The sequence below is a fragment of the Tachyglossus aculeatus genome, chromosome 2 (assembly GCF_015852505.1).
Source record: "Tachyglossus aculeatus isolate mTacAcu1 chromosome 2, mTacAcu1.pri, whole genome shotgun sequence".
Lineage (NCBI taxonomy): Eukaryota > Metazoa > Chordata > Mammalia > Monotremata > Tachyglossidae > Tachyglossus > Tachyglossus aculeatus.
Window position 1 is genome coordinate 22,606,025 of NC_052067.1, and position 58,933 is coordinate 22,664,957.

Below are 58,933 nucleotides of genomic sequence, written 5' to 3' on the forward strand. Positions count from 1 at the left end.
GACATTAAGAGAAATAAAAAAATGACAGATGGCAATGATGGCATTTGTTAAGCGCTTACTATGTGCTAATTTACACTGTTCTAAGCGCTGGGGAGGATACAAGGTGATCAGATGGTCTCACGGGGGGCTCACAGTCTTAATCCCCATTTTTACAGATGAGGGAACTGAGGCCCAGAGAAGTTAAGTGACTTGCCCAAGGTCACACAGCTGACAATTGGCGGAGCCGGGATGTGAAATCGTGACCTCTGACTCCTGAGCCGGTGCTCTTTCCACTGAGCCACGCTGCTTCTCTATATGTATATAAGTGCTGTGGGCCTGGAGTGGAGGTGGGGTGAATAAAGGGAAGAAGTCAGGGTGATGTAGAAGGGCCATGAGAAAAGAGGAAATGAGGGCTTAGTCAGGGAAGGCCTCTTGGAAGAGATGTGCCTTCAATAAGTCTTTGAAGGTGGGAGAGTAATTAATTGTTGGATATGAAAAAGGAGGGAGGATGTGGATGAGAGGCTGGCAGTGAGATGGGTGAGTAGGCTGACATTAGAGGACTTATGTGTGCAGGGTGGGTTGTAGGGGGAAAGTAATAAAAATATGGTATCTGTTAAGCACTTATGTGCCAGGCACTGTTCTAAGTGCTGGGGTAGGTAAAAGAATCTTTTTGGGCACAGACCCCGTTTCACATAGGGCTCAGTCTTCATTCCCATTTTACAGATGAGGGAACTGAGGCACAGAGAAGTTGTGACTTGCCCAAAGTCACACAGCAGACAAGTGGCAGAGCCCGAGTTAGAACTCAGATCCTTCTGAATCCCAGGCCTGTGCTCTAACCCCTAGGCCGCAGTGGTTAGGTGAGGTAGGAGCGGGCAAGGTGATTGAGTGCTTTATATTCATTCATTCATTCATATTTATTGAGCGCTTACTGTGTGCAGAGCACTGGACTAAGCGCTTGGGAAGTACAAGTTGGCAACATATAGAGACGGTCCCTACCCAACAGCGGGCTCACAGTCTAGAAGGGGGAGACAGAGAACAAAACAAAACATATTAACAAAATAAAATAAATAGAATAAATATGTACAAATAAAATAGAGTAATTAATACGTACAAACATATATACATATATACAGGTGCTGTGGGGAGGGGAAGGAGGTAAGGCAGGGGGGATGGGGAGGGGGAGGAGGGGGAGAGGAATCAATCAATCAATTGTATTTATTGAGTGCTTACTGTGTGCAGAGCACTGTACTAAGCGCTTGGGAAGTACAAGTTGGCAACATAAGGAAGGAGGGGGCTCAGTCTGGGAAGGCCTCCTGGAGGAGGAGAGTTCTCAGTAGGGCCTTGAAGGGAGGAAGAGAGCTAGCTTATAGCATATAGTAAGGAGTTTCTGTTTGTGGAGATGGATGGACAACCACTGGAGGTACTTGAGGAGTGGGAAAACATGGTCTGAACATTTTTGCAGCAGAATGATCTGGGCAGCAGAGTGAAGTATGGACTGGAGTGGGGAGAGACAGAAGGCAGGAAGGTCAGCAAGGAGGCGGACCTTCACTTATGTACATATCAGTAATTTATTGTAATGCCTGTATCCCCCTCCAAACAAGCTCCTTATGAGCAGGGAACGTGTCTACCAGGTCCGTTATATTGCATTTTCCCAAGTACTAGTATCGTGCTCTGCACACAGTAAGTGCTCAGTAAATACCACTGATTGATTGGAACCAGTTGTTCCTCTGAATGAGTTTTCTGAAATGAAGAAAATATAAACAAAGGAGAAAACCCACCTCCTTGTGGCCACTTTAGGGCAGTCTTAGAGAAATTTTAAATACTTACCTCCCGGTACAATGGTAAAAATAATTTCTACAGGAAATTGCAAGGCAAAGATAACTAGCTCTGACTAGCTTTGACTCAGATTGGATACAGTCCATGTCCCACATGGGGCTCACAGTCTTATTCCCCATTTTACAGATTTTAGATTTAAGAGAAGCGAAGTGGCTCAGTGGAAAGAGCCCTGGCTTGGGAGTCAGAAGTCATTCATTCATTCATTCAATCGTATTTATTGAGCGCTTACTGTGTGCAGAGCACTGTCGTGGGTTCTAATCCCGGCTCTGCCACATGTCTACTGTGTGACCTTGGGCAAGTCACTTAGCTTCTCTGTGCCTCAGTTACCTCATCTGTAAAATGGGGAGTAAGACTGTGAGCCCCACGTGGCACAACCTGATCACCTTGTATCCCCTCCAGCGCTTAGAACAGTGCTTTGCACATAGTAAGCACTTAACAAATGCAATTATTATTATTATTATTATTACAGATGAGGTAACTGAGGCTCAGAGAAGTTAAGTGACTTGCCCATGGTCACACAGCAGACAAGTGGACGGACATGGAATTAGAACCCAGCCCTTTTGACTTTCAGGCCCGTGCTCTATCCACTAGGCCATGATGCTTAACAAATACCGTTTAAAAATGTGTTTAGTAGACTTTGACTAGAACTCTATGTAATCTTTTTTCAATGTTTCAAAAACTCTTTTGAAAGCAAGTATGGGTAGGAAGAGTGTAGGGAAATTTGCATTCATTTTGTCCTGCTTGACACTTTCTGGCTTTATATCTCCCACTCAAGAGCTCCTTTAATTATGGGTATTCAGTGCCTCGCTTGTTACTTTATTGTTTGGTTCTCATTTGCTAATTGCCCATAGAATTACCTGTATTTAGAAGGCTGCCTCCTTGAGCTCCAGGAAATCTCATCACCCCAGAGCTATATCTAGGTGTGTGAAGGGGTGAGGTGAGGAAGCACTTACTTAAGCCTGTGAGCAATTCTTGGAAATTGGCACCGAAGAAACTAGTCCTTGCCCTCTGGGAGCTTAGTCAAATTAAAAAAAAAAAAAGAATGGTACTTGTTAGGCGCTTACTATATTGCCAAGCACTGTTCTAAGCACTGGGATAGATAAAAGTTAATCAGGTTGGACACAGTCCAAATGTGGGGAGGCAATCAATCATGTTTATTGAGCATTTACTGTGTGCAGAAGACTGTACTAAGCACTTGGGAGTGTACAATATAACGGAGTAGGTCGACATATTCTTGTAATCTAATGTATCTATCATAACTCATGGCCATGTACATAGGTCCTGGGGCATTAAAGTGAATGGAGTGACCCTAGCAGTCCGCTTTATCAAGAACCCTTCATGGCTACAACACTATAATAATAATTATGATGATGATGATGATAATGGTATTTGTTTAGCACTTACAATGTGCCCAACACTGTACTAAGTGCTGGAGTAGATATACGATAATCAGGTCCCACAAGGGGCTTACAGTCTATGTAGGAGGGAGAACAGGTACTGAATTCTCATTTTGCTTATGAGGGAACTGAGGCATAGAGAAGATAAGCGACTTGTCCAAAGCCACACAGCAAGTACGTGGTGGAGCAGGATTAGAGAAGCAGCGTGGCTCAATGGAAAGAGCCCGGGCTTTGGAGTCAGAGGTCTTGGGTTCGAATCCCGGCTCCGCCACATGTCTGCTGTGTGACCTTGGGCAAGTCACTTAACTTCTCTGAGCCTCAGTTACCTCATCTGTAAAATGGGGATTGACTGTGAGCCCCACGTGGGACAACCTGATCACGCTGTATCCCCCCCAGCGCTTAGAACAGTGCTTTGCACATAGTAAGCGCTTAACAAATGCCATCATTATTATTATTATTATTAGAACCCAGATCCTCTGGCTGCCAGGCCCCTGCCCTTTCCAGTAGGCCATGCTGCTAGAGTAGTGCCAGTAAAATAGACACAGGTATTGTCACATGCAATGAAAATATTGGATGTAATTTTACTTTTGGTAGGCCAGGTGAGATGAATGATAATGTCATTTTTGGATATTTCTTTTCTCTGTTCCTTCTCCCCTGTATGTCCTTGGCCCAGATCTCCTAATCGTCCAGTCCATGGGATAGGTGTAGTAAAGGGAGGTTAGCTGGGGGAAGCAAGACCTTTGCCACCATAAATAGATCCAGGGCAGTTTGGCACATACTAATCTGGGTTCCCAAATGATGGGAGGATTTGAAAGTAGTGTCAGTTGAAGGGGCTGTCACTCATTCTGACGGCCTGCAAAGTTAGTTTAAAACTTCCCTAATGACAAAAATGCTCGTGAATTGTCTAGGAAGCCCATGACCGCAAAACCTACATGAGCTGAATTCACTGGCCAGGTGTGCTTGGGGCAAAACCATTCATGTCCAAAAGCAAAATCTCAAAGTTTGAATGGTGCCATCTTGCCTGTTCTCCTGTGACATTTGGTGCAAGGCTTTGGACATTTGATATCCACCCCGAAGCACTTATTACATAGCCTTCCCGGGCAGGCCTGGATCATTGGCTGTGGCATTTTGGTCTGCCCAGCTGATGCTGCTGTTAAGGGCTCTGCACTGCCCCGCTGACATTAGTGAACACCAAACACTATTGATTAGAAAGTCCCCAAATGCTGTCAATCTTGTTGTTATGCAGATTTCACCATTCCCAGGAAGGACGGAGTTGGCCTTTATCCTTCCTTCCTCCCTCCTATCCCATCTCCTTCCCTCCTCATCTCCTTCCCTCCTTTCCCATCTCCTTCCCTCCTCCTATCCTTTCTCCTTCCTTCCTCCTTTCCCTTCTCCTTCCCTCCTCCTTTCCCATCTCCTTCCCTCCTCCTTTCCCATCTCCTTCCCTCCTCCTTTCCCATCTCCTTCCCTCCTCCTTTCCCATCTCCTTCCCTCCTCCTTTCCCATCTCCTTTCCCATCTCCTTTCCCATCTCCTTTCCCATCTTCTTCCCCATCTCCTTTCCTCCTCCTTTCCCATCTCCTTTCCCTCCTCCTTTCCCATCTCCTTCCCTCCTTTCCTTCTCCTTTCCCATCTCTTTTAGACTGTGAGCCCACTGTTGGGTAGGGACTGTCTCTATATGTTGCCAACTTGTACTTCCCAAGCGCTTAGTACAGTGCTCTGCACACAGTAAGCGCTCAATAAATACGATTGATGATGACGATCAGTAGCTCTTGGTGCTAAAGGCAATCATCCTTCTTGCCCTGTAGATGTGAGTTTGGGACTGGCGACAGGTTCCTGAGGAATTTTCCACTCCCATCTTTTTGCTCTGTACATATAAGGGACACTGACAGAGGAAATAGTTTATTGATTCTTCATATTGGTATTGTGTACCCTACCCTAAAAGCTTTGAAGTGTTGATAAGTAAGAAGCAGCGTGGCTCGGTGGAAAGAGCCCGGGCTTTGGAGTCAGTGGTCATGGGTTCCAATCCTGGCTCCACCAATTGTCAGCTGTGTGACTTTGGGCAAGTCACTTCGCTTCTCTGTGCCTCAGTTCCCTCATCTGGAAAATGGGGATTGACTGTCAGCCCCCCGTGGGACAACCTGATCACCTTGTAACCTTCCCAGCGCTTAGAACAGTGCTTTCCACATAGTAAGCGCTTAACAAATGCCATCATCATTATTATTATTGATCTAAGATTACTTAAAGCTATCATTCATTCAATTCAATCGTATTGAGTGCTTACTGTGTGCAGAGCACTGTACTAAGCGCCTAGGAAGTACAAATCGGCAACATATAGCGACGGTTCCTACCCAGCAATGGGCTCACTGTCTAGCAGGGGGAGACAGACAACAAAACAAGCAAGTAGACAGGTGCAAAACAAACACAACCGGTACAGCTAAAGGAAGAACACTAATTTGGTAAAAAAAAAAAAAGTTCATTAAACAGTGAAAATAATCTTGCAGGGTGATACCAGCTGCTGAATAGTGTCACAAGAAATGAAACAGTGACCTTCCAAATTAGTTCACCAGCCCAGTGGCAAGGCCTGAAACTAGAGTACATTCACATCTGCCACATCACCTCTTATCTGGGGGCATTTTCATTTTTAAAAGGTGTGTTTTTACCTCTTCTGGCACCTCTCCAGACCAACTACTTTTTAGCATCCACTTGCACCAAGACAGTCTCCTTTATTCTAGGGCAGGGTGTCCAGTAAACATTCCCTACAGAGGAGAGACCGTGAGCTTACTGTGGGTAGGGAACATGTCTGTTTATTGTTAGTGTGTAGGCTCCCAAGCGCTTTGCCCACAGTAAGTGCTCAATAAATAAGACAATGAGTGAGAGACAACACCTTTGCCTCTCATTGAGAAAAGCCTTACACTTGTCAAGAGGGCGCTGGGGTTAGCAAGGAATGTGCTGTGCTGAATGGTTTGTTTTTCTTTAGTCTTGCTATTCATTTACCATTGTTTCATTGTACCTATAGCTATAGCCTTTCCCTTCTCTTTTAAATGAACTTCACCCAGGTGCTCAGTACATGATTGTGTTGCACAAAGTGCTCAGTAAATACAACTGAGTGATTGATGCCCTACCAGCCTGCCCTGAAACTGGAGAAAAACACCTGCTATTATCCTGAAAGCCGTTTTCTTCTCTACCAGTAATGGGCCCTGCAGCGTGGCTCAGTGGAACGAGTATGGGCTTAGGAACCAGAGGTCATGGGTTCTAATCCCGGCTCTGCCACTTGTCAGTTGTGTGACTTTGGGCAAGTCACTTAACTTCTCTGGGCCTCAGTTACCTCATCTGTAAAATGGGGATTAAGACTGTGAGCCCCAAGTGGGACAACCTGATCCCTTGTATCCCCCCAGCGCTTAGAACAATGCTTTGCATATAGTAAGTGCTTAACAAGTGCCATTATTATTATTATCATTATTACCAAGTGCTGGACTCTGAGTTCTTTAAGATTCTCAGATTGGGATTCTAAGTCACAGGACTGTAGTTGCTCTCCAAATGGCCCTTCTTGAGAGCTGATTTATTAGGATTATTGGGGGAGGAGTTGGAGAAAAGGCCCTGGTCCCTCCAGATATCTGACATCTGTGTCAGAACTCAGCACAGAGGTAAACACACAGAGGGGGTGGTGGGAGGGAAAAGCAAAACCGGTCAAATGCCACCATACCCAAGGTATATAGTCTTCAATATACATGCAAACATCCTTAGATTAAACATAGTTCTGAGCATGTGTACTCTGAGCAGGCTATTCAAAAAGGCCACACAGGATGAGAGCCACCAGAGTTTCTTCTGAATTTAAAAAGCCCTTCCCCATTTGCTGACTGACTTGTATTTTCAGGGGATTCACGGAAATAGAGCTCCGAAGCAGCAGGTCTTCCAAGAATTGGTTTCCAACTTCCCCTTTATTCTCTTGGTCTTGGTTCTGCCTCCAATAGGAACCTAAATGTTCTAATTTCATTCTAAATGTGCCCACAAACCGGCAGAAACCTCATGAGGTGGTTTTTTTTTTTCTGCTGTTCCCATTGGCCCTGCTCTGGCCCAGAGCTCAATTACCATGTTCCCGGGAGAATGTCATTGAATGAAAAAGTTTTAAGATAAGTGTGATTGTAATGAGTAATCCAAAATTCTAAAGCAACATCCTCCTTTCAAGATGACCGATCACCTCCCTCCCTGCCTCAAAATACAGTAGAAATCTAAGTATCCAAACTAGTTGAGATCAAAGATGATACAGGAAATTAAAAGTTTAGCTATTTGAAGGAAGCTGGATAGTTGAGTTCAAATATCCTCCATTATCTGTACTTCAGGTATGGGCAATGACTTTTATGCAGTAGTTTGAACAAATGTCAATACAACCTGTCTGAGTTAAACTTGGAGAATACAACTCATATCTGGTGGCTTGGATAGAGCTGCATGTATAGTGTCATATAATCACAACTGGGTTTGCTTTTAAATGTTTTTGCTACATCTAAAGCATATAAGACTTGGAATTTGATGCTACCTCTCCATGTGTTGATGCAGAATTCTCATTTCTCTTTCTAGTTACCATACAGGGAAAAGTGGAAGGGCTGTTTGTCAGTGAGGAGTATTGACCACTCTAATTTGCCTCCGAGAAGTTCCAGGTATGTATGTGATCAGACTTAATTCTCACCACCCTCTAGCGAGGAAGCAGGTTGGTTTTGTTTGACCTGTTTGGAAAAAAATAAATCCAAGGCACAGTTTTCTGATTCACCATACATGTTGAAGTGAATCAGTCAAGGGGGAGATATGGGACAAGGCACTCTTCCAAGTGCTTAGTACAGTGCTTTGCACACAATAAGTGCTCAATAAGTATGATTGAATGAATGAAAGGGTAGGGCCTCTGGTTTTCAGGCCAGAGATAGTTCACTTCATCAGACTTTACTCCCTAATGAAGGTGTTGGGTAACTTGTAGGGCTTTCCTGAGGATCCTGTGAAATCTCCTTGACCTGAAGGAATCAAAAGAGGAGAGAGAAAGAAAGAACGCTTGAGTAGGAGACTGAGGGGATGTCCTAAGTGAAAAGGACTGTGGGTTGGGAGCAAGGCAGGGTGCAGGTGTGTGAACCCACGGGAAGGAAAAGCTAAACGGCCCAGAGATAACGTAACAGTGAACACTGGCTTTGGGATGTGAATGGGTTTTTGGGGGAGGACACTGGTTATAAAAGGGTGAGATCTGGCCAGAAAGCTTGAAAGACCTGGCCACAGCTCTGGACAGTGAAACACTCCACTTAAGCGGAATTTTCTGGGAGAGGAAGGCAGATGAGAACTGGCCCTCCAATTCCCGTCCCCAAGCATACAAGACCGCAGCCAGGAGTCCCTCGGACACCATTGCCTATTTCCCAGTGAAACAGGATCAGGAGATGGGAAAGATGTCTGGGTATCTTCTCCCTCCATCCCTTAGGATAGGGGTTGCTGGAACAAGAACCATGATGCCAACAGAACCCTGGTAAATGAAATAACCCAACACATTTTGCCAAAGGATGTTGTTACAAAGCAAACTTGGACTACGATGTTTAAGGCACAACTGAATAACCTCTATTAATTACAAAACAGTTTCCAACAACAATTGGGAAACATGAGCAACATTTACGAGAATGGTAGTCTTCCCATTTTCACTTCATCAAACTGGCAAAGCATTGAAATCCAGGATAGTGAACAGAAGGCTCCGCTCAGGTTGGTTCAAGGTAGAGCTGAGAAATGTCATTCTGCCACTGCAGGCTGTTGTTGCATGCTGAAATGTTTTACTTTCGCAGGAAAAAACACCCCAAATATCAAATACTAAAAAGCAAAGATGAGGTCGGGCAAATATCTGGAAGTGAGCAAGAGGAAAAGATGGGAGATAAAGGCTGTGGAAGAGAAGAATGGACGGCTGATCTCCACAGCTGGACTCAGAACCGAATGCGATGGACATATGGCCAAGTTGAGGATGAAAGCAGCATTTGCCGACCCAACTGGAATGCACTTCTTGCCTCTTCATTTTTCTCATTCATTTATTCATTCATTCATTCGTATTTATTGAGCGCTTACTGTGTGCAGAGCACTGTACTAAGTGCTTGGGAAGTCCATATTGGCAATATGCATCCACCCATGCAGCCCACTGACAATTTCCATGTGCAATTCGGGTGTGGCCCAAGAAGAACCAGAAGCAACCCACCTCTCCTTCCACCACAGGGGCAGAAGACAGTACAGTCTGCACAGGCACTTTTAAGGAAAGCCCCCGACAAATCCTGCATCTCCTCTTCTAGCTCCCTGAGCAACTGTCCTGCAATTAGGCAGAGGTGGCAAAAGGCGGAAGCAATACAAGCAGCTATCGAGTCCTCTGTCCAGAGATGACTGATGTGTTGGGATGGAGATGGTGGTTGTGGGCAAGAGGTGAGCGGGAGACCAGTGGCATCCCGGGAGAATCTTGGCAAGTCTCTGTGAAGATCAAGGAATGTAGAGAGATTCTGATCAGCTTAGAGTATTTTCGCTCCACTATCTTTGGTAAAAAAGCCTCTTCGTTTCGCATCTCCAGCTGGTCTTCAGAGGGACCTCCCCGTCCAGGTGAGTCAGCCCATCAGGTACGTGTCCCCTTCTGGGCCAGGTGGCTTTCCCTCAGTGGGCTTGAGTATCCTGAGGTGAGGATCTGGTCAGGCAGCTGCATCTTTGAAAAGAAAGCTTACAGTCAGGCCAGGCCCCCTTCGGACAGCATCCCCAGCTACTCTTCAGTCCGTTCAAATGCCCATGGCATGGGTTCAAGTTTGAAAAGTGGCCCTGAGCTCATCTCTTCAGACAGCTCCAATTTATGGTAGAGGGAGGGTGATCAAATGGGCCAGAAACGGAGTCAAAAGGGGGAGGTGGGTCCTCTTAGTTGACTAGCAAAGTCACTTGTTAACTGAAGACAGGAAGGTGTCGGTGTGGTGGCAGGAAGCCTTGAGGGATGATGGGAGCATCATCATCATCATGCTGCTTAGAGAAGCAGCATGGTTTAGTGGAAACAGCATGGGCTTTGGAGTCAGAGGTCATGGGTTCAAATCCCGACTCCGCCAACTGTCAGCTGTGTGACTTTGGGCAAGCCTGTGCCTCAGTTACCTCGTCTGTAAAATGGGGATTAAGACTGTGAGTCCCCTGTGGGACAACCTGATCACCTTGTAACCTCCCCAGCACTTAGAACTGTGCTTTGCACATAGTAAGCGCTTAATAAATGCCATTATTATTATTATTATTATTATTATGGGAATGGGCACAGGGTACCAGTTCTAAAGAGAGCTGGGAATGTGAAGATAAAGCTGATCAGGATGGCAGGATGACTCGGTTTTGCTGACACAAATACTCTCCTGGTTCTTCTCCTATCTCACCGTTCCTTCTCAGTTTTGTTCACTGGCTCCTCCTCAGGCTCTCATCCTCTTAGGGAAGCAGAGAGGCCTAGTGGAAGGAGCACAGGCCTAAGAGTCGGAGGACTTGGGTTCTAATCCTGGCTCTGCCATTTGCCTGCTCTGTGACCTTGGGCATGTCAATTAACTTCTCCATGCCTCAGTTCCCTCATCTGCAAAATGGGGATTCAATATCTATTCTCCCTCCTACTTAAACTGTAAACTGTGGGACCTGCTTATCTTATATATACATACTAGCACTTAGTACAGTTAACTGGCACATAGTAAGCACTTAAATACCACAATTGTTGTTATTCTTGTTATCACGAGTTTTGCCCAAGGTTCTGTTCTGAGTCCTCTACTCTTGTCTCTTTACATTGATTCTCTCTCAGGGAGCCGACATGGCTACCACCTCTCTTCAGCCTTCACATCTGTCCTGCATTCCTATATCTCTACGTGGATGACCTGCTGGCACCTCTGACACATGTTTAAATCACAACTCTTCAGCTTTTCCCCCAAACTCACTACCCCGCATTCCTTTTCCATCCTAACACCACGACCCCGCTCCCTGTCCCAAAATCTGCAAAGGTGGGGTTGTCCTTGCTTCTTCACTCCCATCCAGTTCTCCTGATGGTTTGTCTTGCAAAACATCTCCCAGCTCAGCCCTTTCTTCTCCATCCAAGCTGCTATCACCCTGATGCAAGTTCTGGTCTTTCCTTGGCTAGACTGTTGCTTCAGCCTCCTGGCTTGTTTCCCAGCCACCAGCCTCTCCGCCCCTCTCCCCCCACCGACTATACTACATGCTGCTTCATGAATCTGCTTCCTGAAGGTGTTGCTTGGTTCACATCTCTCCTCTCCTCAAAACCCTTCACTTTCTCCCTGTGTCTCTTCACACCAAACAAAAACTCCTCCCACTTGGCTCTAAATGCCTCTCAGACCTGGCCCTATGTTACCTATCGGCTGTCTTCATTCCCCGCAATCTAACCCTCTAGCTGTACGCCACTTTCGCCTCTCCTGCTTCTGTCCTCTCACTCTTACTGTTCCCACAGCTTGGAATTCCCTCTGGCTCATGCTGTTCCCACAGCTTGGAACTCCTTCCCTTCCCCCAGACAGAACACAGCTCTCCCCACATTCAATTCCCTCCTCTTTCAACAGACTTGCCAATTAATTTATCAGCACCCTAAACCATAGTCTCTTCAGTCAACTCTTGCATTTTATATATTCACACCTTCCTTAGCACTCCTGTGTCTACACACATACTAAGTTGTAAATAAATTCGTATTATACACACCTGCTCAATTTATTTGTTTTGACTACTCTAAGTCTTTTTATGATTCTCTGCCCTGTTAAAGTGTAAGCTCTTTGTGGGCAGGGAATGTGTCACTTCATATTCTGTACTTTGCAAGTGCCTAGTACAGTGCACCACCCTACGGGGTGCTCAATAACTGCTACCACTACTGCTGTGGCTGCCTGTGGGTGGGGGCTGTAACCCGAGTGCCAGTGCTTTGCACATTGTAAGCGCTTAATAAATGCCATCATCATCATGTGGCAGCCCATTCTGTGACCATGTACCACTCTCTTTTGCTCCTGGGACACCCTGGCTGTTCCTGGGAAAGGGGCAGAGAATGGACAGAAAGCTGGAAAGAGCCACAGATCTTCCCTTCCTGGAGGGATGAACCACCAAAGGGCCTGAGGGCTACAATTTAGGGTTTTTTTTTAACTTTTATTTTTATTGTATTCATTAAGCACTTATTATTTGCCGGCTACTGTACTAATCACTGGGATAGATACGAGCTAATCAGGTTGGACACATGGGGGTCATAGTCTTACTCCCCATTTTACATATGAGGTAATCGAGGCACAGAGAATTGAGGTGATGTGCCCACGATCACACAGCAGAAAAGTGGAGGAGCAGGGATAAGAACCCAGGTCCTTCTGACTCTGTGGCCTGTGCCCATCCTTGCCCCTCCAAATTCCCAATCCAGCTGTGTTGGTTTGTCTAGTCACAATTTTGAAGATGCTTGTCCATTTACAGGCCCCTTGCCTTGCCTGAAGGATAAACTGTCCACATAAGTTGCCTAGGAGATGAGATTTTCCAAGAAATGCTCTGCAAAATAAGCTACAGCTGATACTTACCTGTTGCCTGGGTAATGCAGGAGATCTTGTAGGAAAACCATATGCTCATAGTGCAGAGAAAGGTAGCAATGAAGCCAAAGACCTATGGAAAAGAAAAAGAGAAAATAAATGTACCCACAGAATGTTGAATCATCTTGTCAACCCTTCCTGGGACTCATCTTTATTTTCTAATTCTGTTTTAATTGTGGTGGCTGGTGGAGTTGTTCAAAGTGTACGGAGCATCTCCTCAATGGACTTCTCACACTAAAAAAAAAAGTCATACTCCTGAGAAATCCTCTAAACTGGGACCCCTTCACTGAGCTTGGGGAATCAGTAATTTCAGCTAGAGTTGAGCAGACTCCCTTCTCCAGCCCTGCAAGGGGTGAGAAGTCCAACTGCAGGGCAAGGAGGACAGAGAATAACTCAGATTCCAGAGCTCCTGCTCCTGAAAGACCTGTATGTGGTCTTTCTCCTGAAGGTTGCACTGAGGCTAACCATCATGTGCATGATTAAGGGACCAGTAGACCCCAGCTGAAAGGTATATTTGATGTGAGCATAATAGGGTTTTCTTAATAGAAGGTACATTTCATTCTGCATCTAATATACAGGCATTTGCATCCAATCTTTCAATCCAATCTAATGTACAATCTTTGCATCCAATCCCATCCCACCCATCCTGTTTATAGCTGACAGTCTGGGATTAGAGGGGGGGGAAGCTTCAGTATTGTGTTATTTTTTTCAGACAATCCCAAGTGAAATAACTAGGCTTTTTTTTATGGTATTTGTTAAACACTTACTATGTACCAGGCACTGTACAAATTACTGGAGTAGATTATAAGATGATCAGGTTGGATACAGTTCATGTCCTGCGTGGAACTCACAAGCCTTAATCCTTATACAGATGAGGTTACTGAGGCACAGAGAAGTTAAGTATCTTGCCCAAGGTCACACAGCAGACAAGTGGCGGACCTGGAATTAGAACCCAGGTCCTTCTCACTCCCAGGCCTGTGCTCTATCCACTGGACTTTATTGCTTCTCTCCCAGCTTGTACTTGCAGGGTTTCACTTATTGATGTATCAGTGACCCACAAATTCTCAGACTACCACGTTAGCTTCTTTTAGTTTCAGAATGCAATTACAGTCTAAATTCTAATTTGGGCTGCCCCTCAGCCAACCCATAACTGGGGCTGCTGTTTCATGCTAAAGGAAACAGCTGCTCCTTCTGGTCTGGAGTTGGGGAGGGTGATTTAAGGGCATGGACGTTTACCTCTGATTTATAAACTGATACCACAATCTACAGAGTGAAGTGTTTTATAAGTGAAAGATGACTAGTGTTGTATACCAGATCTTTCTGAAAAGGATCTTTAGCTTCCCTAATATCTGCCAGGCCAGTTAACACTGTACCATAAGAAAGGATGCAAAGATTGGTAAAGTGCAAACTACAGCCTAATCACATTGAGTGCTTACTGTGTACAGAGGGCTGTATTAAGCTCTTGGGAGAATACAGTAGAACAGAGTTGGTAGACCTGTTCCCTGCCCACAATGTATATTTCTGAGGTTCTGAAGCTCAATGTCCCTAGAAAGTGTGGGAAAGGTTGGTGGAGAATTCATAGACTTTCGGCTACTAGTGTACTGCAAAAAGGCCAGGCCCCAGACAACGTTATGAACATTTTGGACATCTCTATCACCCACCAAAATCCCACCTGCAGTGAACCCTGCTCCCTTCTCAGAGGGAGAAGGGAGAAGGATTGTTGCTAGCTGGGTCCGGTTAAGTTTAACTCCTGGCTGAAAACACCTAGAGACTAAACAGATCTTTGGGATGTGCTGTCAGGGATGCAACTTGGGTTTGCAGGGCCAATGAACCCAAGAGAGTTTCTGAGTTCAGAAACGCTCCCCCAGGAGGAAAGCCTCACCGCTCCGGCTACAAGTCCGCTTATGTTGTGACTCTTCAAAGCTGCCAGGAAGGACGCAATCAGAAGGAGGATCGTACCGATTAAATAATGAAGATATTCCTGGGGGTGAAAAAAATGCAACGCAATGGGTAGGATCATCTGGGCAGGGCCATGCCAAAGGCATCTCTCGCTGGGTTTCCTGGCTGGGGGGTGCTCACTAGGGCTCAAGATGACATCAATTGGAAGGGCAGGGAAGGGAAGACATCCCTGCCCCTAGGACGGACAGAGTGGCAGCCCCTTGCAGACAAGCATTGCAGAATAAAGCCACGTAGAGGCAAAGTCAGAGACAAAGAAAAGACAGCCAGTGGAGAAAAGGCAAAAGGAACTGTTAAAGCCAAAAAGTATCACCAGAAAACACTTTATCCCTGACCTCTGTCTTTCAGGAGACAATGCTGACTTCAGGCTGCTCTATTTTTAAGAGCAAAGCTACCTTTTTTTATCTTTTTCTATGTCATGACATCTTCCCAAGCCCTTGCATGGCTTAAAATAGACATTTCCTGGAGGGTCAGATCTGAGCGACCTCTTTTCTGTGCTTGTAAATTTCTTGCAGAGAGGTAAGAGAAATGCTCGGGTCCATGCTTGAGAAAAACGTGTCAGGGAGGCAACCACAAACAACAGACGTGTTAAATCTATTAACGGAAGTAAATGCGAGACATAGCTTCAGAGACACAGTGTCACTGCTCGCTCAGAAAGACCTAAGTGGAAGAAGGGTCCAAATATGGACACTTAGATTAAAAGCTTAATTTATTTCTAAAAGGTGGTTTACACCGTGGGAGATTCAGGTTCGTTGTTAACATATTTCCCTTTACACAAGTTTTTACATTTTTGTTTTTCTTGTAGCTTTTGCAGTCTGTTGAGTGACGGAACCAATCCCAAACTATTCCCTGTGAATAGAGTAACTACTGAGCTGTAAAAGAAAACACAATCCCCTATCATTCTAAATTTCAACACTGCGTTCCTGAAATGCAACAAATTGTGGCCCAAAGCCAGTGTGTTTCTCTGCCCTGTACAACTGGATAACATGACAAAACAGGCCCGGCTTGAAAACAGAGACGTTTGCCACAGAAATTCCCCAGTGGTTATAAGCCAAAGGAAGCCAAAGTTCAAGAAAAGACCAGAAGAAGTAGGAAGAATGGGGTGAGGGGAAATAGGCTCAGTATGTCCCACTCTTAAAAGAATCTAGAACTGAAAGCATTGCAGGTGAGATGCTGCTTTCATCTTTGTGGGGGAAACATTTTTCCATAAAATCTGTTCCTTTGAACATTCTTTCCCCCAGATTCATTGTGCCATTCCCATGTGCTCCACTACCAGCTGGGAAGACAGACAACCTCGGGGCTTTCCCATGGCTCTATTGATCCACTGTAAAATAAAACAACCCAAATGTGGTGAACAATTTAAAAACCCAAATAACTACAGCTCCGTAGAGAGGCTCTGAGAGTTGCGAAAATGATTAGCCACCCTGGGGAAAACCATGGCTTTTTTTTTTTTTTTTTTTTTGGTCTACTCCATAAAGAACAGCAAGGCTTAGACTTACACATCCAGAAAGAACTTTGTCAATGGTGAATTTGCTTTTCCTGGTTTGTTTTTCAAGCTTATAAGGCTATGCCTCAGCCCATAAAGGATTGTAAAAACCCCTCTCCCTCACCAAATATCCTTTATGCCCTCCCTCTGCCCATCCACCAAGCTAGCTCTCTTCCTCCCTTCAAGGCCCTACTGAGAGCTCACCTCCTCCAAGAGGCCTTCCCAGACTGAGCCCCTTCCTTCCTCTCCCCCTCGTCCCCCTCTCCATCCCCCCATCTTACCTCCTTCCCCACAGCACCTGTATATATGTATATATGTTTGTACATATTTATTACTCTATTTATTTATTTTACTTGTACATATCTATTCTATTTATTTTATTTTGTTAGTATGTTTGGTTTTGTTCTCCGTCTCCCCCTTTTAGACTGTGAGCCCACTGTTGGGTAGGGACTGTCTCTATATGTTGCCAACTTGTACTTCCCAAGCGCTTAGTACAGTGCTCTGCACACAGTAAGCGCTCAATAAATAAGATTGATTGATTGATTGATTGATTATGCCATCTTAAGAGTACAGGTGCACCCTGGGTGATGAGCACTCAACCAGCACAATTGGGTGGATTAACTCGGCATTCATAAGCCTGACCCTGTCATCACTTCAGGTTGCTGCATGTAAAATTCCTCCCTGTCCCCTTTTCCCCTCATCCCTTCCTCCTCTCCCCTGTTCCAGCAGCTTTTCTGCCCCCTGCCCCAACTCACCCCGCCAAACCTTGTCGCCCCGGTCCCTGTCCTCCCATGCTTCAATTGTACTGTATTTTCCCCCAAAACTTTAAATTTAATTATAGCAGTTGCCATCACTCCTCTGCCTTTTTCCCCTACCAGTTTTCAACTCCACCTCCTCATCTTGGTTTAAAACCACAGGGAATAGGATGGGGACTAGGACAGGGACCAACCAAAGCAGAATGGTGGGCTCTGTCTGACCCATCTCTTCTTCTATTCCCAGTCAGTCCCCTGGCCCTGCTCCCTGCGATTTTGGCTGAGACAGGGAAGTGGGGCTGAGGCTGTCATGCCTGCCACTAAGATTAGAAATAAAGTAATAATAAGAAAAAATTCAAAGGGAGTTCTGGAGGGACTGGGGAAACAAGGAATTGTGTGGGAGGGCAATTTTGGGGTAAGAAAAGGTGAGGTAGGAAGATCGAACAGATTTGAAATTCAATTTTTACTTAGTTGTAAAGCTCTGACATCAAGTCAAGAGCTGATTCTGGACTGGAACTGAACTTTTAACATGTAAATCCATGGGGAAACATATTTCACGAGACAACCCCATTTTCAAGGACTGCTACCCAGTTGTAAAGCAGGGTAAAAATGCTTGTATTTAGGCATGTGGAAGAGGAAAGAAACTAGGATAGCTAAAAAAAATTTCCTTACACAGTTTGAGGTTTCAATGCCAAGGTCAAAATAGGACAAAATGGGGTGCAAAAAGAGAGCCAAGTTGAACGTTTAAAATGATTGCTTGGAAAAAGAGGCCAGGTCTGCTGTGGACAAGCATAATGCCAGGTCGAAAACCGCGTCACAGACTCTTCTCAGAACTCAGTGGCATTTGTGTCGATTGGTCGGCTAATGAGGGCATTTTGGTCACAAATGGTAGGGTAAGGCCGAAAATGACAGGCCAGAATTGTGCAGTCAGGGCTGTTTTGGAAATGGACTCGCATCCTTATGCGTGTCTCCTAGCTGGCTCGGAAGTCCACAACTTCTGCTCCGGGCTCTGCTTTCCTCCCCTCTCTTTAACGCCCTGCCTGCCTGCCTGGGGACCACCCTGAGGCTGACCATCAAGCCACCAGGGTGGGGGTTCGTGAGTAGAAACAAAGGAAGGTATTAAAGCCCGCTAGCCAAGGTCAGCATTTGGGCTCCAGGGAAGGGCTTAGAAGCAGGAATTTGGCCCCCTATGCTTGTTTTGTTTTCAAAAACAACTCTTTCCTTTGTTAAGTTGCTCGGTTTTGACTCAGGCTAAAGTGGATTTTTCTACCAAAAATGATCTTCAGAAACAGCCCCACCCGCTGCAGACCCAGCCACTAAGAACCCAACTCCGCTTCCCATTCTGGGTAGAGCCACTGAGAAAAGACCCTACAGACGGGGCCCTCTTTCTTACCGCAAGGGGCCAGCTGATGCAGGTCAGCATTTTGTAAATTCGGAAAACATGGACCAGGTAGAAGATAAGAATCATCAGCAAGTCGCATATGGTGACCACTTCATAGTAACCGTATGTACTGTACTCCGTCCATGGTGAGCTCCTCACACATATGAAACCAATCAGCAAGGTGACCTGAAAAGTCAAAAACAAGGTGGTTAGTGAAATACCTCAAAAACAGGGGCACTCAACTACTACCTTCGCTGATCCTTGGTCTGCAACGCAGCTGCCATTTTAGGAGCTGAACACTGTTTACACACTAATTTGCTGAAAGGTTCCATCCAAAACTGTAGTTTCACGATGACAAACACTCTGGGGACAACTTACAAAAAATTACTATGGTGCCTAGACACAACAGCTGCAAATATGAACTGTCACCTTGTGCTAGCAAAGCTCTCCTCAGGAGAATGAATAGAACTAGAGGCCAGTGTGGCCTAGCGACAAGAACGTGGGCTATGAGTTAGAGGACCTGGGTTCTAATCCCAGTTCTGCTACGTGCCTACTGTGTGACCTTGGCAAGTCACTTAACTTCTCTCTGCCTCAGGTCCCCTTGTCTGCAAAATGGGGATTCAATACCTTTTCTCCCTCCTATTTAGACTGTGAGCCCCAGGTGGGACCTGATTATCTTATCTACCCCAGCACTAAGTACAGTGCTTGGCAGGCACATAGTACATGCTTAACAAATACCATTATTATTATTATTATTATTATTATTATTATTATTATTATTATTATTATTAAAAGACCTGGATTCTAGTCCCAGCTCTGTGACTTTGAGCAAGTCACCCGGCCTCAGTTTCTTCATCTGTAAAATGAGGATAAGATAGACTGTGAGCTCTGTATCCAATCGGAATAGCTTTTTATCGACCCCACTCCGTCTAACACAGTAAGCATTTAATACACACCATAAATTAAGAATATAGAATCATCAATAGCACCAAACACATAATAAAAGAGTCTCTGTGAGCATGGCACTGTTCTGGGTGCTGAGGAGTAAGTGCTGGAATAAATGAGTCTGGGCATCTTTGGAACCAGAGCCAACTACTTCGAATGAGCTGGGGGTGACAGAGGGAAACAGAATATCTATGTGTTGGCTGACTGACCAGTTGGGATAGAGGACAAACACATTTTTGAATGTATTGATTACTTAGAAAAAACATAAAAAAAATTTCACATAATCCCACAAATAGCATCCAATATGATGAGAGCAGATGTCGATTGGTGGATCGTTCTGGTTTGGTAAGGAAAGACTTCTTGGAGGGGATGGACTGAAACACTAGTTAAGCCACCACCTGAAAATCAAGACCAAATCAGAGGCTCGGGGTGGTAACTGCTTCTTTCAGTCAGTGGATTAATACAGCTCAATGGTTAACATGAGGTTTTTCTAATGCCTCATGCGTTATTACTCTAGTCAACATGAATTACGAATTGGCTAGAGCTCTGTTAAGAGATAGGTGTTTAAAAACAGCTGCTTCAACAATGTTTGAGTGACAAAAATCTAAGCTTTCATTGATAACCACAGCAAGAAATCTTGGAGAGGATTTGAGCAGAACAAAACTTGTATAAGGTCTCCATCGAGTTTAGAGTTAGGAGAATATCAAAACATAGTTTTGAGTTTAGACATCCCTCAACATTTGCTTATATCCTTTTGGCTTTGAGGATATCAAAATGCTTGGTGTGAGTATTAACAAAGGTAATGAAATAATGATTCACACCACCAGTGTTTTTCAGAAGCCTAAAAGGGTAGTTTCAATTAAGAATCCATAATAACTGAATTTCATTCATTCACTCAATCACATTTACTGAGTGCTTACTGTGTGTACAGCACTGTACTAAGCGCTTGGAAAGTACAATTTGGCAACAGATAGAGAAAATCCCTATCCAACAGTGGACTCGCAGTCTAGAAGGGGGACACAGACAACAAAACAAGTAGAAGTTCTGCCTATAGTTTAATTCCAGGAACTGCTGTCAGTTTTTCATTTCTTAAATCCTACTGAGCATTTCAGTCCTCCTCTGGATTCCTGGTGAGCTTGAGTATTCATTGAGAGAGCCCAAAATAAGCCGGGCCTTGAGGGAGGCCCAGTGACAAAAGAGGCACAACTCTCCTGGGCTGAAAAACGGGAGGACAGGGATGGAGTTAGGGAAAGGATAACTTCCTGAAAGGGCCTATGGCTTGATTTTTTTTAATGGTATTTGTTAAGTGCTTTCTCTGTGCCAGGCACTATCCTAAGCACTGTGGTAGATATAAGCTAATCAGGTTGGACACAGTCCATGTTCCACATAGGGCTCACAGTCTTAATCCCCATTTTACAGATGAGGTATCGGAGGCACAGAGAAGTTAAGGGACTTACCCAAGATCCCACAACAGACAAGTGGCGGAGCCTGGATTAGAATGCAGGTCCTTTGGACTCCCAGCCCCATGTTCTATCCATTACTACATGAAGCAGTATGGCTCAGTGGTAAGAGCCCGGGCTTTGGAGTCAGAGGTCAGGGGTTCAAACCCCGGCTCCGCCAGCTGTCAGCTGTGTGACTTTGGCCAAGTCACTTCACTTCTCTGGGCCTCAGTTCCCTCATCTGTAAAATGGGGACTAAAACTGTGAGCCCCCCCGGGGGACAACCTGATCACCTTGTAACCTCCTCAGCGCTTAGGAACAGTGCTTTGCACATAGTAAGCGCTTAACAAATACCATCATTATTATTACTTCTGTGGTCCAATAGAGTACTCCATGACTGGCTTTAACTCCATATCAGTCTGCCCTGTTCCCATTGGACATGAAGGGTCCTGCTGGCATTAGAGTTTTCTCTCTGACACCTGAGAGTGTACTGGTGACCAGCGGTGTTTCCAGATGAAGTCATATGGAACCATGGGACTTTTCCATGAACTTATGTAAGGGCAAGGATTTGCACATCTGGCTAGGAAGGCAAATATACGGTCTGCTCTGCCCCAGCACTAAAATAATGGGTCTGGGCATCTTGGGACCAGGATCAACTTTTTGGATGAGCTGGCGGTGACATGCTACTATGTCTTGAGGGAAATTGTCAGAACATAAGGAATGCTAATACTGTGTCAGAACCATGGTCCATTCAGCTCAGTGTTCTGTCCTTGAGAGGGTGCAAGAAGAAAGCAGACCCTTCCTTGAAATCCTGTCAAACGTTTAACCTGCTAACCTCTTTTAACTCTTCCCTCTACTTCCCTACCTTTGCCTCCAGAATTCATTGTGGCTCTCTGATCTATAAATCTATCCAAACGTTTCTTGAATTTTCTGCTATTTTCAGTCTGCACAACTACTCTCTGTGTGAAGTGTTTCCTTTTATTTGTTTCGAAACTACCGCCTTCAAGCTTCAGTGGGTACCTTCGTATTTGTTGTTATGGGATTTGATCAACAAACAGTGGTGTGTTCACTGCCCTCAGGATGGTGTAGGCTTCAATTATGTCTCCTCTCAGCCTTCACCTTTCCACACTGAAAAAAATCCTGAACTTCTCCACCCTCCGACTCACCTTAGTTGTCCATCTGCCTCTGGAACTGCTAACATTAAATTGGAAAACTAAAGCATTAGACTTCCCGCCTGGAGTACAGGGATCAAAACCATGTTATTAACAGAAAGTGCCTCCTGTGGCTATAACTACTGTAGACATCCAATGGTGCAGGACAAAGATTTAAACTAGTTGTTCCGCACACAGTAGGCACTCAACTAGTGCTTGACTGACTGATTCACTGTTCATTACTTTATTCCTTCTTCTGAAATTCCCTCCACAAAGAAATCCAGTTGAAAGGCTAATTTACTAAAAATGGCAAAGGGAGCTCGGAGTGCAAAAGTTTTCCTGCTTGATGTGATGCCATACTGAAGGGGGAAGCAACTACTTGCTTTAATCACCTCCAGAACCTAACTCGCTGGACCATAAAATGCCGCAACAGGCTTCCATGGGGTGTTGAGCAGTATCCACCTTCAGAGATGCTTAAGAAGAGACTGGACACTCTATCTCTCCTGGGTGGTTTAGTTATTCACATTCCTGAAGCAGGTATTCCCGGGCTTGAAGGCCTTTCTCTGAGACCTTCCTGTCAGTAGAGATTGTTAAACCCTGGAATGAAATCGCAGGGAGATTGGAGGGTGGGGAGGAAGAGATATTAGGTGGGATCTCTCTCTGGGGGTTTAAATGACATTAAATACCAGTTCTCCCTTCCCCTTATTCGTTCATTCAATCATTTATTAGCACTTACTGTGTGCAGAGCACTATACTAAGTGCTTGGGAGAATACAATACAACAATAAACAATTCCCTTCCCATAATGAGCTTACTGTCTAGGTCACCCTTAGACTATGAGCCCCACAGGGCCCAGGAACTGTTGCCCCCCTGATTATTCTGTATCTACCCCAGCACTTAGTACAGTTCTTGGCACATAGTAACTAATTAATAAAGACCACAATTATTTTTGTTGTTGAGGGTCTAGAAGCAGCAGAGAAAAAGTGACCAGGTCACCCGAAACCTCACGGTCCGGTTGGCATTCCTTCCTAGCCTCGGACTACAATGTCAGCAGTGGGGCCAAGGGGCAGGCTGAGGGGGAGGAAATGAGTCAGCAGTGCCAGCAAGCCAAATCTGAGAACAAACCCCACTGGTCTTCCAACGGTCAGGAAAGTAAACTGAGGCAAAGAGAGTTGGGCCCCAAGACTAGAGATTTGGTTGGTCCCTGATGGAAAGACACAGCTATAAATCGTAGGGCTTGGAAATGAGTTGACTCTGCTGTATGCTCGTGGAAGGAAAACTTGATTACTTTTGCCCATTGGACAATCAGACAGTGTTAGGGAGAAAGTCATTCCTTCTCTTATTGTCTATTAAAATGCCGCCAAAACCAAAACGAAACAAAAATGCAAAAACCCAAAAGGAACACCTGAATGCCTAAAAGTCAAATCTCAATGCCACTCTAAGTTCCCTATGGGCCGGTGACGTCCTGAATGAATCGGTAACTGGCTTCAGGGGTGGGCAGCAGAAAGACAGAGCAGGCCTGTCCTAACCCCAGGCAGGGGCCTATGGGCCAGACCCATTTCTACATTCCTGCTGGTCTCATCAACCTGATTTCTTCCCCAGACACAGAGGCTTTAGTTTTGTCTTCAACCTAGGACACTGGAAAACACTCTAGGGGGAAAAAGTGAGCAAAAGGGTAATTTTCCATTTTCAGGTGATAATAATAATGATGGTATTTGTTAAGTGCTTGCTATATGCCAAGCACCATTCTAAGTGCTGGGGGTACATACGAGGTAATCAGGTTGTCCCACATACGGCTCACAGTCTTAATCCTCATTTTACAGATGAGGTAACTGAGGCACAGAGAATTTAAGGGATTTGCCCAGAGTCACAAAACTGACAAATGGCGGAGCTGGGATTAGAACCCACGACCTCTGACTCCCAATCAATCAATCAATCGTATTTATTGAGCGCTTACTGTGTGCAAAGCACTGTACTAAGCGCTTGGGAAGTACAAGTCGGCAACACATAGAGACAGCCCATACTCTAATTCCAGCTTTTTAAGGGACCTTTAGACTGTATGCTTGTTGTGGACAGGGAACCTGTCCACCATCTCTGTTATACTGTATTCTCCCAAGCGCTTAGTATGGTACTCTGCACTTGATCAGGGAGACAATGTAATCCAGCACCTGCTCTCAGGCAGAATCACAACTGAATCATCCCACTGAGAGTAAGTATCCATTCCTGTTACTAAACCCCCACCTCCTAGAGAAGGAAATTTCTCCTCCTTCTGCTTTCCTTAATAATAACTGTGGTAATCATTAGGTGCTTACTATGAGCAGAGCACTCTATTAAGTGCTAGGATAAATACAAGATAAATTAGGGCTACCTAGTGAATAACAATGACCACTGACTGAAAGGTATCGCCACTACCATAGAAGGGTGGGGAAGGACAGGGGAGTGAGAATGGTTCCCTGAGTAGAGTAGTAAAATAGTATTTAATAATAACAATAATAATAATTTTGGTGTTTAAGCACTTACTAGGTGCCAGATACTGTACTAAATGCTGGAGTGGATACAAGCAAATCGGGCTGGACACAGTTCCTGCCTCCTGTGGGGTTCACAGTCTCAACCCCCATTTTACAGATGAGATAACTGAGGCACAGAGAAGTGAAGTGACTAGCTCAAGGTCACCTAGCAGATATGTGGCAGAGCCAGGATTCAAACCCATGACCTTCTGACTCCCAAGCCCATGCTCTATCCTCTAAACCATGTATTAAATGCTTATTGGGTGCAAAACACTTAACTAAAAAATGCTAGGAAAGAATATACAGGTGTCGTTGCTTGGAGAGGTGGAGTAGAAAGCTGATTGTCCAAGTAAGGTTCAACTGCAGTTAATTTGGTCTCTGAACAAACTGCATGGGTGCCTGTCTGAGAAATCAACCCAATTTTTTTTCAGCGACTCAAACCTTTGATGACCTATATTGGCCTCGGTCCCAGTTATTTAAAATAATTGGCTTTCTACGGTAACTAGACTTCAATCACATTCAGCCTGCTGCCTCTCCCCCCAAAGCAGAATCTGTTAAGAACTGCCCTGGTGGTAGAAGGAGGGTGGAGAAAATAGCCTTTTTGCTTTCAGGGTGAAACAAATCTCTAAACTGGGCTGACAGTCGTACACAGCTCAAATACAGATGCTTCCAATGTTCTTTTTAACAGCATTATGTGTAACACATGGTTCTGCCTCAGACTTCTCGACTCCCATTTTCATTATAAAAGCGGGGTTGGGGGTTTTAACCCGTCACCTGAAAAGCTTCTAGCAGGATCTTTTAAAGCTCTAATTGGGGTGGTAGTAATGAGAGAGGAAGTAACAAACGAAAGAGAGATTGCATAGTCTTTATCTCCTTTCCTCTTTTTCAGAAGTAATAACAACTGGCCAGAAGTCACGTCTACTGACTCTGTTGTACTGGACTCCATCAGCTGTACTGTTGTCCATCAGCTTCGGTGAGGTGGACACCCCATTTATAATATCCACGTGAATGCAGGTTCACAAAGGCTTGTACTTTCATGTGAGATCAAAAATGCTATTCTCTTGGGCAGCTTTTCCTCATCGCGCCCTACCCAATTGCCTCAGATGGCAGCATTGCTGAATACATCCGAACCGCTTTCTCATTTTCCCTCCAAGGGTAACCTCTTGAGAAACATTTCTGCCTGTCTTCTGACTTCATGATCCTTTTGAAATGCATTCAGATTTGAACTGAAGGTTTCTGCCACAAGTAGTCAAGATCCAGTGCACACAGTTCAGGGGCTTCAAAGAACAAATGACAGACAAGAAGCTGAATAACAAGCACAGCAAGATAGGCAGATAAAGGCACTTTGGTTTCCGTCCCTAGTAGTCACTGAACCACATTCTCCCCAGGGGCTTAGCCTCTCTCTGGGGGGTGAGCTAAGTGCTTTGAGACTCTCTAAGACCCCTAAGGGACCATTTGGAGCAGTAACACCGTTAGTATAATAATTTTAAAAGATGGCATTTATTCAGCCCTGACTGCCAAGCACTGTGGTAAGCCCAGCGGTAGATATGAGATAATTAGATCGGACACAGGTCCTGACCATGGGGCTAACCATCTTGATGGAGGGAGTTTATTATTATTATTGTTATTATTAAGTGCCGTCAAGTTGTTTCCGATTCATAGCGACTCCAAGGGTATACTTTCTCCAGAACGTCCTGCCCTCTGCCATTCATTCATTCATTCAATCGTATTTATTTATTCATTCATTCAATTGTATTTATTGAGCGCTTACTGTGTGTAGAGCACCGTACTAAGCGCTTGGGAAGTACAAGTTGGCAACATATAGAGACGGTCCCTACCCAACAACGGGCTCACAGTCTAGAAGGGGGAGACAGACAACAAAACAAAACGTGGTCAGGTGTCAAGCCATCAGGATAGAGGTAAAGCTAGATGCACATCAGTGACAAAATAAATAGAATATGTACAAGTAAAATAAATAGAGTAATAAATCTGTACGAACATATATACAGGTGCTGTGGGGAGGAGAAGGAGGTAGGGTGGGGGGGATGGGGATGGGGAGAGGAAAAAGGGAAGGCCTGGGAAGGCCTGCTGGAGGAGGTGAGCTCTCAGTAGGGCTTTGAAGGGAGGAAGAGAGCTAGCTTGGCGGATGTGTGGAGGGAGGGCATTCCAGGCCAGGGGGTGGACGTGGGCCGGGGGTCGACGGCGGAAGACGGCGGAACGGGCGAGAACGAGGCACAGTGAGGAGGTTAGCAGCAGAGGAGTGGAGGGTGCGGGCTGGGCTGTGGAAGGAGAAAAGGGAGGTGAGGTAGGAGGGGGCGAGGGGATGGACAGCCTTGAAGCCGAGAGTGAGGAGTTTTTGCCTGATGCATAGGTTGATTGGTAGCCACTGGAGATTTTTGAGGAGGGGAGTAACATGCACAGAGCGTTTCTGCACAAAGATGATCCAGGCAGCAGCGTGCACATAGTAAGCGCTTAACTAATACCATCATCCGCCATAATCCGCAACTTTTTTTAACGGTTCTTCCATTGTTGTTGTTATGGCTTCTATCCATCTAGCTGCTGGTCTGCCTCTTCCATGTTTTCCCTGGACTTTTCCTAGCATTACTGCCTTCTCCAGAGAATTAGTCCTCTTGAATATGTGTCCAAAATATGCTAATCTAAGTCGAGTCATTTGGCCTTCCAAAGACCACTTTGGTTCGATTTGCTCTAAAATCCATTTGTTTGTCTTTTGGGCAGTCCATGGTATTCACAAAAGCCCTCTCCAACACCACATTTCAAAAGAATCGGTGTTCTTTCTGTCCTGTTTTTTCACTGTCCAGCTTTCGAATCCATATACGGTCACTGGAAAACACCCTAGAGTTACCAATTTGTATTTTTGTGGCAATAGTTTATCCTAATTTTACAGATGAGTAAACAGAATCACAGAGACGGTAAGTATCTTATCACAAAGCAGGCAAGTGGTAGAGCTAGGATTAGAATCCAGCTCCGTGCTTCTTCCTTTAGGCCACAGTGACTTTCCCCAACATCACTGAATCCCATCCCTAAACAGCTGACTTATCAGGTAGCTACGTGGGTCCTGGGGAGAGTGGAGCTTCTTGATTAATATCTGCTCAGCACCCTAAGGTGCCAGGTGGAAGATGATTCAGCCAAAGAGCCAGTTCTTGGGTTATCTGGAGAACTGACCCAGCTCAGTGAGGGATTTAGGTGGGAAGGAGGGGCTCAGCTGTCCTGAGGCAGGGAGGAGAGAAGATCATTAGAGGAAATGAATAATCCAACTGCAGGGGACTCTGAATACCATAGTGAATAATCTGAATACTCTAAATCCCATCACCAATGGCTAATTTGCAAATGTACCTGTTGTTTCAAACTTGGAAGTGAGGTTATAACTTCCTGAAAAACAAATATACCAAGGAAAGCCTGGATTTCTTAGTACAGTGCTCTGCACACAGTAAGCGCTCAATAAATACCATGGAATGAATGAATGAATTTATTTTATCTTGTTAATATGTTTTGTTTTGTTGTCTGTCTCCCCCTTCTAGACTGTGAGCCTGCTGTTAGGTAGGGACCGTCTCTATATGTTGCCGACTTGTACTTCCCAAGTGCTTAGTACAGTGCTCTGCACTCAGTAAGCGCTCAATAAATACGATTGAATGAATGAATTTCATCCTGCCTTTTCAAATGTGTTAAATATCTACCTTGGATGCTTCGTATTTCTAATATTTTCCTTGTATTGTTTCTTCCCTGTTCCTCCTCATCCTCCATCCCATCTGCCTTCTGGGCAGGTCTTCCTTAGATTCCATTTCTTCAATTTTCTCTCAAACAGAGAAGCACTCAAAGGGCACCGCTTATTATTATAATAGTATTTCTTAAGCTCTTACTATGTGTCAACCACTGTTCTAAGCGCTGGGGTAGATACGAGCTAGTCAGGTTGGACACAGTCCCACATGGGGTTCACAGCCTTTAATCCCTATTTTACAGATGAGGCACAGAGATGTTAACTGACTTAGCAGCAGATACCATTGATGATTTCCTCTAGAGTTTAAGTTCCTTTTTTTTTTTAATGGCATTTGTTAAGTGCTCACTACGTACCAAGAATTGTATGAAGTACTGGAGTAGATACAATATAATCGGGATGGACATGGGGCTCACAATCTTAATTCCCATTTTACAGATGAGGTCAAAGTTAAGTGACCTGCCCGAGGTCAGTCCGCAGACAAGTGGCGGAGCCGGGATTAGAACTCAGTTTCTCCAACTCCCGGGCCTGTGTTCTTTCTGCTAGGCCATGTTGCTTCCCTCCTTTTGGGCAGGGATCATGTCTTCCAGTTCTCTTCTGCTGTACTTTCCCAAGTGCTTAGTATAGTGTTCTGTACACAGTAAGTGCTCAATAAATACCAGCTGACTGAATGACTGATTTGAAGTGTCAACAGGGTTGGATGACCCCCATGACCTCCAAGCTGGACAATTCCTATGATAATAATAATAATAATAATAATAATGATATTTGCTAAGGGCTTACTATGTGCCAGGCACTGTACTCAGTGCTGGAGTGGATACAAGCACATCAGGTTGGACACAATCCCTGTCCCACGTGGAGCTCACAGTCTCAATCCCCATTTTACAGATGAAGCAACTGAGGCACAGAGGAGTGAAGTGACTTGCCCAAGGTCACACAGCAGACAAATGGTGGAGTCAGGATTGGAACCCGTGACCTTTTGACTCCAAGACTCTTCCTCTATCCATTATGCCATGCTGCTTCGATGTGGTCTAGTATAAAGAGTATGGGCCTGGGAATCAGGAGACCTGGGTTCTAATTCCGGCTACACCTTTTACGTGTTTTGGGACATTGGGCAAGTTATTAGCTTCACTGTGCCTCAGTTTCCTCATCTGTAAAATAGAGATCAAATACCTGTTCTTCCTTTCCCCTTTTACTAGGAGCCCCATGTGGGAGAGGGACTGTGTCCAACTTGTATCTTATCTTGTATCTACCCCAGTGTCCAGCATATATTTAGAGCATAATACGTAGCAGAGTTATTTAATGTCAGTGCAGTCCAGCAAGAAGCCTCAAGGAAGAGGGTGAAGGTGGGGAAAACACGTCATTTCCTGAGCAGCAGCACCGAGCTAAATGAGAGGGGGGAGGGGGGAGCTAGAGCTCAGCAACAGACAGTCACTATGCCACTGCCACCAGGCCCGAGAAAAGCACAAGATTTTTCATCAACTACCAGCAAAAAAATCCAAATGCAGTGTGTGGTAGTTGACCCAAACTCAAAGAAATGACAAAAGCAGCTTTGCATCACACTGTTGCCAACTTGTGCTTCCCAAGTGCTTAGTACAGTGCTTTGCACACAGTAAGTGGTCAATAAATATGATTGAATGAATGAATGGATGGAATGGAATGAATGGAATGGGCCTGGAATGCCCTCCCTCTGCCCATCCGCCAAGCTAGCTCTCTTCCTCCCTCCAAGGCCCTGCTGAGAGCTCACCTCCTCCAGGAGGCCTTCCCAGACTGAGCCCCTTCCTTCCTCTCCCCCTCGTCCCCCTCTCCATCCCCCCCATCTTATCTCCTTCCCTTCCCCACAGCACCTGTATATATGTATTTATGTTTGTACATATTTTTTACTCTATTTATTTATTTATTTATTTTATTTTTACATATCTATTCTATTTATTTTATTTTGTTAGTATGTTTGGTTTTGTTCTCTGTCTCCCCCTTTTAGACTGTGAGCCCACTGTTGGGTAGGGACTGTCTCTATATGTTGCCAATTTGTACTTCCCAAGCGCTTAGTACAGTGCTCTGCACATAGTAAGCGCTCAATAAATACGATTGATGATGATGATGATGATGATGAATGAATGAATCCTTCCTCCCATCTTGCAACCCCAGGCAACCACTTTCTCTGCTTACTGTAACTCTCCCAGGACTCTGCCCAATAAATCAGATCAACCGGTGTCCAAAGCTACGCCCTGCTCCCCAGAAAAGTCCCATCACCCCTCCTGGAGGAGCCACTTCTCTCCAGAGAGTTGTTGGCGCATTTCACAATAGGTTCAGGCTCAACTACATTAGCAAGAACATTTTGCTGATTCAGACCACTAACTTCCCCAAACCCAAGTGGTTTCCCAGCATACAGTGTAATATGTCTGCATAACAGCCCTGGGAGGTATGGAAGTAAAACTTTCCCCTAAAGCTCACACCCTTTGCTTGTCGTTCCTGTAAGCTCCTGGTGGGCAGGATTCCAACTCTGTTGTATTCTTCCGCGCGCTTAGTACAGTGCTCTGCGCGCAGCAGTCGCTCAATACATACCCCTGATTGATCGACTTTAATACAGAAATCCAGGTTAATCGGGTTAAAATACAAAACACAAAGCACAGGTATGGAAAGGGCATCCAGAGAATTGGGGCTGTAGAGCACTGTGGCTCAACCCCCTCATCTCATGGCTAATGGCCCTGGGCAAGTGCTTATCTAGACTCAGGTCCACCATGAGAAGCAGCGTGGCTCAGTGGAAAGAACCCGGGCTTTGGAGTCAGAGGTCATGGGTTCGAATCCCGGCTCCACCACTTGTCAGCTGTGTGACTTTGGGCAAGTCACTTCACTTCTCTGGGCCTCAGTTCCCTCATCGGTAAAATGGGGATGAAGACTGTGAGGCCCCACGTGGGACAACCTCATCACCTTGTATCCCCCCCCCCAGCGCTTAGAACAGTGCTTTGCCCATAGTGCTTAATAAATGCTATCATTATTATTATTATTATTATTACTATTAAGTCACTTCACTTCTCTGGGCCTCAGTTCCCTCATCGGTAAAATGGGGATGAAGACTGTGAGGCCCCACGTGGGACAACCTCATCACCTTGTATCCCCCCCCAGCGCTTAGAACAGTGCTTTGCACATAGTGCTTAATAAATGCTATTATTATTATTATTATTAAGTCACTTCACTTCTCTGGGCCTCAGTTCCCTCATCGGTAAAATGGGGATGAAGACTGTGAGGCCCCACATGGGACAAGCTCATCACCTTGTATCCCCCCCAGCGCTTAGAACAGTGCTTTGCATATAGTAAGCACTTAATAAATGCCGTTATTATTATTATTATTATTACTATGGCCCCTCTGGGAACCAGGAAACCCCTGATGAGCCACTCTGGGCCACTCGTCACTTATGCAGAGCCCAGAGCCAACAAGGCGCCAGGGAGAAGAGTGCCAGTCAGAAAGGGAAGAGCTTCTGCTCCTCAAGCCCCCCTCCATGCACCCCACCCCTACCCAACCACCGTGCTCAGGGGGGTCGTGCTGGGATTTCAGTATTTCTCAATCAGTCTGGCCCTGCCTAGAAATACCCAGGGCAGCCACCAGAACACTACTGGTCTAGATTTTTGAAAAAGCAAAACCAGTGGGACGGCTGTGGTGCGAGAGAAAAGAAAACATGGACAATAAACCTAACATCCTGAGCTTTCCTCTCTCCTAACCCTTGCTTCCCTCCATTCTGTCAAGCCGCTAGGCAGAAGGCTGATAAAGCAGATGTGCCATGCACTGTGCCTTAAAGGTCAGCAAATTTTAATTTTGTTATCCCCATGAGGGAAATGGACTCCATAACTGAGGATCTTATTGTGATTACTTAATATTTATTAAGCAAAGTACTGATACAGCCTCTGTCCTAGATAGCTTACCATTATGAAGCAATCTGGTGCATGCCTATATTATCCCTTTTTTTGTTCCTAATTTTAAAGGTATTTCTGAACTTTTTCCCACTTTACCTAGTTGGATGGATGTCCTCTGGTGAAATCCCTTCAACATTTTGCTTTGTCTCTGCTGGGCAAAGCATCTCATTCTATCAAGTAATAGAACACGATAACAAGCAACAACAGAAACGACCCCTCCGAAATTGGAAGTCCCAAAACTTGTAGGTCAAAAGCGACCACTCCGAATAATACTCATAAGCAACTCCGAAGAGCAATGAGTTGTGTGCCAACTCTCCAATGCTACACGTACCGCAGGTTTACAAGAGGAAAACACTGCAGTACCGTGGAATACTGATTACCAGTAGGCCATCATTTTCCATACGGCTTATTTAGACAATTGAAAAGGAAGTTTCAAAAACTGTGCAGAAGCAGTATGGCCTGGTGAAATAGCATGGATGCACTTGGAAGTCAGAGGACCTGGGTTCTAAACTCAGCCCCACCACTTTCCAGCTGTGTGACCTTGAGCAAGTAACTTCACTGCTCTGTGCCTCCGTTTCCTCCCCTGTAAAATATGGATTCAAAACTTGTTCTCCTCCTACTTAGACTGTGAGCCCTACGTGGGTCACGGACTGCATTGAACCCGATTAAGTTGTATCTACCCCAGCACTCGGAACAGTGCTTGACACATAGTAAGTGCTTAAGAATTGCCATTATCATTATTCCATTATTAACTTGCCTCTCTGAATTTATGTTCTCTTCAAATAGCTCTGGTTCTACTTTGTTCAGATAATCAGTTTCCTTCTAATGGGGACAAATAACAGACCCACTGGAATAACTGAATGACTTTCAGGACTTTTCTGCCTAAGAACTGAAAATTGTTAAGTGTTTACTTTGTGCCAAGCACTGTATTAAGCACTGGGGTGGGTGGGTACATGCAGATCTTTTTGGACGCAGTCCCTGTCCCATGTGGAGCTCACAGTCTCATTCCCCATTTTACAGACGAGGTAACTGAGGCCCAGAGAAGTGAAGTGACTGGTCCAAGGTCACCCAGCAAAGTGGCAGAACCAGGATTAGAACCCATGACCACCTGATTCCCAGGCCTGTGTTCTATCCACTATACCCTGTTGCTTCTCATTAAGTACGTTTCTTTCACTTCAAAATAAAGGCTAAACACAGCTCCACTATCACCTGTAAGTCCAGCGCTCACACACTCTCTCACATCTCCAGGAAGCCTCAGAGGGCTGTTCTTTGCCCTTTACCCTCATTGAAAATCCTTTCTGATGCACACCATTGTCCCTTTCAAGGGATGCATTTGGAACACTGTCCCAAGTCTGCATTCTTTCCTCAGGATTTACTTTTCTAAAGGAAGGTTTGGAATCCCATATCGCACCTTATTGGAAAAAACATAAATGGCCTGTTTCTTCAGGCTGTCTGAAGAGAAGGATGTTCTGGGCTCAAGGCCAATAATAGAAATGCAAGTTGAGTTATTCTGAAGAAGTTAATTTAAGCCAAAAAGGTTCATTTCTGATTCACTATGCAGTGGATTGTCTGCGGGAAACAGGATATGGAAAACTGTTTATGACCAATTCAGAACTTTTAGAAGCCAAATCAGAATCATAGTAATGGAGATGTTAGCTTAAAGCAGCAGCTTGGCCTAGTGGAAAGAGCACAAAGCCTGGGAGCGAGAGGATCCAGGTTTTAATCCCCACCCTGACAATTGCCTGTTGTGTGACCTTGAGCAAGTAACAACTTTTCAGTGCCTCAGTTTCCTCATCTGTAAAATAGGGATTCAATACCTGTCCTCCCTCTTTCTTAGGACTATAATAATAATAATGATGGCATTTGTTAAGCTCTTACTATGTGTGAAGCACTGTTCTAAGCACTGGGGGGGGGGATACAAGGTAATCAGGTTGTCCCACATGGGGCTCACAGTCTTAATCCCCATTTTACAGATGAGGTAACTGAGGCCCAGAGAAGTTACGTGACTTGCCCAAAGTCACACAGCTGACAAGTGATGGAGCTGGGATTAAGAACCCATGACCTCTGACTCAATCAATCAATCAATCAATCGTATTTATTGAGTGCTTACTGTGTGCAGAGCACTGTACTAAGCGCTTGGAAAGTACAAGTTGGCAACATATAGAGACAGTCCCTACCCAACAGTGGGCTCACAGTCTAAAAGGGGGAGACGGAGAACAAAACCAAACATACTAACAAAATAAAATAAATAGAATAGATATGTACAAATAAAATAAATAGAGTAATAAATATGTACAAACATATATACATATATACAGGTGCTGTGGTGAAGGGAAGGAGGTAAGATGGGGGGGATGCTCCCAAGCCTGTGCTCTTTCCACTGAGCCACGCTGCTTCTCTAAGGACTATGAGCTCATGTGGGAATTTTAATAATAATAATAGTACTATTTGTTAAGCACTTAACACTGAACACTGTAGTAGATACAAGGTAATCAGGTCCCACATAGGGCTCACAATCTATGTAGAAGGGAGAACAGACATTGAATTCCCATTTTGCAGATGAGGGAGCTGAAGTACAGAGAAGTAAAGTGATTTGCCCGAGGTCACACAGCAGGCATGTAGCAGAGCCAGGATTAGGGGGATCAGAGTCCAGATCCTCTGATTCCCAGGCCCATGGGACAGAGACTGTGTCCAACAGGATTAGCTTGTATCTACCTCATTGCTTAGAACAGTGTCCGACACAAAGGAAGGGCTTAAATCCACCACCATCATTACTGTTGTCAATAAACATGGTCTTAATGTATTATCCTTCTTTCCCTTGAACCCTCACATCCAAGACATTCCAATAATTTCAAGTATCCTTTTAACATCAACAGCTTTCCTAAACAACACTTTGTGGGTCAAACCTAGACCGCAGCATCGCTGCTCTTGTTACCACTGTATTTCTGAGCACCCACAATGTGCTAAACGCTCTTCAGGCTATCACAGCGGACAAATGTATTCCCCAGGCTGACCCAACAGCACACATACAAATATGGAATAAACACATACTCACTGGTTTCCACGGTTCGTTTTAAGATTCAGTTTCCATTCTTTTTTTCTGCTCTTTCTGTTTGTATAATTTTTTTCCCATTTGGTAGGCTGGGCAAAGTTTTGCCAAGCCACACAAGACTTAGCGGAACCTCTCCGCCAGACTGTAAGCTCCTTGAGGGCAGGGATTGTGTCCATCTACTCATGTGCTCTCCCAAATGCCTAGTATAGTGCTCTGCCCACAGCAAGCATTCAGTATAGTCCACTGGTTAATTGAGAACCACAGGAACCTGGGAGAAGGCAGAGTTTGCCCCAGGAACCTCAGTTACTGTATATGATGCCAAGAGCATCTGTCACCCAGACCCTCTTTGGGGTGGGGAAGAGAAGAAGCACGGCCTGGTGGAAAGAGCATGTGCTTGGGAGGCAGGAGACCTGGAATCTAATCCCTGCTCTGCCACTTACCTGCTGTGTGACTCTGGGCAAGTAAATTAACTTCTCTGAGCTTCCACCTCCTCATCTGTAAAATGGGGATTAAACAAACACCTGTTCCCCCTCCTGGTTCTCCCCTACATTGTGAGCCCCATGTGGGACAGAGACTGTGTCTGACCTGGTTATCTGTGCCTACCTCAGGGCTTGGTACCACAGGTACCACAAAAAAACAAACAAAACAAAAAACCAGTTGGGGCAGAGCAGGCAACAGGTGGAAGTCAGGTTGAACCACTGGCTTGGGCAGGAATGTCAATTGGAGGGATTGGGGGAAAGACAGCAGGGTCCAAAGAAGCTCAACCTCTGTGGAATCTCAATTGTTAGGGGAGACGACTTTAGAGAGCAGAAGCTCCGCTCTGACATCTCCCCCCATCCCAAGATGAAGGCTGTGCTGCACGAGGCAATGAGGCGGGAGCTGGAGCAGCGGCTCAGCAGAGTTACTGACATCCCTGTGATCCCGTGACCCTGCCTGCCCTGGCCAAGTTCTCCTCCAGGACGGAGCCAAGAGGTCACGGTGACTCGGGATGGGCCCCCCTCGCTCCTACCCTCCCTTCCTCTCCTGCCACCCCACATGGCAGGAAATATTCAGAGTCCCAGTCACCAAGATGGGTGGGGCCCCAGGCACGGCATCCAAAGAAATGATCCCGATTGGCCCCATCCTAGGGAAAGAGCCTGGTCTTGGGAAGTGCTGTGACACCGCTGAACACCTGTACCATTGCCTGCTTTAATGGAGGGGAGCTAGTCAGGGCAAAGCAAAAATTAGAGAAGCAGCATCATCATCATCAATCGTATTTATTGAGCGCTTACTGTGTGCAGAGCACTGTACTAAGCGCTTGGGAAGTACAAGTTGGCAACATATAGAGACAGTCCCTACCCAACAGTGGGCTCACAGTCTAAAAGAAGCAGCACTGCCTAATGGATGAGCCAGGGTGTCAGAAGGACCTGGGTTCTAATCCCACCTCTGCTACTTGTCTGCTGTGTGACCTTGGGCACGGCATTTCACTTCTCTGTGCCTCAGTTCCCTCATCTGTAAAATGGGGAGTAAGACTGTAAGCCCTAAGTGGGACATGGACTGTGTACAACCTGATTAGCTTGGATCTACCCCAGTGCTTAGAACATTGCCTGTCACGTTAAGCACCTAACAAATGCCACAATTATTATTATTATTACTGTTATTGCCAACTGGTAGACTGGGTCCCCACTGGGCAGAGGAAATAGGTGGACCCGGTCTCCTGTGGGTAATGGGCAGGAGGAAGTTCTGAGCCATCAGAACCTGGAAAGAGCCACTGTTGCACATTGTAGGTGCTGTGAGGGAGAAGAAATCAAGAGAGAAGAACCTAAACATCTGCCCCAAATAAGCACAGAGAGGACATAGACGGTTAACTGAGCCTAGGTGACCGTGGGGTGGAAATCAAGGTTCAATAAGTAGCTGGCTCAGTTGCTCCAACAATCCCAGGCACTGGAAACTGCTTGCTAATTGTCACCTGTTTCTCCAGGAGCTGGATTTAGCGCTGGAGAAAAACTCTGGCTTTTTTCCCAGAAGAAAGCATAGTTTTTTTCCACCTGTGAAGCAGATGTCCTGCTTCGGTCTCTTTGCTGTCCTCTTCTCAGCTTGAGAACACCCAGTGGATTTCTAAAATGTAGTGTTTTGGGGACAGTTTGGCAGCGTCTTCTCCCACTGTCCCCATGCTGATTTTTCTCCCTCCTAAAAGTCATGTTGCACCTGCTAGTTTCTGGCTTTAGCCTGAATATTGCCAATAAGAGGTTGCAAAAAAAGAGGCTCTTATATTTTAATCTCTCTCTCTTCTCTCTTCTCATTTCTAAACTCTTCCTCTGGGTTGACATAAAAATAGCTAATGAACCCACTGTTTTCCGGAATCCTTCCACTCACTGCTCACCTAACTGGCTGCCAAACTACTTCCCCACCTTCCTGCTGCCACACAGACTCAACATAAGTAGGAAGTACAAAGAGAGCCTTTCAGTCACCCCTGAGGCAAACCTAGGGGGAGAAAATTATCACACCCATCAGTGGGAATGGGATGGGAGAGAAAGAGGCAATAGTGTAGTCAAAAATCACCCCTGCAAAGGGCGAAGTCCTTCTTCATTTTCACAACCAACTCTCAAAGCTCCCTCTTGCTGATGGGGTTAGAGTTTTTAACAGATAAATGACATCCCGAGTTAATCCCCCCAAATCTCATGTTAATCATTCATCTTGATCTCCTTCCCCACACCCCCGCCATTTTATTCTGGTTTCCCCTTTAAAACATGGAAAAATTGGTATAATGCTTGCCAACTCCTTCTCTCAAGGGACTACTGAAAGGATGATTACCTAGGGAGGTGGAAGATTAAAGCAGCTGGAGTTAGGATTTCTTTAGGGCAGTGAAAGGTTTTGGAAATGAGGATGCTGATGGGCTGTTTTCCCTACCCGCAGAGGACCAAACCAGAGGAAATGGACTTCAATTACCACCAGAGAGAATTCTGTGGACAAAGGTTTTCTTGACTGAGAGGGGAAAAGAACAATAACTAACAGATTGATGTGTTAGGTTGTACAAAGTTCATTCTTTGAGATTGTTAAGAAAAACTGCCACAGCTCTGCAATGTTTAGTTATTTCCCTGCTGGAGGCAAGACATGAGAAGCTAGGTGATCTTTCCCTTCCAGTTGACTATATAACAAAACAACAGTAATACTAATAACATCCTCAGGGTCCCAAACCCTGCAGATTCCAGTTTGACTCTGGCCAGCCAGAGCTGAGCATTTCAAGCATTGCTTCAACAACTGAATCAACCTGTTCAAACTTCTGGCAGGTCTCACTTAGGTTTGAGGTTGTAAAGAGCTGGCCTGGAGGAAACAAGGCACGGCGGGTTTCTGGGCCAACAGGCCATCACTGGGGCAGTCAGCCAGAACATACTGAGGCAGAGATCAGTATTAAGTCTCTAATCCTCTGAGTTCCAAGCCCCAGAGGCCAGCTAAGGCTGCAAAAATCCCTAATAATGATAATAATTGTGGTGTTTGTGAAGTGCTTACTATGTGCCAAGCACTGTACTAAGTGCTGGGGTAGATACAAGATAATCAGGTCCCACATGGGGCTCTTTGTGTCAGTAGTTGGGAGAATAGGTATTGAATTTCCATTTTGCAGAGGAGAGAACTGAGGCACAGAGAAGCTAAGTGACTTCCCCAAGGTCACACAGCAGGTCCATGGGGGATCTGGGATTAGAACCTACATCCTCTGACTCCCAAGCCTGTGCTCTTCCCACTAGTCAATACTCTGGATGCCCCAGCAACTGGGCATCTTGAGACAGGAGGACAAGGATGGGCAGTGGGTTAGGCCTTCTTTCTGAAGAGTGGCATTGTAGTGGTGCGGTGGTTTTTTCTTGCCTAGTGGGACCATGACGCGCCCCAGTCCGAGGAGGGTTCAAGGTTGTGCAAGGAGGGGGGCCTCTGCTGCTGTTTGGGGGTGAGGGCCTTGGATAGTCCAGTGGGAGTGAGCCACATTGGGGCCTGGCTTCTCGTCTCCTCGACTCCCATCTCCTGCAAGAGGGAATGATGTGGCCAACTCTGCCCCTGGATGATCCAAGCTTCTCCCTTCAACTGATGCCTGTCAACCTACGCATCAGGCAAATACTCTTCACTCTCGGCTTCAAGGCTGTCCATCACCTCACCCCCTCCTACCTCACCTCCCTTCTCTCCTTCTACAGCCCAGCCCGCACCCTCCGCTCCTCTGCCGCTAACCTCCTCACCGTACCTCGTTCTCGCCCGTCCCGCCGTCGACCCCCGGCCCACGTCCTCCCCCTGGCCTGGAATGCCCTCCCTCCACACATCCGCCCAGCTAGCTCTCTTCCTCCCTTCAAAGCCCTACTGAGAGCTCACCTCCTCCAAGAGGCCTTCCCAGACTGAGCCCCCTTTTTCCTCTCCTCCTCCCCATCCCTTCCGCCCTACCTCATTCCCCTCCCCACACCACCTCTATATATGTTTGTACAGATTTATCACTTTCAACAAATTTTCCTCATGCTGGCCTGGGGGAACCCCAGGCCTTCGCTCAGGAGTGCAGGGAGGTCTGAAGTCACCTCAGAAGGCCTATGCTAGGTTCAGAGACAACCCCTTCCCCTCTCCCGCCACCATATCCTGGGGCTGGAGACAGCATATCTGGGATCCCTTCAGGTTCTGATGAGTTTAGAGTGTCCAAGAGAGGAGAGAACAGCAACAGGACCACCTGAAGCCTTCCCCTCCCTCCAAATCTATTAAAAAGCCAAATAAATCACCAAACCAACCAAGAACTGGAGTTCCCAAATCGTGAGGCACCCTTTCTTGCCTCGCACTTCCACCCGGGGCATCTGCAGGCTGGACCCAGCCCCTCAAAGCCACTGAACCCAAACAGGCTCCAAAAAGATGGTCAAAGTGGCGTCTGAGATTTATTCTTCAGCACTGTGCTTGGCGACCCACAAATTGGATCATGCCTGCACTCCTTCCAGGGGTGGGAGCCAGAATTTTGCTTGACCCCTCAATTCTCTCAACTGGGCCCAATCTGGGTTCCCTTCCCATTTTGAAATGTGAGAAGCTGAATCAGAGAGTGGTCTGGCATGCCTAAATCCATTCAAGGAACGAGTGACCGAGACAGGAATAGAACTGCTAACCACTTATGGCTTCTTCCCTTTTCCGAAGCTGTAACCATTCATTAAAAAAAGAAATACAAATGGAAAACATCCATCTTGGAGACAGCCTGATTTGCCTGGCTAATGCTAATTTTAATATCAGTTCATTCATTCAATCGTATTTATTGAGCGCTTACTGTGTGCAGAGCACTGTACTAAGCGCTTGGGAAGTACAAGTTGGCAACATATAGAGACGGTCCCTACCCAACAGTGGGCTCACGGTCTAGAAGGCTCACAGTCTAGTTCAGTTCTGATATTATTTCACAGATTTTAAAAAGTACACTGCTAAATGAAGCTAAGAGGTGTGGAAGAAATGAAAAAACCAAGCCCTCTTAAACCTTCCACAAACCCAAGTTCTCCTTCATTGTAATTATAAAATTTCTTGCAAAAGACATCTTAGGACCTGTAATTATAATTCTCTCCATTACACTTAATTTTCCCAATCCCCTAATGGGTGATGTCTTCTAGCTTCCCACACTGCATTTCCAAGTGTCTTGAAGAATACCTCAGTGAGGATTAGTCCCTGCAGGTCACAAGGTTAATCTGTTTCATACATAGGAAGGAGAAGCAGAAAGCAACCTGGCTTTGCAAAGACTGTTAGAAAAGTAATCTGTACCTTTGCAAATTCTATAGCATTCCTTTAGAATTCCATAACTCCAAGAAAGATTGGGTTTCTCAAAATCCAGATTAAACTGAGATGCCTTTACCTCTTCCCAGGCATGCATTCAAGTCTTGATATCTTGTCTCTGATCTTTGTCTAAAGCGTCTCAGGATTTACTAAGCACAGCCATGATTTGGGGAGTTTGGGGACATTTCAATAACCTTTTATAGGATGCCCAGAGGTAGTTTTTAATTGTATTGTAAGTGTCGATCTTTTGTCACCATTGACCCACCTGGGAGTTGCTTCACAGCCCCATTTTTCTCAGCAGTACAATCAGAAAAGTTCAGAAAAGCCAGAACTGTTTCTCATTACGAGTAAACTACGAAGATAGACTTGGAAATAAAGACTGAATTGCAACTGCACTTCAAGGTAGATAAAGGCCCTCTCCCTGAAAAGCCACTGTGGAATTAAGAGTCGAAGGGCCCAAGATTAGAAACAGGTTTTGAATCTGCTGTGACACCAATTTTATAATCCAATGGAAGAAAACCCAAATCTATTTGGCTTGAAATTAAATGTGTCCAATTTTTAAAGCATAGGTTCTCGTCACCAAATACAGAGAGGAGAAATTGTCCAAACAACGATTTTTAAAAAAACAAAACCAACAACTAAAACTTAGGTTTCCATTTCTAGCCGCTGGGCTCTGTTCACGGTTCCAAATCTGGGGTGGCTTTTGCAGTCCCCCCGATCTGATCCGCCAAGGACTGAAATGTGAATTTTGAGTTCCACAGTTTTCTCTCCTTTGCCATTTAGCTTTCTGAGGCAAATGGGTGCCATGAGCTACTTTGAATAACAGCTGGGTTTTGTGGGAGAGGGGGCACCTTGAGTGACAAAACTACCTCAGCCAAAGTTAGGACAATGGGAGAAGTGAGGCGGGACTAGTTTTGGATTGGGAGCTGTTACAATATGTGTAGGAATTTATTCTGAGCCTTCAATTGCTCAATTGGGAGATTTTTTTTTTAAGTGCCTCCCATCCTGGGGATGAGAGGGGGCCCACTCAGAACCCAGCTCTGACACAGGCTCAGGAGTATGAAGACACCCTACTTGGTGCCTCTTTCAAGCCCATGTTTGTTAAGCGATAAGGCTAAAGTGCCTGCCTTCCAGAAAATGTCTTTGGTTGTGACGTCTACGCTTTACCAGAACTTAAAAATGATACGGCCACCATATTTACTTTATCTCGACATTGTTTGTAATTCCTTTGAAGGAAGCTGGAAAAATAATTCTGTTTCCTATTGATTTTGTTATTTCTGGTGCCCGCTGATTTTCTTCTTTTTCTCCCATGGGAGTTGAAAAATAACAGAACTGTTTCAGTTTGACAGCAGTAACTACTTAAACGTTAACCAGCACCTTATCTATCACTCCCTCGGAATGGCGTGAAAACTGGGAGGGTAAAGCTCGTTCTTGGGAAAATGTCTCTGAAGGCTGGCTGAAGATATAAGTAACTATTCCTGAACCTTGCGGCATATCTTTTTTTTAGCATATTAGCAGAGTCAGATGTATTTCCAACTGCAGGCATTGATGAGACCGAGTACTCTAGCTGCTAACTGTAACTGTCGGCTGAGGTGAGGATTATTGCAGAAAGCACTCGCTTTCTCAGAGAAAAATGTGAAGTAATAGATTTTCCTGTTTAATAAGAAAATTCTCTCTCTGGTGGTTCATGGCGAATAATGTGGCTAAAATATGATGATTTTGAGCACACCCCTAAACTGTAAGGTTGTTGTGGGAAGGGAACCAACTCCATTACACTGTACTGACCCAAGCGCTTAGTAAAATGCTCTGCACAAACTAAGCACTCAATAAATATAATTGACAACTAACTGATGTACATACAGCACTTTTTATGGTATTTGTTAAGCACTTACTATGTGCCAGGCACTGTTCTAAGCACTGGGGTACATACAAGGTAATCAGGATGGAAACAGTCCATGTCCCACATGGGGCTCACAATCATAACCCCCATTTTACAGATGAGGTAACTGAAGCCCAGACAAGTGACTTGCCCAACGTCACAAAGCAGAAAAGTGGCAGAGCCAAGACTAGAACCCAAGTCCTTCTGATTCGCAGGCCTGTGTTCATTCATTCAATCATTTATTGAGCACTTACTGTATGCAGAGCACTGTACTAAGCGCTTGGGAAGTACAAATCGGCAACATATAGAGACAGTCCCTGCCCCACATTCTATCCACTAGGCCATGCAGAGTGTCTCAATTTTCTCAGTATCAATAGTATTTATTCAGTGCTTACCATGCGCAGAGCATTGTACTAAGTGCCTGGGAGAGTACAGTACAACAGAATTAGCAGAATTATGGGCGGTTCCTGCCCATAATATACAGGGTTAGAATAGTAAGGAGAGTCAGAACACTACTTTAGCTAATGAAAATGCAAAACTCATTATTAAAATTTGGGTGTCTATCAGAAGGTCAAAAACGATCTCTGATCATTATTTTCTTCTGGGAAGATGGAGAGGGAAATTACCTGAATTTTACTGTTGAGGAAACAGGCCCAGAATGACTGAGTGATCCGGCCAAAGGCACTTGGCAAGTATGAGGCAAAACCAGAACCAGAAGCCAAAGCTATTGAACTCTCAGGCCTTAGTTCAGTTCTCTGAGCCAAACCACTTGATGATTTAAAGAACTGCTCAGGATCAAAATGAGGATGCCCAATGAGCCCAAGGCAATAACAAAGCCACTGAACCAATGGGGTGACAAAGAGAAACAACAGTTCACAGACAGCAGGTCAGAGGAAATCTTGTGTCTCCGGACTTTCTGGCAGGACAAGTGAGGCAGAAGCCAAGTGGAGGGGAAACAGATGAAACCAGGCGGACGGGCGGGCTCTGGGATCAACAGCACACTCTGCGAAAGTGGAGGTGCAGAGGGACCCTAGAGATGAATTTACCTTGACAAAGCCTAGAGAATCGATCATTCCAGTGGCCCAGATTCAGAATTGCTCAACACCAGAGTCCCCGAGGCAGAAAGGACTACTGCTCCCGTTTAAAGTTGGCGCAGGAATCTTGGGTTTTTAACTAGGGCAGAGACCAAACCTCAAAAGGGCAAGATGACATCAGTGGAGAGCTGGCTGCTCCTCTTCCTCCTCAACTGGACTGTCTAGGTTCCCAGAAGTGGGTCCTGCAGAACACACTGGTCCTCACCCGCCCCTTGAAGGGCGGTCCAAGAAGTCCTAAGGCCCTTGATCGGCCACTGACGGTTCTGGGTCAAGTGGGGAAGCGTTCAGGTCTCTTCCAGAGGTCGACTTAAGGGAACTGATGCCCAGGAATACCCCAGATTAGCCCCAAACAGATATAAATGCCCCCCTCTCAGACCAGCCGGTCCCTTTGGGGCTGCTACAGATTGGGGTGGACACTCAGGGCCCGCACCAATCTGGACCTACACTCCCATGGCTGATTATTGTTTCTCCAAACAGGCTGGCGGAGAGGGTGGAGGCCCAAAAGCCAGCTGCCTAACTGCCTTCATCCCTGCTTCATGTACTGCTTTTCCCAGGCAACACAGGCTGGGGAAAAATAGTGTCCAGCAGGCTGCCTACTGACAGAAAGAGTGGGCAGTTGATGCGGGCCGAACTCGTTCCTTTCTTTCTCTGCATCGGCTGGCCCTCACCCTCGCTCGTTCGAACGTCCTTGGTGCCAGCTGGGATTCTCCCCATCATAACTGAGCCAGGGGCTTGGGGGTTAGCTGGCTGTCCCCGTGACCCCAGGCATGCTGCCCAGGGAGAAAGCACATAGCCTAATGGATAAAGCATGGGCCTGGGAATCAGAAGGACCTGGGTTCTAATCCCAGCTCCATCACTTATCTGCTGTGTGAACTCAGGCAAGTCACTTCACTTCTCTATGCCTCAGTTAAAATGGGGATTAAGACTGTGAGCCCAATACGGGACAGGGACTGTGTCCAACCCAATTACCTTGGATCTACCCCAGGGCTTAGTACAGTGCCTGGCACATTGTGAGTGCTTAACAAATACCACTATTATTATTATTATTACTCCAGTTTACACAATTCTGTAAACCTGTGTTTATCTTTTTTAAACATGAGTCTGATTTCTGGCTTTCAGAACTTAGTGAATTAAGAGATACCCTGGATGACAGAGTGGCAAATGTAGGATGGTAGAAATCGTCCTCAGGAAATTTTAAAGGTTTCCATGAAAATTAGCTGTACATTTAAAAAAGAAAACCTCCCTTCAAGAGAGACGGAGGTAATACTGGCATCTGATATAGAACAGGGATGATACCTAAAAGCCATGTGTCCTTTCCCCACCCAAGGGGGTGGAGTGCCTCAGGAAGTGGGGAATCAATCAGTGTTATTTATTGAGCATTTATCACAGCATTAAGCACTTAGTACAATACAAAAAGGGTAGGTATAGAAGACAGATGATCCCTGCCACAAGGAGCTTATAAACTAGAGAGGTAGACAGATAAAAATAATTTACAGCTAGATTTCTACATGAGTGCTGTGGGAGGGGTGAATATCAAAGTGCTTAAGGGAACAGACCCAAGTGCATTAGGTGACACAACAGGGAGAGCTTAAGTCAGGGAAGGCCTCTTGGAGGAGATGTGATTTTAGTGGGACTTTGAAGATGGGAAGAGAGGAGGAATGGGGCCATGTGTTCCACCAAAGGCTGGGGGAGGGGAAGTCTCCTTAAGGATAGTATATGGATACAGAAAGGCCATCTTAAAGATACTTTCTTTCTGCAAGGCAAGCGGGAACCCTCCCCCAACCCAACACCCACAGTACATGACAGGACCTAGCCCAGAACTTCCCTGAAACTGTGGAGGCAACAAAATGCGCAGCAAGCTTAGCTAAAACTGCCCAGGAGTCTCTGAATCAATCATACTTATTGAGCACTTACTGTGTGCAGAGCATCGTACTAAGTGCTTGGGAGAGTACAATACAACAGAGTTGAGGGACACATTCCCTGCCTGTAATGAGCTTACAGTCTAGAGGGGAGAGGGGGTCTAGAGTCTGCAGCCTAGCTCACCAGTCTTCTAGACTGTGAGCTCACTGTGGGCAGGGAATGTGCCTACCAGCTCTGTTGTACTCTCCCAAGTGCTTAGTACAGGGCTATGCACATAGTACACACCCATGAAATATGATCGACAAATTGACGGTTTGATTGGGAAATCCCCAGCTAGTTACAAGATGTGAAGCAATCTCCACTGCTCCTACGGAAGTTCTTCCCCCACTCCCAAGGCAAAAACCTCTTCCGAGAGGCACCTTCTGATGAGGCATCTAAACCGCCATATATTAAAATGTTTTCACTCCCTTGAATACTGATAAGGATACACGCGAAAGTGGCGAGGCTCCATTTTACAGAGCTTCACAAAACAATCTAGAAATACGAATGTGCAGAGCAAGTTTGCACAGGACACTAAGCGTTTCCCAGTGGTGAAATGTAAATGGGGATAAACTGTCGGAAGACCTCAGAGCGCTTGGTGAACAGGGCAAAAAAATGGCAGATGGGCTTGAATGTGAACAAGTGCCTGATAATGAATACAAGGAATCAGAATCCAAACTACCACTGTGTAATGGTAAGCTCTGAGATATCAGTCACGACTCAAGAAAGAGAACTCAGTCACTGCTGACTGTTCTTTTAAATTTCTGGGATAGTGTGTGGCACTAGCCCCAACAGAAAGGCCAACAAGTGCTTGGCATCATCAGGAAGGAGGTAAAAAAACAAAAAAGCAGGGTGTTGCTAGTCAATAAAACCACCTTACCCACACAGTTCTGTTGCTGCACATTAGAAAAGACAGAATAATGCTGGAGAAGGTAAAGAGAGTGGCAAATGGTAAACAGGAGGGGAGAAACCTTTGGGGAAGTACTTAAAAAATTAGGGAAAGATAAAGCCTTGAGAATTTAGATCATGAAATTGCTATTCATCACATCCCATAACACCAAGACAAAGGGATGGCCACTGAAGCTTGAATTTTAAAAAAGTACTTCTTTACACAGTGAATGGTAAACTGGGAGAATTAGTACAGAAAGTTATGTAGACAGGAAATATTAGCAGGGGTTGGAAAAATTGATGGATAAACAGTCAAGAGTGGGTTATGAGAATTGGTATGAGGGGGAAAAATTTAGAGGTGTTGGATGCACTCTGCCAAAACATTAGGAGGGATGTCAAGGATAACAACCACTACATCTTCTCCCAACAATCCTGTTGATACAAGCAAAACAAAATACTGGGCTGAATGGACCGCTTATGTTTGCCCCAAACACCAAGGAGTCAGAATGGGTGAGAGCTCAGATATTCTGGATTCCTAGTTACCAACTCTTTTTACTTCAGGCAATCAACAATGTACTTGAGGCTCTAGCCCAACATACACACACCCTCCCACACACATACACAGACACACACACACACACCCCACAACACACTGCATTTACTACAGCTCTAGATTGTCCATAGTATATTTCATTTAAGTCAGGAATGTCATACTTGCTGAGTGCTGTTGAACCAAATTGTTTTTAGAGTGTGGTTGGAGGAAGGTGTTAAGTACAGAGCAGCTAAAACTTTCCCTGGTGTTTTATCTTGATGTTTGTGTGTGTGCACATGGGCGTGCACAGGTGTGTGCATGTGCAAAATGTGGTTAGGACTGTGGGTCTCACAATGACCTTTTCAGACACACACACACACACACACACACACACACACACACACGACCTTCACTGAGTGATGTCTTTGAATACAAATGACAACTCTGCATGTGTGCATAAATGAATATATATACCATCATCATCATCAATCGTATTTATTGAGCCCTTACTCTGTGCCGAGCACTGTACTAAGCACTTGGGAAGTACAATCTGGCAACATATAGAGACAGTCCCTACCATACACACACATAGCTACACACAACACCTATAAAACTGGGTAGGGCCAGAACCATTAGGAAGGGAGAACAAATCATCATCATCATCAATCGTATTTATTGAGCGCTTACTGTGTGCAGAGCACTTTACTAAGCGCTTGGGAACTACAAGTTGGCAACATATAGAGACAGTCCCTACCCAACAGTGGGCTCACAGTCTAGAAGGAGGAAACAGAGAACAAAACCAAACATATTAACAAAATAAAATAAATAGAATAGATATGTACAGGTAAAATAAATAAATAAATAAATAAATAGAGTAATAAATATGTACAAACATATATACAAATGCAGAAGACAGCAAAGAATGAAAACATCTAGTTCCATGTAGACTGTAAGCTCTCTGTGAGCAGGGAACACATCTACCAACTCTGTTGTATTGCACTTTCCCAAGCGCTTAGCACAGCAAGAGCTCGAGAAATACGATTGTTTTTTCCACCCCTCCATCTTCATCCAGCCCCACCTTGGGAATTTACTGGCCCCTCAGGATTTCATAAAGAAATACTCCCTCTTCCTCCGCTTCACTCCTTTCTTCCTTTCGATGCCTGCCAAACAATGGTCCCTCCTCATTCAGGCCTGCCCTCATCATCCTTGGAAACACAAAGATGCACACACCCCCTCTCCACTTCTTCACATTCTCCCTCTCCTTCCCAATCCAGTTCCAGTGTCTCCCAAGCACAGGTTTCTGGTCACAGCTTCCTGTCCTTCTTGCTCAGGTAGATGTCTCCAAACAATGGCTACTAGAAGATTTTACTTGACCCTCTCTGGTAGCCACGTGGCTACTAGTATGGTGAGCTGAAGAGAATTTGAATTTTCCCACTCAATAAATGGTATTTATCACTCACTGTGCGCAGAACACTGTACTAAGCATCTGGGAAAGTACACTGCAATTTAGTTAGTTGGTAATACAATCCCTGTTTTCAAGGAACTTATGATAATAATAACGATGGCATTTATTAAGTGCTTACTATGTGCAAAGCACTGTTCTAAGCGCTTGATCTATTCATGGTTCTGATATTCCCTCCTGTCATCCTCACTACCACCTAGTTCATCTTGTTCTTTGTCCTGCTCCCAACAATTGTGAGTAATTTGCCCGTCTTCCCCATTAATTTTCTTGTGGTCAGAAAGCATGTCTTTTTCTTCTGTCGTACTCTCCCGAGCTCTTAGCACGTTGCTCGGCACTCAGTAGGCCCTCAATAAAAACCACTGATTGTTAGTTTGACTGCCATATGTATATATGTTTGTACATATTTATTACTCTATTTATTTTATTTGTACATATCTATTCTATTTATTTTATTTTGTTAGTATGTTTGGTTTTGTTCTCTGTCTCCCCCTTTTAGACTGTGAGCCCACTGTTGGGTAGGGACTGTCTCTATATGTTGCCAATTTGTACTTCCCAAGCGCTTAGTACAGTGCTTTGCACATAGTAAGCGCTCAATAAATATGATTGATGATGATGATGATGCCTGTTTGAATACCTTTGGTTCAAGACTTTCATTTCAACTTCCCTCCTCCATCAGGTTTTTTCAGCGCTGCTGCTAAGCAGTAATTTTAACTGCTAATTTGATTTCATCTCCTTTCATTTCCCATTCTGTGATGGAGTGGCTAACGGCGAGTGAAATGCCTAACTGTGGAGCAGAGGAAAGAAGAGACCAAAGAGATCTGGTTAGAGAGACCTGCATCGAGGAGGTGTGGCTCTATCACAGATTTCTCTCATCATCCTTGAGCATCTATTCTGTGGAAGGTTGGATTTGCTCCCTCCCAGGTTCAGCTCAAACCAGCAGCTGCACAAGTTCCCCTGGGGCAAAAGTGATATATAAGAGTGTCTGTTGTGTGTGGTTTGGTGACATCCAGGGAGGGGAAGTACAGAGAAAACTTCTCTTAAAGCTGAGCAAATCTTCTCCATTCCTTGCCCCTGACTACCCCCGCCTCCCTTCTTGCTTCTCAAACGGACACATCAGCAGCCGCAGGAAAGAAACAGGGAGTCAGACCATCTGAAAAAGGCAGAGCAGAAGCTTCTTCTGCCGGGCAGCCTTCAGGTGTGCGCTGTACAACTACAGGACATGGTTGAGTTAAGGATTTGGGCTTGGAAGTCCTTGGTCCTTCCTAGTGTTCACTGTGCAACCACAGGGCCTGGTTGAGTTAAGGATTTTGTTTCAAGTCCTTGGCCCTTCCTTCAGTCATCAGTGCAAAGAACACCACTAGAGCCCTCAAATGGAACCCCCATCCCCCCCCCCCCACAAAAAAGAGCCATAGCCACCCAAGCTCTTAGTTCACACTGCTAGCCGCAACATCTTTTGTGGCTTCCTCAATCGTTTTCTCCCAAGCACCTGCTCAGCTTGCTTTACCTGCTCATGCACCCAACACCCTAATCAAGCCTCCGTCAAAGAGCTCTTGAAACAACTTCCCTTCGGATCCAAGATGACCTATCCGTGACACGGTGAACCCACTCCAAGCTCTCCTACCTTTCCTCCTGCAAAATCATTGCAAGCCCTGGGCTAAGTTAGTTGGCCATTCTGAAGATGGTTGTTCAGAAAGGGCAGACGAGGAGGTGTGCCCGAGAGGTCGAAAAACATTTTGGGGCAAATGGCTCCAGGAAATGGGTTAGATCGGAGCAAGGACTGGGGAGAAACAGATCTTGGTCGATGGAAAGCACACCAAGGTAACTTTCATCCACTGGTCCGGGAGGCCAAATTCAATCGTAGTTATTGAGTGCTGGTGTGCAAAGCACTGTACTAACTGCTTGGGAGAGGAGAAGACACATTCCCAGCCCATAAGGAGCTCAGAGTCTAGAGATTTTACAAAGTTTCAAGAAGTCTCAAGATGTTACAAGTCTCAAGAAACTCCCCATCCCGGGACCAAGCTCCCTGGAAGCCCCCGGCCTGTAGGGAGCTCCTGGGCCAGCGGTCCTCCTTCTTCTTCTTCTTCTTCTTCTTATTAATAATAACAATCATATTTTATTAATTGCATTTCCTGAGTGCTTACTGTGTGCAAAGCACTGTACTAAGCCCTTGGGAGAGTACACTATAACATCAAACACATTCAGCATGGCCTAGTGGATAGAGCAGGGGCCCAGGAGTCAGAAGGTCATGGGTTCATTCATTCAATGGTATTTATTGAGCGCTTACTATTTGCACAGCACTGTTCTAAGCACTTGGGAAGTACAAGTCGGCAACATATAGGGACAATCCCTACCCAACAACGGGCTCACAGTCTGGAAGGGGGAGACAGACAACAAAACAAAACATGTAGACAGGGGTCAAAATCGTCAGAACAAACAGAATTATAGCTATAATGCACATCATCAACAAAATAAATAGAATAGTAAATATGTACAAGTAAAATAGAGTAATAAATCTGTACAAATATATACAAGTGCTGTGGGGAGGGGAAGGAGGTAGAGCGGGGGGGATGGGGAGGAGGAGAGGAAAAAGGGGGCCCCATCTGGGAAGGCCTCCTGGAGGAGGTGAGCTCTCAGTAGGGCTTTGAAGAGAGGAAGAGAGCTAGCTTGGCGGATGTGGGGAGGGAGGCCGGGGGAGGACGTGGTCCCGGGGTCAACGGCGGGACAGGCGAGAATGAGAAACAGTGAGGAGGTTAGAGGCAGAGGAGTGCAGGGTGCGGGCTGGGCTGTAGAAGGAGAGAAGGGAAGTGAGGTAGGAGAGGGCGAGGTGATGGACAGCCTTGAAGCCAAGAGTGAGGAGTTTTTACTTGATTTGTAAGTTGACAGGCAGCCACTGGAGATTTTTGAGGAGGGGAGTAACATGCCCAGAGCGTTTCTGTACAAAGATAATCCGGGCAGCAGAGTGAAGTATAGACTGAAGCGGGGAGAGACAGGAGGATGGGAGATCAGAGAGGAGGCTGATGCAGTAATCTAGTCGGGATAGGATGAGAGACTGAACCGGCAAGGTAGCAGTTTGGATGGAGAGGAAAGGGAGGATCTTGGCGATGTTGCAGAGGTGAGACCGGCAGGTTTTGGTGACAGATTGGATGTGTGGGATGAACAAGAGACCGGAGTCGAGGATGACACCAAGGTTGCGGGCTTGTGAGACGGGAAGGATGGTAGTGCCGTCTACAGTGACGCGAAAGTCAGGGAGAGGACAGGGTTTTGGAGGGATGATAAGGAGTTCAGTCTTGGCCATACTGAGTTTTAGATGGCGGGCAGACAACCAGATGGAGATGTCCTGAAGGCAGGAGGAGATGCAAGCCTGGAGGAGGGGGAGAGAGCAGGGGCGGAGATGTAGATTTGGGTGTCATCAGCTTAGAGATAATAGTTGAAGCCGTGGGAGCGAATGAGGTCACCGAGGGAGTGAGTGGACATAGAGAACAGAAGGGGACCAAGAACTGGCTCTTGAGGAACCCTTACAGTAAGGGGATGGGAGGGGGAGGAGGAGCCCGGAGACGGAGAATGAATTGCAGGAGAGATAAGAGGAGAACCAGGAGAGGACGGAGTCTGTGAAGCAAGACCCTACTGAGAGCTCACCTACTCCAGGAGGCCTTCCCAGACTGAGCCCCTTCCTTCCTCTCTCCCTCGACCCCCACTCCATCCCCCCATCTTACCTCCTTCCCTTCCCCACAGCACCTGTTTATATGTATATATGTTTGTACATATTTATTACTCTATTTTACTTGTACATATCTATTCTATTTACTTTATTTTGTTAGTACATTTGGTTTTGTTCTCTGTCTCCCCCTTTTAGACTGTGAGCCCACTATTGGGTAGGAACTGTGTCTATATGTTGCCAACTTGTACTTCCCAAGCGCTTAGTACAGTGCTCTGCACACAGTAAGCACTCAATAAATACGATTGATGATGATGATGAAGGGGGTGATTGACAGTGTCGATGGCAGCTGAGGGGTCGCGGAGGATTAGGATAGAGTAGGAGCCGTTGGATTTGGCAAGCAGGAGGTCATTGGTGACCTTTGAGAGGGCAGTGGGTTCTAATCCAGCCTCCGCTACTTGTCTGCTGTGTGACCTTGGGCAAATCACTTGACTTCTCTGTGCCTCAGTTCCCTCATCTGCAGAATGGGGATTAAGACTGTGAGCCCCATGTGGGACAGGGACGGTGTCCAACCGAATTTGCTTGTATCCACCCCGGTGCTTAGTAGAGTGCCTGGCACACAGTAAGCGCTTAACCACTCTCTGCGCACAACGAGCTCGCAGTCTCGAGGGGTCCTCAGGTGCGGGGCCACAAACACACACGTGCGTGGGGAGAGGAAGCTGCGGGCTGATTGCTGCGGGAGGAAAAGGGGAACTAACGGCTGCTGCCGCTGCCCTGCAACTCAGATTCATTCATTCAGTCGTGTTTATTGAGCGCTTACTGTGGGCAGAGCACTGCACTAAGTGCTTGGGAAGTACAATTCAGCAACAGATAGAGACAATCTCTACCCAACAACAGGCTCACGGTCTAGAAGCGGGAGACGGACAACAAAACAAAACAATCAGACGGTGTCAATTCCATCGAAATAAATAGAATTATAGCTATACACACATTATTAATAAAATAGAGTAGTAAATATGTACAAATATACACAAATGCTGTGGGGAAGGGAAGGGGGTAGGGCGGGGGGGCGATTCATTCACTCGTATTTATTAAACGCTTACTGTGTCTAGAAGGGGGAGACAGACAACAAAACAAAACATGTGGACAGGTGTCGAGTCGTCAGAACAAATAGAATGAAAGCTATATGCACATCATAAACAAAATAAATAGAATGGTAAATACGTAAGAGTAAAATAAATAGTAATAAATCTATAAATTTATAGAAGTACTGTGGGGAGGGAAAGGAGGTAGGGCGGGGGGATGAGGAGGAGGAGGGGAAAAAGGGGGCTCAGTCTGGGAAGGCCTCCTGGAGGAGGTGAGCTCTCAGTAGGGCTTTGAAGGAAGGAAGAGAGCTAGCTTGGTGGAGTCATTCATTCATTCATTCATTCAATCGTATTTATTGATCGCTTACTGTGTGCAGAGCACTGTACTAAGCGCTTGGGAAGTACAAGCTGGCAACATACAGAGACGGTCCCTACCCAACTGCGGGCTCACAGTCTAGAAGGGGGAGACAGACAACAATACAAAACATATTAACAAAATAAAATGAATAGAATAAATATGTACAAATAAAATAAAGAGTAATAAATATGTACAACCATATATACATATATACAGGTGCTGTGGGGAGGGGAAGGAGGTAAGTCAGGGGGGATGGGGAGCAGCGTGGCTCAGTGGAAAGAGCCCGGGCTTTGGAGACAGAGGTCAGGGGTTCAAATCCCAGCTCCGCCAATTGTCAGCTGTGTGACTTTGGGCAAGTCACTTCACTTCTCTGTGCCTCAGTTTCCTCATGTGTAAAATGGGGATGAAGACTGTGAGCTCCCTGTAGGGCAACCTGATCACCTTGTAACCTCCTCGGCGTTTAGAACAGTGCTTTGCACCTAATAAGCGTTTAATAAATGCCATTATTATTATTGTTATTATTATGGGGAGGGGGAGGAGGGCATTCCAGGCCAGGGGGAGGAGGTGGGCCGGGGGTCGATGGCGGGACGGGCGAGAAGGAGGCCCGGCGAGGAGGAGGGGAGCGGCGGCAGAGGAGAGGAGGGGGCCGGCTGGGCTGGAGAAGGGCAGAAGGGAGGGGAGGGCGAGGGGATGGACAGCCTTGAAGCCAAAGCACAGATCTTCACGGAGGGTTTCACTCATTCATTCAATCGCATTTATTGAGCGCTTACTGTGTGCAGAGCACTGTACTAAGCGCTTGGGAAGTACACATTGGCAACATATAGGGACGGTCCCTACCCAACAGCGGACTCACAGTCTAGAAGGGGGACAGACAACAAAACAAAACATATTTAAAAAAATAAAATAAATTCATTCATTCATTCAATCGCATTTATTGAGCGCTTACTGTGTGCAGAGCACTGTACTAAGCGCTTGGGAAGTACAAGTCGGCAACATATAGAGACGGTCCCTACCCAACTGCGGGCTCGCAGTCTAGAAGGGGGACAGACAACAAAACAAAACATATTAACAAAATAAAATAAATTCATTCATTCATTCAATCGCATTTATTGAGAGCTTACTGTGTGCAGAGCACTGGACTAAGCGCTTGGGAAGTACACAAGTTGGCAACATATAGAGACGGTCCCTACCTAACAGTGGGCTCACAGTCTAGAAGGGGGACAGACAATAAGACAGAACATATTAACAAAATTAATTAATTAATTCATTCATTCAATCGTATTTATTCATTCATTCATTCATTCAATCGCATTTATTGAGCGCTTACTGTGTGCAGAGCACTGTACTAAGCGCTTGGGAAGTACAAAAGTTGGCAACATCTAGAGACGGTCCCTACCCAACAGCGGGCTCGCAGTCTAGAAGGGGGAGACAGACAACAAAACAAAACATATTAACAAAATAAAATAAATTCATTCATTCATTCATTCATTCATTCAATCGCATTTATTGAGCGCTTACTGTGTGCAGAGCACTGTACTAAACGCTTGGGAAGTACAAACTGGCAACATATAGAGACGGCCCTTACCCAACAGCGGGCTCACAGTCTAGAAGGGGGAGACAGACAACAAAGCAAAACATATTAACAAAATAAAATAAATTCATTCATTCAATCGTATTTATTATCATCATCATCAATCGTATTTACTGAGCTTTTACGGTGTGCAGAGCACTGGACTAAGCGCTTGGGAAGTACAAAAGTTGGCAACATATAGAGACAGTCCCAACCCAACAGCCGGATCGCAGTCTAGACGGGGGACAGACAACAAAGCAAAAACATATTAACAAAATAAAATAAATTCATTCAATCGTATTTATTGAGCGCTTACTGTGTGCAGAGCACTGGACTAAGCGCTTGGGAAGTACAAAAGTTGGCAACATCTAGAGACGGTCCCTACCCAACAGCGGGCTCACAGTCTAGAAGGGGGGGGCAGACAACAAAACGAAACCTATTAACAAAATAAAATAAATAGAATAAATACGAACAAATAAAATAGAGTAATAAATACGTACAAACAGTGATACAGGGGGCGGGATGGGACGGAGGGACGGCCGAGGCCCGGGGAGCTTGGAGCGGCAGGTGGAAATTTTCAGAGGAGGGATGGAGGAGGGACAAGCGCTGCTGTAGAGAAGCAGCGTGGCTCAGTGGAAAGAGCCCGGGCTTTGGAGTCAGAGGTCATGGGTTCAAATCCCGGCTCCTCCAGTTGTCAGCTGGGTGACCCTGGACAAGTCACTTCACTTCTCTGGGCCTCAGTTCCCTCATCTGTAAAATGAGGATTGACTGTGAACCCCCTGTGGGCCAACCTGCTCACCTTGTAACCTCCCCGGCGCTTAGAACGGTGCTTGGCACAGAGTAAGCGCTTAATAAATGCCAATATCATCATCATCATCATCATCATCAAGCGTCGCCCGGAGAGGGGAATCAATCAATCAATCAAATTTATTGAGCGCTTCCTGTGTGCAGAGCACTGGCCTAAGCGCTTGGGAAGTACAAGCTGGCAACATGTAGAGACGGTCCCTACCCAGCAGTGGGCTCACAGTTTAAAAGGGGAGACAGAGACCAAAACCAAACATACTAATAAAATAAATAGAATAGACATGTACAAGTAAAATAAATAGAGTAATCAATCGATCAATCGTATTTATTGAGCGCTTCCTGTGTGCACAGCACTGGACTGAGCGCTTGGGAAGTACAAGCTGGCAACATATAGTGATATAGTATTTATATGGTATTTATATAGTATTACATATAGTAATTTATTACCCTATTTATTTATTTTATTTGTAGATATCTATTCTATTTATTTTATTTTGTTAGTACGTTTGGTTTTGTTCTCTGTCTCCCCCTTTTAGACTGTGAGCCCACTGTTGGGTAGGGACTGTCTCTAGATGTTGCCAACTTGTACTTCCCAAGCGCTTAGTCCAGTGCTCTGCACATAGTAAGCGCTCAATAAATACGATTGATGATGATGATGATGATATCTATTCTATCTATTCTATTTATTTTCTTTTGTTATTATGTTTGCTTTTGTCTCCCCCTTTTAGACTGTGAACCCACTGTTGGGTAGGGACCGTCTCTATATGTTGCCAATCTGTACTTCCGAGCGCTTAGTCCAGTGCTCTGCACATGGTAAGCGCTCAATAAATACGATTGATGATGATGATGATATCTATTCTATCTATTCTATTTTGTTATTATGTTTGCTTGAGTCTCCCCCTTCTAGACTGTGAGCCCACTGTCGGGTAGGGACTGTCTCTGTATGTGTTGCCAATCTGTACTTCCCAAGCGCTTAGTCCAGTGCTCTGCACATAGTCAGCGCTCAATAAATACGATTGATGATGATGATGATGATATCTATTCTATTTATTTTCTTTTGTTATTATGTTTGCTTTTGTCTCCCCCTTTTAGACTGTGAGCCCACTGTTGGGTAGGGACTGTCTCTATGTGTTGCCAATTTGTACTTCCCAAGCGCTTAGTCCAGTGCTCTGCACATAGTAAGCGCTCAATAAATACGATTGATGATGATGATATAGAGACGGTCCCTACCCAACAGTGGGCTCACAGTCAAGAAGGGGGAGACGGAGAACAAAACCAAACATACTAACAAAATAAAATAAATAGAATAGATAGGTACAAGCAAAATAAATAATAAATAGAGTAATAATAAATAAATAGAGTAATAATAAATAAACAGAGTAATTAGCGTTCAGGGGAAGGCTGAAGCGCGCCCCGCTCCCGCCCCCGGCCCGCTCCCGCTCACCATCTGGCCGATCTTGAGCATGGCCGAAGAGGAGCGGGTGTAGCCCAGGTCCGGTCCCTCGAAGGCGGCCGGGGGCGGGGGGGCGCCGTCCCCGCCTCCGCCTCCGCCTCCGCCGGCCGTGGTGCGGACGAGCCCGGCCCCGTGAGACATGGCGCCGCGGGCACGGCGGCTCCCGCGGACACGTCCGGCCCCGCCGACGGCCCCGCGCCTTCTCCGAGCCGGCCTCCGCCGCGCGGGGCTACAGCGAGGGGAGGGGCGGGGCCCCAGACGGGGGCGGGGCCCGGAGGGAGCGGGGCCAATCAGAGGGGGGGGCCGGGGGGAGGGGGCGGGGCCGAGCGGAGGGGCGGGGCCTGGAGGGGGAGGCCCGGGAGCGGGGCCAATCAGGGGAGGGGCCGGAGGGAGGGGCGGGGCCTGAGGGGCGGGCAGGGGGCGGGGCGAAGGGAAGGGGCGGGGTCTGAGGGACAGGCGGGGGAGGGGCTAAGGGGAGGGGCGGGGTCTGAGGGACAGGCAGGGCGGGGCTGAGGGGAGGGGCGGGGTCTGGAGGGGGAGGTCAGGGAGCGGGGCCAATCAGAGGAGGGGCCGGAGGGAGGGGCGGGGCCTGTGGGGAAGACGGGGAGGGCTAAGCGGAGGGGCGGGGCCTGGAGGGAGAGGCCCGGGAGCGGGGCCAATCAGACGAGGGGCCAGAGGGAGGGGCGGGGCCTGAGGGGCGGGGCTAAGGGGAGGGGCGGGGTCTGAGGGACAGACAGGGCGGGGCCTGGCGGAGGCAGGGGGCGGGGCCAATCAGAGGAGGGGCCAGGGAGAGGGGCGGGGCCTGTAGGAAAGACAGGGGGCGGGGCTAATCGGAGGGGCGGGGCCTGGTGGGAGAGTCCCGGGAGCGGGGCCAATCAGAAGAGGGGCCGGGGGAGGGGCGGGGCCTGAGGGGCAGGCAGGGGCGGGGCTAAGGGGAGGGGCGGGGTCTGAGGGACAGGCAGGGGCGGGGCTAAGGGGAGGGCCGGCGCCTGGGGAGGCAGGGGGCGGGGCCAATCAGAGGAGGGGCCAGAGGGAGGGGCGGGGCCTGAGGGGCAGGCGGGGCGGGGCTAAGCGGAGGGGCGGGGCCCGGAGGGAGAGGCCCGGGAGCGGGGCCAATCAGAAGAGGGGCAAGAGGGAGGGGCGGGGCCTGAGGGGCAGACGGGGCGGGGCTAAGGGGAGGGGCGGGGTCTGAGGGACAGGCAGGGGGCGGGGCCTGAAGGGGGAGGCCCGGGAGTGGGGACGATCAGAGGAGGAGCCAGAGGGAGGGGCGGGGGCAAAGCGAGGGGCGGGGCCTGCGAGAAAAGAAAGGGGCGGAGCTAGGGGGAGGGGCGGGGCCAGGAGGGGGAGGCCCGGGAGCGGGGCCAATCAGAGGGGCCAGAGGGAGGGGCGGAGACAAAGCGAGGGGCGGGGCCTGCGAGAAAGAAAACGGGAGGAGCT

General features: G+C 46.2%; 1 protein-coding gene across 1 annotated transcript; it reads right to left on the reverse strand.

The window, feature by feature from the left end:
- Positions 1–8,733: 8,733 nt before the first annotated feature.
- CMTM7 (CKLF like MARVEL transmembrane domain containing 7) lies at positions 8,734–57,637 on the reverse strand. The gene is made up of 5 exons (XM_038741854.1): positions 57,488–57,637; positions 18,350–18,523; positions 14,645–14,743; positions 12,754–12,835; positions 8,734–9,908 (listed from the first exon to the last, which is right to left on the reverse strand). Exons 1-5 carry the CDS (start codon positions 57,635–57,637, stop codon positions 9,895–9,897), a joined length of 519 nt encoding a protein of 172 aa, XP_038597782.1. The 3' UTR covers positions 8,734–9,894.
- Positions 57,638–58,933: the final 1,296 nt, after the last annotated feature.

Coding starts and splice junctions, on each gene's coding strand:
- CMTM7 (XM_038741854.1), bottom strand. CDS start 57,637: ATGTCTCACGGGGCCGGGCTCGTCCGCACCACGGCCGGCGGAGGCGGA. Junction 18,524..57,487: donor TGCTCAAGATCGGCCAGATG/GTGAGCGGGAGC, acceptor TTGACTTTTCAG/GTCACCTTGCTGATTGGTTT. Junction 14,744..18,349: donor GCATCAGCTGGCCCCTTGCG/GTAAGAAAGAGG, acceptor TTTCACCCCCAG/GAATATCTTCATTATTTAAT.